Source organism: Lepidochelys kempii, chromosome 24, assembly GCF_965140265.1.
Source record: "Lepidochelys kempii isolate rLepKem1 chromosome 24, rLepKem1.hap2, whole genome shotgun sequence".
NCBI classification, from domain to species: domain Eukaryota; kingdom Metazoa; phylum Chordata; order Testudines; family Cheloniidae; genus Lepidochelys; species Lepidochelys kempii.
The window spans coordinates 18,298,939-18,366,087 of NC_133279.1; the positions used below are offsets into that span (position 1 = coordinate 18,298,939).

At 64.9% G+C, this 67,149-nt stretch overlaps 2 protein-coding genes across 3 annotated transcripts in view; both read left to right on the plus strand.

Annotated features, from left to right (window-relative positions):
- The first annotated feature begins 1,464 nt into the window (after positions 1-1,464).
- On the plus strand, positions 1,465-27,586 carry TMEM145 (transmembrane protein 145). Of its 2 annotated transcripts, none has more exons than XM_073322712.1 (15): positions 1,465-1,647; positions 3,516-3,590; positions 3,683-3,760; positions 11,791-11,877; positions 12,663-12,764; positions 12,845-12,947; positions 13,736-13,807; positions 14,809-14,877; positions 15,536-15,616; positions 16,174-16,252; positions 16,481-16,574; positions 16,900-17,072; positions 17,492-17,612; positions 24,927-25,127; positions 26,794-27,586. In XM_073322712.1, the coding sequence occupies exons 1-15, from the start codon at positions 1,525-1,527 to the stop codon at positions 26,986-26,988; spliced, it is 1,653 nt and encodes a 550-aa protein (XP_073178813.1). In that variant the 5' UTR covers positions 1,465-1,524; the 3' UTR covers positions 26,989-27,586. The 2 variants fall into 2 exon arrangements, with proteins under 2 accessions (XP_073178813.1, XP_073178815.1); XM_073322714.1 differs by having other exon boundaries at positions 12,845-12,929.
- Positions 27,587-30,778: 3,192 nt separating this feature from the next.
- Positions 30,779-67,149, plus strand: part of MEGF8 (multiple EGF like domains 8) — a 56,750-nt gene continuing 20,379 nt past the window's right edge. The window contains 31 exon segments of the mRNA XM_073323632.1: positions 30,779-30,887; positions 31,765-32,002; positions 32,939-33,102; positions 33,285-33,491; positions 33,925-34,105; positions 34,384-34,472; positions 36,283-36,502; positions 42,579-42,759; positions 42,981-43,126; positions 44,065-44,184; positions 45,045-45,202; positions 45,683-45,790; positions 46,673-46,820; positions 47,270-47,433; positions 47,813-48,004; positions 48,982-49,182; positions 49,664-49,903; positions 51,550-51,668; positions 51,922-52,053; positions 52,410-52,523; positions 52,828-53,076; positions 57,364-57,560; positions 57,771-57,981; positions 60,473-60,695; positions 61,007-61,139; positions 64,258-64,370; positions 64,372-64,473; positions 64,848-64,958; positions 65,519-65,637; positions 66,330-66,534; positions 66,759-66,930. Coding sequence (XP_073179733.1) covers positions 31,804-32,002; positions 32,939-33,102; positions 33,285-33,491; positions 33,925-34,105; positions 34,384-34,472; positions 36,283-36,502; positions 42,579-42,759; positions 42,981-43,126; positions 44,065-44,184; positions 45,045-45,202; positions 45,683-45,790; positions 46,673-46,820; positions 47,270-47,433; positions 47,813-48,004; positions 48,982-49,182; positions 49,664-49,903; positions 51,550-51,668; positions 51,922-52,053; positions 52,410-52,523; positions 52,828-53,076; positions 57,364-57,560; positions 57,771-57,981; positions 60,473-60,695; positions 61,007-61,139; positions 64,258-64,370; positions 64,372-64,473; positions 64,848-64,958; positions 65,519-65,637; positions 66,330-66,534; positions 66,759-66,930 — 4,918 coding nt within the window. The 5' untranslated portion in view covers positions 30,779-30,887; positions 31,765-31,803.

Below are 67,149 nucleotides of genomic sequence, written 5' to 3' on the forward strand. Positions count from 1 at the left end.
TAAGGAACTGGCTGGACCCGACCCAGATCAAGAGACGATGCTGTCCCTGGATTCCCCCCAATCAGCAGGGAAGCTGAGCCCGGCCCAGCTGGAGACTGAGGCCTGAGAGAGGCAAGGGGGGGTCCTGGGATCTGACCGTGGAGATCAGACAGATGGAGCCTGACTGGGGTCGTGGCAGGTTGGCCGGGCTCTGGCTGACCCGGCCGGAGTCTGCATTGACCTTAGGGTGACCAGGGTGAACACCCTGCACTGCTGACCAGGCCCTTGACTGTCCGGTTGGCAGTGCCACGCAGCTCCCAGACAGCAGCCGGCATGTCCCCCCTCCGGCTCCTACATGTAGGGGGTAGCCAGGGGGCTCCGAATGCTGCCCCTGCCCGAAGCGCCACCCCTGCAGCTCCCATTGGCTGGGAACCACGGACAATGGGGGCTGCGGGGGCGGTGCCTGCAGACAGGGCAGAGCGCAGAGCCTCCTGGCCATGCCTCCACAGGAGCCAGGAGCTGCTTCAGGTAAGTCCCCCCTGGAGCCTGCCCCCCATCCCCCTGATCCCCCTCCTGTCCTCCAAACCCCTCAGTCCCAGCCCGGAGCACCCTCCTGCACCCCAAACCCCTCATCCCTGGCCCACATCAGAGCCCTCATCCTCCTCCCCAACCCCCTGAGCCAGCCTGGGAAAATGAGTGAGTGAGGGTGGGGAGAGCAAGCAACAGAGGGAGGGGGGATGGAGTGAGTGAGGGGCGGGGCCTTGAGAAGGGGCGGGGCAAGGGTGTTCGGGTTTGTGGGAGTAGAAAGTTGGCAACCGTCAGGGCCCCCCTAGGCTTCAATCCCTACCGCGGGCACGACACTCCTGCCTGTCTCAGAGACTGGGGGCATGGGGACGACCATGAGGGAAGGGTGGGACTCCTGAGGGTCTGGTATGTTGCAGGGACCCCAGAGGGGCTGTTCTGGGGTGTAGCACAGGGCCGGTGGCTTCATGCCAGGGGCAGACATTTGGGTAAGGGGGGGAGCTGCAGATGCGGGTGTAGCTGGGTGCAGTGCCTGGGTGAGGGGAGGTGGGGTGATGGGGAGCAGTCCTGGGGGGGCTGGGTGCATGGGGGGCGGCTAAGGGGCAGTCCTTTGGGGGGCCATTCTGCTCTGGAGAGGGCACCTTGTCTCTGCCGGGCAGGCATGTGCCCAGTATTGGGGGGCTGAATATTGGGGGTACAGTCCCGGGGGGGTTGGGTGATGGGGGCATTGCCTGACTGTGGGGAGTAGTCTGGGGAGGGGCTGAGGGGCAGTCGTTGGGTGCGGGGGGGCAGTCATTGAGGGGGGCAGTCCCTGACTGGGGGGTGGGTGCGGGGGAGACTGGGGGGCAGTCCCTGGGGGGGTTCCGGGGGGGCAGTCCCGGGGGGGGGCGGGGTGCCGGAGGGGCCTGGGGGCAGTCCCTGCCAGCCAGGCTCTGCACCAGCCGGTATGGGGGGGACGGGGGGGCTGGGTCTTTAATCGGCAGCGCGCAGGGAGCGAGCCGGCGGCTGGACCGGGCGGCTGCCATGGAGCGGGGCCGGTCCCGGGGCCGGTCCGGACGGGCCCTGCGGCTCCTGGCCGACCTCCTGCTGCTGCTGCCCGCGGGCTGCGGGGCCAAGTACGTGACCGGGAACATCAGCACCAAGGAGGTGGGTGCGGGGCCGACCCGGGCCGGCTCTCCCGCGCCCCGCCTCTGCGGGGACCGGGCCGACGGCCGCGGCCGGGGGCGGATCTTGCCCCCCGGGGCCTTTCCCCCCCATTCACACAGCTGGGGGTGGAGGGGGGGCTCAGCGCCCACTGGGGCTGGTGCCTGGCGAGGGACCTGGCTGCGGTTAGGCGGGGAGGGGGCTTCATTCAACCCCCCCGGCCCCATCACTGCATCAGGAACGGGGGGGGGGCTATCTCCGCAGCGGGGGGCTCTCAGCAGAGCTGCCCCCAAATCCTGTCCCCAGCGCAGGGGGCTCAGGGCCCCCCTGGCCCGACCGGGGGAGTCACTGTTTATATTGCATGAAACAGTATTTTGCTGCTGCTCTGTTTGGCCGGGGGGAGCTGGGCCGCAGGGGGAGGCCGGGGGGGTACTTGAGCCAGAGAGGGTATGGGGGGGCTAGAGGAAGGGGGGATGTGGGGGAGCAGGGCCAAAAGGGAGTTATGGAGGTGTGAGGTGGGGGGGAATGGGGATATGGGAGTTATGGGAATGGGGGGAGCGTGGGGGTTATAGGGGTGGGGAGCTATGGGGTGTGAGAGGCAATGGGGTATTATGGGAGGTGGGGGGATTATGGGGGTGCGAGGCAGTGAGGGGGTTGGGAGGCTGAAGTGGGGGTGAGGTGGTGGGTTATTATGGGGGGCAGGGTATATGAGGGTGCAAGGCAGTGGGGGGGCTGAGGCGGGGTGGGGGCAGTGGGGGGTTGAGGAGGCTATCGGGGGTGAGGTGGTGGGGTACTATGGGGTGCAAGGCAGGGGGCTGAGGCGGGGGGTGAGGAGGCTATTGGGGGTGAGGTGGTGGGGTACTATGGGGTGCAAGGCAGGGGGCTGAGGCGGGGGTGAGGTGGTGGGGTACTATGGGGTGCAAGGCAGGGGGCTGAGGCGGGGGTGAGGTGGTAGGGTACTATGGGGTGCAAGGCAGGGGGGCTGAGGCGGGGGGTGAGGAGGATATAGGGGGTGAGGTGGTGGGGTACGGTGGGGTGCAAGGCAGGGGGGCTGAGGTGGGGGGTTGGGGAGGCTATCGGGGGCTGGGGTGGGGGGGGTACTATGGGGTGCAAGGCAGTACGGGGGCTGGGGTGGGGGTGGCCGTGTGGCCGATGGGATCCCCACCCCCAATTCCCGGATTATTTGTATTTTCTTTGCCTTCTTCAGCCTGCGGCGCGGTTGCCGTGGAAACCTGGAGCATGAGAACGAGAGGGGGTTGGGGGGGCAGCATAGCCGGGTCAAAACCAACCCCCCATGGCCCACATCCTGGGACCCCCCCAGCCCATCAGTCCCTGAGTCCCCCCCCCAGGTCCCCATCCCCTAGGAGCCCCCACCCTGGTCACTCCCTGTACCCCTTATCCCCATCCCGCGCACCCCGAGGCTGCCTGCCCCCAATGGTCCTGTGGCCTAGGATGGCCTGTGCTGGGGGGGGGGGGGGGGAAAGAAGGCCTGGTCGTCATGGTGATGATATTGTCCTACTAAGCTGCACCTTGGTGACATGATCCTGTACTGGGTGTTGGGTGACAGAGATTGGGTGGGGGAGGCAGCTAGGACTCCTGGGTTCTACCAGGCTCTGGGAGGGGAGTGGGGTTTAGTGGTTAGAGCGGGGGGGGTGGGGCTGGGAGCTCGGACTCCTGGGTTCTGGCCCCAGCTCTGGGAAGGAAGTGGGGTCCAGAGGAGTAGAGAGGGGAGCAGGGGTCTAGGAGCCAGGACTTCTGGGTTCTATGACCTTGGGTGAGACCTTCCGCCTTTGCTTGTAGGGGGTGTGCATTGGCCCTTCCCTGCCACCCCGCCCCCCAGCCCCATATCAGGCCTCTCCCTGTCTTCCCAGGACTGGGTGTTCCTCACCCGATTCTGCTTCCTCTCTGACTATGGACGCCTGGATTTCCGGTTCCGCTACCCCGAGGTGAGTGCCGGTCCAGTCGCCCGGATGCCTGGGTCCCTGCTAAGCCTGACTCCCCTATTTACCAGCTGCTTCTCTCTGGTTCCCCCCTGCAGGCCAAGTGCTGTGAGAATATCCTGCTGTATTTTGATGACCCATCACAATGGCCGGCCGTCTACAAGCAGGGGAACAAGGTCAGAGGACAGGGGGTGCCTGGGCTGTTTTTTTGGGGGGGGAGTGTCTAGGGAGACCTTCCAGCCTTCTGCAAGGTGTGAAAACTAGAGAGATATCAAATGAACGTGGCACTGGGACTAAGTGGGAATTTTTTGTAATATTGGTATGAAGCCTCTGAGTGCCTCCTTTCCCCCCTGTGCAGCCCTGGTCTGGTGGGGAGGGAGGAAGGTCTGTGTTTCGGGCAGGCTAACATGCAGGTGTGGGTGTCACCCTGCTGTCTAGGCCTTAATCCCCATATCAGGAGAGCAGTGAGAAGACAACAGCAAATCCACTTGTCTGCACATGGACACCTGGCAACCAGGGACCTGGAGAGAGACAGACTTCCCGGCTCTCTGCAGGGTGCTGAGCCACATCCCCCAGCTCAGGGACAAAGGCGTGGGGGCAGGAGGGGAGGTGGGAGCTAGGCACTGGCTGCCGGAGATCAGAGTGAGCAACAGAGCTTTGGGCTCTGGTTGACTGGGCCGTTTCTGCTGGAACGGTCACTGCTCTCTGCTAATGAAGCACATCCTGCCAGGGCTCCAGGCAGCTAATGAACCTGGCTGTGGGCCTGTGCTGGCTGGGAGTCCCTGCAGCCCCTGGCAGAGGGTGCACTGCTCCCAAAGATGGTACAAGTTGCCCTTGGGGTCTGTCTCCCTGGGACTCTCTGACACTCCCTGCCCGGAGCTCACAGGGCGGAGCTGGGGGGCTGATGGCCCAGAGGTCCCATCAGAGGCGGTGAAGCAGGCGACCCCTACGGCGCCTGGCCCACTGACAGGCTTCTCTCAGAGCCTGTTCCAAAGCTGGGCTGTAGCCCCGGCCCTGTGCACCCGTGACAGGCGCACATGACATGGACGGAAAGCTGGATCTCAGATGATCTCAGCCTGTGATGGTGCATCCCGCGGGGGGCACAGGGGTTGGCTCTCGGCCCTGCACTAGTTCACGCTTGTATCAGTGACCTGGAAAAACTCAAACACTGATGAAGTTTTCAGATGACACAAAAATTGGGTGGTTGGTAATTAACGAAGCAGCCGGGCCACTGATGGAGTGCTGGTCTCCAGCAGACAGGAGGTGTTTGAATGCACACCTGTAACACCCATATAGCCAGGAACAAAGGGCGGAGGTGCAGAGTGCTTGCGGGAGTGGACTCAGGGCAGGTGCGTTCGGTCTGGCTGGGGGTTGTTCGGTTCCCTGGCTGTTGGTCTGGGTACGTGGGCCCAGAGTGAGCAGGTGCCTTGCCAAAGGCTGCGAGGGGCTAGCACTTTGATCAGCCCGCTGTTAAAAATCTCCCAGGAGTGAAGGGGCGCAGATGAGTGAAGCTGGAAGATTTGGTCATTTGCTAGGTGAACTCGAGAGCCGTGAACAGAGGCCGCTAACGGGAGCTTGGGAGGGAGAGTGGGAGGCAGGATCAGCCCTACCTGTGATCGAGATGGCCACGCAATGGACCAGCCATGTTCTCTTCCCTGCGTGAAGCCCACAGGGAGCCCCTGATGTGCTGGAGCACTGAGGGGTGGGCAGAGACGCGGATGAGACTCTGAGGCTGAGGAGCTCCCAGACAGCCAGGTTCAGGAGACCCCAGTGGCCCAGGCTGAAGGAAGAAGAGAGCTGGCCACCAAGGAGTTAGAGAGAGAGAGGAAGTCAGAGAGGCCTGGTGGGTTGTAGCCACGGCAGGCAGACGAGCAAGGGGCGGGAGCAGGCTGTGGGCCCCAGACGAACAGGACCAGGAAGAATTCCATGCAGCCAGAAGTTTCAAATCGACGCCAGGTCCTCAGCGTGGACTCTGCAGAAGACGCCTCTCGAGACACCTGTGGATGGCAGCTCAGCCCAACCTGTCAGAGTCAGACTTGCCCACGAAGGGTTCTCCAGCGGGCAGATGGTCCTTGTTGGGGCTTCCGTGCTCAGACCATGGAAAGAACGCTCTGCGAGGGACAGGTGGGCACCAGGGTGGAGCCTACCCGGAGACAGGAGACCTCACTCTGAGGTTGGGCAGGCTTCACTGGCGACGGGTTGTGCCGGCTCCTGAGACAGTGCGTGGCAGGGAATCTCGCAGGTAGGGGATGATGGTCCAAGTCATCTTCTTGGAGATCGTTTCTATCCCACAAGCAGAGGGAGACGGAGGATTGTGGATGCGAATCGTGGTGCAGGGTGGAGGGTTTTGGTTTGTGGCGCCTTTGTCCACTTTCTATGGGGAAAGGGGCTGCGTAGTCGGTCTGACCACCTCAGCAGAAGGAGGGCCGAACTCCTCAGGGCCAGACTGGCCCTCGTAGTCAGGAGGGGGGATAAATGAACAGCAAGAGGGCAGGGTGAAAAGCGGGAAGATCTGAGAACTTAGCTGCAAAGCAAGGTGTTGGGAACAGAGTTAGGGAACCAGAGGACAGGTTGTGACGAAGCGGGACTGTTCTTAATGTTTCCTCTGAATAGTATGGGGGTGCCTCAGTTTCCCCTGTGCAGTTCTTAAGTATCTAGGGCTCTGCAAGGATCATACACCCTTATCCCACCCCCTAGATACTTAAGAACTGCATAGGAGAAACTGAGGCACCCCCACACTATTCAGAGGAAACATTAAGAACAGTCCCGCTTCATCACAACAGGAAGAGAAGAAATTCTTTAATTGCCTGGACACTGGTGCTGGGAGCCTGGGTAACAAGCAAGAGGAATGGGAATTGCTGATAGATGAGCATAAATTTTGATTTAGTTGGTGTTACTGAGACCTGGCTGGGTGATTGACAAGACTGGAACGTTCACATTGGTGGTTATAACCTAAGTAGGAAGGTTCGGGCGGGTGAAAGGGCAAGTTGTGGCACTTCACAAAACCAGCATCACCTGCATCACCACTTGGAGTCCCCGTTGCGGGTGTGTCACTTACCTTCAATAGAGCCAATAACTCGCTGCTTTGCTGCGTGTAGGCCTCCTTCTTCCAGAGCATTCCTGCCAGGCCTTTAGTGCCCAGAACACAGATGTTAGGAATTGTTGAAAATTGTAAGGGAAGCCAAGAGAGACAAGGAGAACTCTGTGGCCAGCAAAGTTAAGGGAAATAAGGAGTTGAAATATATTAGGAACAAAAAGAAACCTGACATTGGTGTTAGTCTATTACTAGATGGAAATGGTACAATTAGCCGTAATAATGCAGAAAAGGCAGAAGTGTTCAATAAATATTTCTGTTCTGTATTGTGGGAAAAACATAAGAGTGGCCATACTCTGTCAGATCAAAGGTCCATCTAGCCCAGTGTCCTGTCTTCCGACAGTGGCCAGTGCCAAGTGCCCCAGAGGGAATGAACAGAACAGGGAATCATCCAGTGATCCGTCCTGTTGCCTATTCCTAGCTCCTGGCAAACAGAGGCCAGGGACACCATAGTCTCGTCATGTGGTGATTGTTCCACTGGTATCCTCCTGTTGACTGGGTCACACGCGCCGACGTGACATTTACTGAGAACGTGTCTCGACATCCCAAATGGCTGATTCCTGGAGCAGTGAGGCTGGAACCACAAGACGAGAGGCCATTCCCAATTCACTCCTAAGTGGAGTGCAGGATCGGGTCCAAGAGGGCTGCTTGGTAACCGTGACCATCATGTAAATAAATTTACCATCCTCGTACGGCGGTGAGAAAACACCAAAGAAACCTCCCAGCAGCGTTTAACTTTAAAAAGAGGAACTACACAACACCGAGAAGGCTAGTTAGAGAGACGTGGAAGAGAAGCCACCGGGGAAATGCCAGAGAGCAGCATGGAGGCTACTGAAAGACTCCGGCATAGAGGCTCTGGCGACAGGTCTCTCCGGAAGCAGAAAAGACCAGAGGAGGCCCAAGAGAATGGCCCCATGGCGACCGCAGAGTGGTGGAGGCCGTTAGAGGCAAAAAGGCACCCTGTAAAACGTGAGGAGATAGGAAGCAGCGCACGCACTGGCAGGTAAAATGTACCAGGCTAATGAGGCTGGCCAGGAAGGAATTTGAGAGGCAACTTGCAAAAGACGCAAATACGAACAGTAAATTTTTGTAAAGTGCATCAGAAGCAGGGAGGTTGCAATCAGGCCGTGGGGTGGCTGGCCTATCGAGGTGCCCAAGCAGTACTCAAGGAAGACAAGGCTGTTGCAGAGAAACTCACTGAATTCTTTGCATCAGTCTTCACTGCAGAGGACGTGAGGGAGATTCCCACACCTGAGCCATTCCTTTCAGGTGACAGATCTGAGGAACTGTCCCGGACTCAGGTGTCAGTAGAGGAGGTTTAGGAACAAATTGATAAACTAAACAGCAATAAGTCACCAGTGTAGTAGGAAGAGAACCTGAGAGATAAGCCCTTGTACCAGAGGCCTGAGCTAAAGCCGTGGGCAAGCATTGCTGCTATAAAGCAAAGTGAGCGGAAGTCAGGCTGTGAGTGGTACCGGAGCACCCCGCGATCAGGCGGACCCGGAGCACCCCGAGATCAAGGATGGTACAAAACCGTTCCCTAAGGAACACACTGGCCCCTCCTAAAGCTCAGGGTGATGAATAGAGATGTTTTGATCAAACCAACACATACAAGCAGCTGGGTGATAACTAGCCAGGTCAGGGGGCCGTAACTAACTATGTCAGGGACTGTACGTGACTTGTTTGTATCAGGGTATAAAGCTGTATCTCAGAGCGGGTGTCTTTGTCCAGCCACGGGGGGCATGGAAACACCCACCACTGACTGACCTGCGTCCCTTATCACGGGCAGACGTGTCGTCGTCTCCTCGCAGAGTCTGCCAGGGGCTATTACAGTGCTTTGTCGACAATAGACCTGGCCTGGCGCCTTCGTTCGGATCCTGTGGTCATTGGGCGGGTCGCTCGAGGTCTGCTGTGCTGGCTGTCGGCGCAGAGCTGGGGCAGCACATGGGGAGAACACACACACGCAGCCGAACCTCTATGAACAACCAGGACCAGATGGTATCACCCAAGAATTCTGAAGGAAGTCAGATGTGAAATTGCAGGTCTACTAACTGTGTAAAATATCGCTTAAATCAGCCTCTGGACCAGATGACTGGCAGATAACTAATGTTACACTTTTTTTTTTTTTTTTTAAAAAAAAGCTCCAGAGGTGATCCTGGCCATTACAGACCAGTAAGCCCGACTTCAGTACCAGGCAAACTGGTAGAAACTATAGTAAAGAAGAGAACTGTCAGACATAGACATGAACATAATTTGTTGGGGAAGAGTCAACACGGCTTTTGTGAAGGGAAATCACGCCTCACCAATCTACTAGAATTCTCTGAGGGGTCAACAAGCGTGTGGACGAGGGGGATCCAGTGGCTATAGTGTACGTGGACTTTCAGAAATCCTTTGACAAGGTCCCTCAACAAAGGCTCTTAAGCAAACTAAGCAGTCGTGGGATAAGAGGGCAGGTCCTCTCATGGATGGGTAACTGGTTAAAAGACAGGAAACAAAGGGGAGGAAGAAATGGTTAGTTTTCACAATGGAACAAGGTAAATAGCAGGGTCACCCAGGGGTCTGTACTGGGCCCAGTCCTGTTCAGCATATTCATAAATGATCTGGGAAAAGGGGTAAACCGTGAGGCAGCAAAATCTGGAGATGATACAAGACCACTCAAGATAGTTAAGACCCAGGCAGACTGCAAAGAGCTACAAAATGATCTCACAAAACTGGGTGACTAGGCAACAAAATGGCAGATGAAATTCAATGTTGATAAATGCAAAGTAATGCACATTGAAAAACATAATCCCCCCCCCCCACAATAGACCTGGGGTCTAAATTTGCTGTTACCACTCAAGAAGGATCTTGGAGTCATTGTGGAGAGTTCTCTGAAAACATTCCACTCACTGTGCAGCAGCTGTCAAAAAAGCAAACAATGTTGGGAACGATTAGGAAAGGGATAGAAAATAAGATAAAATATCATAATACCACTGTACTAATCCATGGTACGCTCACGCCTGGAACACTGCTTGCAGATCTGAGCGCCCGATCTCAAAACCGAAAGCAGCGGAACTGGGAAAGGTTCAGAAAAGGGCAAGAAAGATGATAGAGGGGAAGGAACGGCTTCCTCATGAAGAGAGATTAAAAAGATTAGGGCTGTTCATCTTAGAAAAGGGAGGACAAAGGGGGGATGTGACAGAGGTCTATAAAATCATGAATGGAGTGGAGAAAATAAATAGGGAAGTCATGCAATACAAAAACAAGGGGTCACCCCTGTCACGGAGTGTGGGGGAGTCCAGGCCTTGCACCCATCTTCCTGGGATCCACTGAGACTCTCAGCCAGCCAGTAAAACAGAAGGTTTATTGGACAACAGGAACACAGTCCACAACAGAGCTTGTGGGTACAACCAGGACCCCTCAATCACATCCTTCTGGGGGAGCAGGGAGCTTAGACCCCAGCCCTGGGGTTCCCTGTGTTCCTCTCCCCAGCCCCAAACTGCAAACTAAACCCACCCAGCCGGTTCCCTGCTGCAGCCTCCGTCCACATTCCTGGGCAGAGGTGTTACCTCCCCCTCCCCCTCCTGGCTCAGGTGACAGGCTCTCAGGTCTCCCATCCCCAGGGCACATTCCCAGGTCAACACTCCCCCCTCCCTGCTGAGTCACATCGTCACAACCCCGTGAAATGAGTAGGCAGCAGGTTTAATACACACAAGAGGAAGTGGTTTTTCATCGAGTGTACAATTAACCTGTGGAGCTCATTGCTATGGGATGTTGTAAAGGCCAAAAGTGTAACTGGGTTCAAAAAAGAATTAGATAAGTTCATGGAGGGTTGGTCCATCAGTTGCTATTAGCCAAGATGGTCAGGGATCCAACCCCATGCTCTGGGTGCCCCTAAGCCTCTGGCTGCCAGGACCTGGGAGTGGAAGAAGGGTAGATCCCTTGATAATTGCCCTGTTTTGTTCAATCCCCCTGGAACTCGTACAGGCCACTGTCGGAAACAGGATACTGAGCTAGATGGACCATGGCCTGAGCCAGTGTGGCAGCTGTTATGTTCTTATGATGTTAAACAGAAGCTACTAAAGTTAGACATGTTTAAATCAGGAGGTCCAGATAACTTGTATCCAAGAGTGTTCAAGGAGTTGGCTGAGGCATTTGCTGGACCATTAATGTTGATTTTTGTTTTCAGTCAGTCTTGGAGCCCTGGGGAAGTTCCAGATGACTGTAAGAAAGCAAATGTTGTGGCAATATTTTAAAAGGGTAAATGGGATGACCTAGGTAATTATAGGCATGCTGGCCTGACATTGATCCTGGACAAGATAATGGGGCGGCTGATATGGGACTCAAGTAATGAAGAACAAAAGGAGCGTAATATAATTGATGCAAAATCACAAGGGTTCATGGAAGATCGAGCCTGTCGAGCTAATCTGACATCTGTTGTGTGAGATGTACAAGTCTGGTGGATAAAGTTAACAGTGTTGACGCGATAGATCCTGTCAGGCATTTGACTCGGCACTGCACAAGGGTTGGATTAAAAAACCAGAATGATATAAAATGAACCCAGCACTCGTTAGCTGGGTTAAAAATGGTCTCAAAACGTCACTTTCAGAGATTTGTCTTCACGCAGGTGGGTTTCCAGTGCCGCCGGCAGAGGTCGGTTCTTGGCCCTGCGCCAGTTCACATTTGTATCAGTGTCCTGGAAAAAAACCAACCCAGAATCCTCCCAGCTGCAGACAGCTAAAGATCTGGGGAGGGGTAAATACTGAAGAGGCAGGAGCGGGATCAGTCGGGTATTAACACAGCTACACCTTGATGTCCCGTGTAGGGCAGAGAACATCGGCCGCAGGTGGGAGCTAGACCCACCCGGGTGGGAATAAGGCCTAGGGCAATTAACCCCCGTCGGGGGCAGGCTTTCAATCCAGCCGGTATGTTTCCCTGAGAGACCGATCCTATAGGCGCTCACACTAGATGGTCCCTTCTGGCCTTGGAGTCTATGACACCCCCCCCCCACACACACACGTTCGTTAACGAGGAGGCGCTCGTTAGCAACTTTCTTCACTGCAGTGGGTTTCTGGGCGGCTGGGGATCTCCAGTGCTGATGCCTCTCCTCCTCCCCCCCCACCCCCCCCCCAGGACTGCCTGATGAGAGAGTCTGTGATTCGGCCGGAAAACAACCAGGTTATTAACCTCACCACGCAGTACGCCTGGTCAGGGTGCCAGGTAAGGCCCCATAACCTCCCAGGATCCCCCACAGCCCCCCTCACACCGTACGCCTGGTCAGGGTGCCAGGTAAGGGCCCCATAACCTCCAGGGATCCCCCACAGCCCCACTCACACCGTATGCCTGGTTGGGGTGCCAGGTAAGGGCCCCATAACCCCCAGGGATCCCCCCGCAGTCCCCCTCACACCATACACCTGGTTGGGGTGCCAGGTAAGGGCCCCATAACCTTCCAGGGTCCCCCCACAGCCCCCCTCACACCGTACGCCTGGTCAGGGTGCCAGGTAAGGGCCCCATAACCTCCCAGGGTCCCCCCACAGGCTCCCCCACACTGTACTCCTGGTTGAGGTGCCAGGTAAGGCCCCATAACTCCCCAGGTTCCCCCTGCAGTTCCCCCCACCATAAGCCTGGTCAGGGTGCCAGGTAAGGCCCCGTAACCCCCCAGGGTCTCCCTGCAGCCCGTTCATGCAGTGGAGCAAGGGGGTAAGAAACTCCCCAATCCCAGACTTGGGTCTAGCTCAGCCCTGTGCCGGACCCCGAGCAAGCGTCCCCCAGCAGCTCAGCCGTAGGGCTGGACCCCGGACCCGGAGAGGCTCAGCCCAGGCCCCCGCCTCGGCGCGAGAGGAGGAACCTGCGGCTGCCAGCGCTTGTGGGAGGTGTCTGGCCTGACGGACGTGGGGGGGACAGACGGGTGCATGGGTACCCACCCACTGGCTCTGCTGCCCCCTGCATCTCATCTCTCTGCCCCCTTCCCACCCGCCGGCCCGGTCCCCCCATCTCGCCCCCAGGTGCTGAGCCAGGACTCCGTGCGGTACCTGAGCTGTGCCAGCGGCCGGAGTTTCCGCTCGGTCCGCGAGCGCTGGTGGTACGTGGCCCTCAGCAAGTGCGGGGTGAGTTTGGCCGTGTCCCCCCACACAGCCCTCTGGCCATGCCCCCCTCCCCAGCTGTGACCTCTGACCTCTCCCCGCAGGGCGATGGGCTGGAGCTGGAGTACGAGATGATCCTGACCAACGGCAAATCCTTCTGGACCCGGCACTTCTCTGCCGACGAGTTCGGTGGGCCCTCAGTCGGGGGTGGGGGTCAGCAGGAGAGGAGCTGGGGGGGCAGAGCTTGCTCCCCCCCCAGGTCTGCCCCACTGGTTCCCTCTGCCCCTCCACGTCTCCTGCCCACGGAGTGTGGGGGGTCCAGCACTTCCAGCACTAACCCCTGTCACGGGATATGCCAGGGCAGCGTTACCACCGCGGTTACCATCTCCCTGACGGTCTTTAAGCTGAAAGTGGGGCGGCCCAGAGGCCGGAGACCGTATGGTGGCCTTTGGGTTCAGGGCAGCGCGGCCTAGCAGCCAGAGTCAATGTAACCGCAGTGTGGGCCAATGGCCAGTACCTGGGGGGGAGGAAGGAAAGGGCCACCACAAGGGGGGCCGCGGCCCGGGTAGGGGGGCCCGGGCCCACCCAACTCCACTGGGCCTCGACCCAGGGCCCTGACAGTGATGGAGCGGACCCCCATGGGTCAGCCGGGAATCCCACCGGAACCCGCGGACCTGGCTCGGGTGGGAGGAACCACTCGCGCCCCCTCCCTGGGTCACTGGCAGCCGTCTGGGAGCTCCGGGGTCTCCAGGCTCCGATCTCCAGTCCGGCTCTCAGGGTCTCCAGCTCCCTGGGTTCTTCAGCTGCAGACCCTACCCAGGGTCCTTCCCCTCCGGGGGTCAGCCCAGAATCAGCTGCCTGCCTGGGCTGCTCCCTTTTATACCATGCCCAGCACAGTTGAGGCGTGAGACTTATGCTGCCCGTCATGTGGGGTCAACCCTCTCTTGTCTGGGGTGGGGTATGCACACCCCATCACCCCCTCCTCTCTCCCCCAGGAATCCTGGAGACAGACATCACCTTCCTCCTCATTTTTCTCCTTATCCTTCTCATCTCCTGCTACTTTGGCTGTGAGTGCTGGGGGCGCAGGGGAGGCTGGTTTGGGGAGGAGGGTGGGGGGGTCAACGTGTCACGGAGTTCCTGGGCGATGCTCTGGAACTGCTCCCCATGAAGCCAGGCAGGACTCTGGGGAAGTCTCCTTTCTGGGAGCAGCCTGTCTGCAGGACACGCAGCTCACCCGGCTCCACCTTCCTGGGTCTGACCTCGGAGCATTCAGCCTCCTCTGCCCCTCCGTGCGCTTCCCACAGTGAGTCCGCTCAGGTGGGTCCTGTGTGGGCCAAAGGGTCCTGCCCCCCAACTCCGCAGTCGGACAGGACTCTCAGCCAGCCAGTAAAACAGAAGGTTTATTAGGAGACAGGAACATGGTCTAACACAGAGCTTGTAGGTGCAGAGACCAGGACCCCTCAGCTGGGTCCATTTTGGGGGGCAGTGAGCCAGACAACCCCGTCTGCACTTCACTCCATGTCCCAGCCAGCCCCAAACTGAAACTCCCTCCAGCCCCTCCTCCTCTGGGCTTTGTCCCTTTCCCGGGCCAGGAGGGCACCGGATTCCTTTGTTCTCCAACCCTTCAGCTCTCACCTTGCAGGGGGGAAGGGCCCAGGCCATCAGTGGCCAGGAGACAGACCGGCCATTTATGTACCCTGGCCCTTTGCTCTCCAACAATTACATCCCCTTATCCCACCCCCTAGATACTTAAGAACTGCCTAGGGGAAACTGAGGCACCCTACAGTATTCAGAGGAAATATTAAGAACGGTCCCACTTCGTCACACAATGTCTTTGTCCCGGGGGGGTGGGGGTGAGGGAGCTTTTGCTGGGGGCTTTAACTGGGGCTGGGGAGGGGAGATCAAGCCCTGAATTGGGGGCTCCTCCCAGCTGGTGGCTCGTTGTGATCTGGGATGACCCCCCGCAGGTGGAAGTGGGAGAGGGGAGGGCAAGGGAGGCACGTTGCAGGGAGGGAGAGCCACAGTCTGGGGGGAGGGTTTCTCGCTAAACCCCCGTCCCCCGCCTCAGATCTGCTCAAGGGACGCCAGCTGCTCCACACCACCTACAAAATGTTCATGACAGCGGCCGGCGTGGAGGGTGAGTCTGAGCTGGGGCTGCAGGTCGGGAGTGAGGGGCACCGGCAGAGCGGGGGGGACAGGGCTGGGCTAGGAGGGGGCTGCGGGTCGGGAGTGAGGGGCACGGCAGGGCTGTGGGGGCAGGGCTGGGGGAGCAGGGGGCTGCGGGTCGGGAGTGAGGGGCACGGCAGGGCTGTGGGGGCAGGGCTGGGGGAGCAGGGGGCTGCGGGTCGGGAGTGAGGGGCACCGGCAGAGCGCGGGGGACAGGGCTGGGCTAGGAGGGGGCTGCAGGTCGGGAGTGAGGGGCACGGCAGGGCTGTGGGGGCAGGGCTGGGGGAGCAGGGGGCTGCGGGTCGGGAGTGAGGGGCACCGGCAGAGCGCGGGGGACAGGGCTGGGCTAGGAGGGGGCTGCAGGTCGGGAGTGAGGGGCACGGCAGGGCTGTGGGGGCAGGGCTGGGGGAGCAGGGGGCTGCGGGTCGGGAGTGAGGGGCACCGGCAGAGCCGGGGGGACAGGGCTGGGCTAGGAGGGGGCTGCGGGTCGGGAGTGAGGGGCACGGCAGGGCTGTGGGGGCAGGGCTGGGGGAGCAGAGGGCTGCGGGTCGGGAGTGAGGGGCACCGCAGGGCTGGGGGTCGATGCCAGGTGGGGAGGGGGCTCCTCACTCACTGTCTCTCCCCCCCAGTGCTGAGCCTCCTCTTCTTCTGCATTTACTGGGGTCAATACGCCTGCGACGGTGTCGGGAACGGCAGTCTCAAGATCCTGGGTAGGGTCCTGCAGCCAGACTGGACGTGGCCCCGGGAAGGGAGGACTTGGCTGTGCCGGGGGAGCCGCGGTGGGAGAGACTGGGGGGCCATTGGGAGGCACCAGCCGCACACGACCCCCCGGCGATGCCAGAGGGGCTGGTGCTGTCCCAGGCTGTACCACCGGGGCCTGGAGCAGGGCAGGGAGGGGACCTCCCATCTGGGCTTGGGCTGGGGGCCACGCGGCTGGATCTGTGCCCGCTGGTGGGCTCTGCGATCCCTGCGCCCGGAGCTGGGCCCCCCGTGACCCCCACGCCTGGTGCTGAGCCCCCCACGATCCCCACGACTGGTGCTGGCCCGGCACCCGGAGCTTCAGGAGCAAAAGGCCAGACCCGCCCCATGGTTAGTTGGGGGTTTCCCCCTCAGGAGTCCTTTCCCAGGGTAACGGGTCTCCATCCCGGTCCCTGGCCTGTGCTGTGGGTCGCGGGATCCCATCTGGCCGGGGATGGAGACTGAGTGTGGCTGGGGGGATGCGGGGGGCTCATGCCCGGCCCCCAGCTCACCCCCACTCTCTCCCCAGCCAAGCTGCTCTTCTCCGTCAGCTTCCTCGTCTTCCTGCTGATGCTAATCCTGCTGGGGAAGGGGTTCACCGTCACCAGGTACCGCCAGGCCCCGGCTCCGCCCGGGGCTTAGGGGTGTGGGGGTGGTAGAAGTGGGGAGCAGTAATGGGGTGGGGGCAGTGAAGGGGGGCCAGTGGGGGGCAGGGAGGTGTGGGGGCAGTGAAGGGGGGCCGGTGGGGGGCAGGGAGGGGTGGGGGCAGAGAAGGGGGGCCGGTGCGGGGCAGTGAGGGGTGGGGGTCCCAGCTCATGGTTCCCCCCCCGCCCCAGGGGCCGGATCAGCCACACGGGCTCCATCAAGCTGTCGGTGTACATGACGCTCTACACCATCACCCATGTGGTCCTCTTCATCTACGAGGCGGAGGTGAGACCCTCTGCAGGGACGCCCCTCGCCCCAGGGACCCTCTCCCTGACCCCACCCTGCACCCCCTCCAGGACTCCTCCCCAACCCAGGGACCCTCCCCCGAGCCTGTCCCCCTCTCCCTGGCACCCCCCCATCCCCCAGGATTTCCCCCTCCCCAGGCCCATCTCCCTGTAGCCCCCACCTTGGGCTTTAGCCCAGGATGGGATGGGGCCATGCCCCCTGAATGTCTCCCGTTAGCCCCACCCGAGAGCTCGGCCCCGGAGATTGGGGGTGCAGGGTGGTCCCATGCTGGGCCCTGGGGGTGCTGACCCAGGTGGGGGGGCAGTTCTTTGACCCAGCGCAGGTGCTGTACACGTATGAGTCGCCGGCCGGCTATGGGCTGATTGCGCTGCAGTTCCTGGCCTACGTCTGGTTCTGCTACGCCGTGCTCACCACCCTCAAGCAGTGCCCTGAGAAACAGCCCTTCTATGTCCCCTTCTTCGCCGCCTACACCCTCTGGTGAGTACCCGGCCCCCCTCCAGGGACCCCCGCAGCCCCCCAGGGACCCCCATACCCTGCACAGGGAGTCTGACACGCTTCAAACCAAACACGAGATGCGTGTTTGAGACCCTGCTTTACATCATGAGGGTTCACTTTCAACCTTATAACTGTATACATGAAATGATAACCTACGGCCTCCCTATGACAAGATCCCTGTTACAGCCGTGCCCAGGGCATCAGGAGTCTGCCGAAGACCCCCGACATGACACACTGCATTGGGTACCGTACAGTCATTTTATAAAGATGAACATGGGGGTGCAGGGTGTTCCCCCGAGGTACAGAGTGTCACAGGGGGACTGGGGAAGGGGATAGGTTTTGGGGTAGAGGGACCTGGGGGAGGGGGAGTTCTGTCCACTCACCACCCTGCCCCCCTGCAGGTTCTTCGCGGTGCCGGTCACGGCGCTCATCGCCAACTTCGGCATCCCCCGCTGGGCCCGCGAGAAAATCGTCAACGGGATCCAGCTGGGGATTCACCTGTATGCGCATGCCGTGTTCCTGGTGAGACCCCCGTGCCCCCTGCCACCCCTGTGCCCCCCACCAGCCCCCTATACCTCCCATACCCCTGTATGCGCCGTGTTCCTGGTGAGACCCCCGTGGTTCCCGCCAGGCCCCCAGGCCCCCTGTATGCGCACGCCGTGTTCCTGGTGAGCTCCCCACGCCCGCTGCTGCCCCTCTGCCCCCTGTACGCGCACGCCGTGTTCTTCGAGTACTTGCTCCGGTCCATTCGTGTTAGGGGTGCGCTCGCCATGTGCCCCGGTGCCAGGAGTTTTCCCAGCTCTGCGCCCGCACAGCACGGTGTAAGGGGCCCCCCCGGCTCCCCCCACCCTCGGTTCCTGCTTGCCAGCACTGCCGGTGCGGGAATGTTCCCTGCTTCGGCAAAGCTCCTTGTCCAGATCAGTTTGGTGTGAGCTTCTCTCCTGTGCAGCTATTCCGGTTGTTAGATAGTTTCCCTTCCTGTGTGAGCTACTTGGTTGTTAGTCCCAGTCGGGCTTCAACCCCTGTGACCGCTGCAAGAAACCGATGCCGATGAGCGACCCCCACAGCGGCTGCTTAAGGTGCTTGGGGGACGCCCACAGCAGTGACAAGTGCCGAATTTGTAGAAGTGTCAAGCCTCGGACGAGGAGAGACCGGGACGTTGGTCTCCGAGCGCTCCTGATGGAGTTGGCAGTGACACGAGCACCGGGACCGCCCCGCCAGGACTCCGCACCGAGCACCGCGGCCTTGGTGCGGACTGCTCCGCCGGCTCCGTCTTCGGACCAGCATCCACCCCCCCCCCCCGGCACTGGCTGCAAAGCGAAGGCCGGGCGGGGTCCATCTCCCATGTCCTGTGAAGGAAGGAGAGAGGCAAAGCCCCGCGAGGGGCAGCTCGTCACCTCCCTGCGGGAGCTGGGGCCCACCCCAGGATGCGGCTGCTACCCCAGACAGCAGCTGGGGAGTCCGGCGCCTGGTGGGGCCGTCCACCCCAGAATCCCTGCAGGCGGTGCAGGACATTATGTCCCCACCGGTGCCGGCAGCAGCCCGGTCCAGGGGTGAGCCTGCGTGGGACCCTTCCACCGGTCCCCCTCAGTGCAGCATCGCTGCTCGCCTCCCGGAGCCTCCGCCAACGCTCACCTGCCCAGAGCCACCACGCCTCGGAAACGGGACAGCCAGCCCGGCGAAATCCCGGCGTCGGGCCCCGGACTCAGGGCACGGCTCATCTGGCTGCAGGCGCAGGGCACCGGTGGAATGGCGCAGGCCCGCTGCGGTGCGCCCCTCCCCGAAACCCCGGCACCAAGAACACCGTAGCTGTTCCCCGTGGTCCCGTGAGGGAAGCTGGCAGTCCTGGGAACCTTGGTTGGTGCCCTCATGCCGGTCCCAGTCGCAGCTCCGGCGCTGGCATTGAAGGGACCGTGGTGAATCGTCGGCCTCGGCACCGTCCTGGGCCCCCAGACCTGGCCCTTCCTCGTCGGGCTTGCAGAGGGCCAGGAGTCGCTACCAGCAGGACAGGGTTGGTTGTCGGAAGTACCGACCCCCCTATGGCACTGCACTCGTCCTGTGGCCCCAGGGCCAACGTCCCACCCTGGAATCCCCGGGGGTTTCCGCAGCCATCGCAGGGACACGGGAACCCGTTGGCCCCGGCCCCTCGCCTGCCTTTGGACATGGATACAACTGTGCAACAGACCCGTCTGGTCGGCCCGATCTTGACGGAGGGTCCTGTTGAGCAGGTCTCAGGGGTGACAGAACCACCCGCACCTGCTCTCTCCTCCTCACCAGATAAGGCCATTACTGGGCCCCCGCCCATGGTCCCACGGGCCACGCCAGGGCCTTTTAAAGGGGGTTGGTGCAAACTGGGGCCTGGGGGCCGAGGAGCCGGAGGAGCCCTCAGGCCCCTTTTCGACGTGCTCAGCTCGGTGGGGCTGGCACTGCTGGTGCACGAAGGGGGGGTCAAATCACAGAATCGTTGGGGCAAACCCCCTCCTGCTTGCCCCCATTTCTGAGTGGGCAGAGTGCAAGGATGTGCCTGCAAAGGGGTGAGAATACGTGTACACGCCGCCTGCCCCGAGCTCTTCGGTGGCCTCGGCCGTCGATGAGCGGGACAGGCAGGGCCAACCAGCAGCAGCTCCCAAAAATAAGGACGCAAAGAGGCTCGATTGATTCGGGAGGAAAGTTTGGCCACCCTCAGCTGGAGGTTCGAGGACAAATAATCATCAGGCCCTGCTTGGCTGCCATGATTTCAACACCTGGCGGGCTCTGGCTGAGGTCTCTGACTCGCTGCCGGAGGATCCCAGGAGCGAGTTCCAGGCGATCCTGGACGAGGGCAAAGCACGGGTGGGACCCAGCAGTGAGGGGAACGGCTGGTTGCAGCCCTCTGGCCCCTCCCAGGGGTGCAGCTGTCAATGCGGGATGTCCTATTCGAAGGACAAGCCCTGTCTGCGGAGCACACAGATACCGCACTACGGAGCTCGAAGGGCTCCCTGGCTACCTTGTGGACCCTCGGCCTCTACCCCAGGCCCGGCCAGGGAGCGGTTTAAGCCACAGCAGCCACGGGGCTTCGGCAGCCAGCCCAGGTCGGAGCCTGTCTGTCAAATGAGCAAAGGCGACCAGCGCCGTCAGAGCCAGCAGCCCTCAACCTCGGTGCGGTCCTGCTCCACCCACTCCCAGGCGGCGTTTGGAGGGTGCGCTTGAGGGCAACCTTCCCGTCGGTGCCCTGGGTCCTGCTTCCCACTGATTCTCCAGCCACCTGCCCCCGTCCCTCCTGGCCTGGGCCTGTCGGGCTGCACACCAGTGAGTCCTCAGTTCTGTGGCTCAGGGTTATTTATTTCTGCCCCCTGTCACGGAGTCCCCAGGTGATGGGGACCTGCTCCCCACGAAGCCAGGCAGGACTCTGGGGAAGTCTCCTCTCTGGGAGCAGCCTGTCTGCAGGACACACAGCTCCCCCGGCTCCACCTTCCTGGGTCTGACCTCGGAGCCTTCAGCCTCCTCTGCCCCTCCCTGCCCTTCCCACAGCGAGTCTGCTCAGGCGGGGTCTTGGGGAAGCCAGAGGGTCCTGCCCCCCAATTCCGCAGTCAGACGTGACTCTCAGCCAGCCAGTAAAACAGACGGTTTATTAGACGACAGGGACATGGTCTAACACAGAGCTTGTAGGTGCAGAGACCAGGACCCTCAACTGGGTCCATTTTGGGGGGCAGTGAGCCAGACAACCCCGTCTGCCCTTCACTCCATGTCCCAGCCAGCCCCAAACTGAAACTCCCCCCAGCCCCTCCTCCTCTGGGCTTTGTCCCTTCCCCGGCCAGGAGGTCACCGGATTCCTTTGTTCTCCAGCCCTTTAGCTCTCACCTTGCAGGGGGGAAGGGCCCAGGTCATCAGTGGCCAGGAAACAGGGTGTTGGCCATTGTCTGTGTCCAGACCCCTGCACACACCTGCCCTCTAGGGCTCTGAAATGATCATACACACTTACCCCACCCCCTAGATACTTAAGAACTGCATAGGGGAAACTGAGGCACCCCCACACTATTCAGAGGAAACATTAAGAACAGTCCCACTTTGTCACACCCCCACCATCCTCCCTCTTCAGGGACCCCTCTCATGGGAGCCTGCTTTGGCAGGAGGTGCAGGGCCTTCTGCAGGCGGGAGCTCCTCTACCCCACAGGGGCAAGGGGTTTTACTCCCGTTCCTTTCTGATTCCAGCGGCCAAGGGGGGCTCAGACCCACCCTGGACCTGCGAGACCCCAGCAGGTATCTCAAGAGGTTCAAGTTGCACCTGGTCTCCCTGGCCGCCATCATCCCCGCCCTGGCCCCGGGGACTGGTTCGCCGCCCTCGACTTGAAGGACGCGTATTTCTGCATAGCAGCATTTCACGGGCACAGACGCTTTCTGCGTTTCGCGATAGGCTCTGCTCACTGCCAGTGTGCGCTGCTCCCGTTTGGGCTGGTGACGGCACCGAGGGGGTTTGCCAAGTGCCTGTTGGCGGCGGTGGCTTACCACAGACGTCAGGACATTCACATTTATCCGTATCTCGACGACCGGCTGGTCAATGGCCCCTCCGGGTGGCAAGGCCAGGGTTATGTGGGAGCACTGCAGGCCACGTGCCCCACCCTGGCCTGGTGATAAACGAGGAAAATGAACATTAGTTCTGGCACAGAGGACAGCGTTCACCTGTGCCAGAGCCTTCCTGCCACCCGCCAGGGTCCGGACGATGGTGGATCTCATCACCGGGCTCTCTGTGTTCCCCCTCCCCACAGCCTGGGTCTGCTGCCGGCTACCAGGCCACACGGCAGCGTGCACGTACGTCACTGGCCACGCGAGGCTCAGGCTGCGGCCCTCCAGCCGTGACTCCCAACTGTCTGTTCCCCGTCCAGAGATCACCGGGACAAGCTCATCACGATCCCACCACGGACACGTACCTCTCTGTGCTGGTGGAGTGACCCGAGTGCGGCCTTACGCGGAGCACCGTTCCACGCCCCTCCGTCTCCCTGCTTTCCGATGCCACCGACCTCGGCTGCGGGAGGCCTCGGCACGCCGCAGACCCAAGAGACGTGGTCCCCAGGGGAGCTGGCATTACACATAGACGTCAGGGAGCTCTGGGCAGCCCAACTGGCCTGCGGGGTCTGCCTGCCGCCCCTGACGGGCAAGTGCTGCGGGTTAGGACGGACAACAGGGCTGCCATGTTCTACATCCACAGGGAAAGGGGAGCCCGCTCGCCAGCTCTGCCACGCAGCGCATCCGACCCACCTGGCGGCCTCGCAGCTCCCTGGCGTGCGGGACGCGCCTCAGCAGGTCCCTCTCTCAGCACGAGGGGTCGCTCCATCCGGAGGTCGCCCGGACGCTCGTCCAGAGGTGGGGAGCTCCCCGAGGGGACTCGTTCGCCGCCGGAGGGAACGGGAAGTGTCATTGCCCCTGCAGGGCCTTGCAAAGGTTTCCTCTCGGACGCCTTTCTCCTGTTGTGGTCGGGGGACCTGGTGTCCACGTTCCCGCCCATCCCGCTCGGCTGGGTCCTGTCAAAGATCAAGAGGGACAGAGCAGAGGTCGTCATGGTCGCCCCGGCATGGCCGTGCCCACGCTGCTTCGGCGCGCTGATGGATCTGGCAGTAGCTGTCCCCGGTCACTGCCCAGCTGCCCAGACCTCCTGTTGCAGGATCACGGCCGTTTCCTGCACCCAAACCTCGCCTCCCTCCGCCTCGCGGCATTGACGCTGCGTGGCTGAACCCAGAGGAACGGACCTGCTCTAGGGAGGGGCAGGTCCCCCGGGAGAGTAGAAAGCCTTCCCCTCAAGAGACTTGCCTGGCGGAGTCCACGAGGTTCTCCCCCACGCACCCGTCCTAGACTGCCTGCTCCACCCAAAGAACCAGGGCCTAGCCCTGTCTTCCATCAAGGTTGGTCTAGTGGCCATCTCGGCCTTTCACCCACGCGTCCGGGGAAATCGGTGTTCTCCCACGAGAGGTCGGTCCGGTTCCTACGGGGCCTACAGACGCTCTTCCCAGTGGTTCGGAACCTGGTCCCTCAACGGGATCTCGCTCTGGTCCTTGCCAGCTCACAGGCCTCCCAGCCTGGGGCCTCCAGATGTCGTGGGACGTCACCTTCCCTGTGGCAGTGACGTCAGGAGACGAGAGCCAGAGCTGAAACCAGGACCTCGGAGCTGCCATATACGCTGTTCTGCAAGGACACGGAGCAGCTGCGACCCCCCCCGGCCTCCTGCCGAAGGAGGTGCCCTCTCGCCACGCCAGCCAGGACGTCCTCCTGCCGGTGTTCTGTCCCAGCCGCGCTCGCAGGCTGAGGAGAGGCGGCTGGACGCCCGTCACGCCCTGGCGTGTACCAAGCCCTTCCGCAGGCCAACCCAGCTCTTCATGGCGACAGCGGGCGGGAGGAAGGGGCTCCCGGCGTCCTCGCAGAGGATCTCCAACTGGATCACCTCCTGCATCCGGACCCGTTATGGGCAGGCCCGGGTCCAGCCGCTGCCGTCGGTGAAAGGCCACTCGACCAGAGCGCAAGCATCTTTGGGGGCCTCCCTGGCGCATGTCCCCATCCAGGACGTTGGCAGGGTCGCGACGTGGTCCTCGGTTCACACGTTCCCGGTGCATTACGCCGTCACCCAGCAGGCCAGGGCCCACGCTGGGCGCGGCAGAGGTGTGTTGTAATCCACACGTCCATGAGCTCCTACCCACCGTGGTGGCCCTGCTTGGGAGGCAGCTAACCCGGGATGGAAATGAGCGAGCACGGGGGAAAGTTACCTGTTCCGTGCCTGGCGTCCTTCGCGATGCTGCTCACATCCATTCCACGACCCGCCCGCCTGCCCCACTGTCAGAGTTCCCAGCAAGAAAGAACCGAGGGTGGGGGGAGCCGGCGGGGCCCCTTGTACCCCGCCATGTGGGCGCTGCTCCAGAGGGTGCCAGAGCTGGTCCCCGACGGACACCGCGGAGAGAAAAACATCTGGCACCAGGGCCAGCGGCAAGCGCACCCCGAACACAGAGTGGACGTGAGCGATGCATCTCGCAGAACACTGGGTACGGAACAGGTAAGTGTCTTTTCCCTGGTGAGCCCCCCCGCCCCAGCATGCTCCAGGCTCCGACTGGCGGAGGGCGGGGGCTCCCGGGGGCTCTGCCGTGCTCCCCAGCACTGACCCCTTGTCACGGGGTCCCCGGGCGATGCTCGGGTACTGCTCCCCACGAAGCCAGGCAGGACTCTGGGGGAGTCTCCTCTCGGGGAGCAGCCTGTCTGCAGGACACAGCTCACCCGGCTTCCACCTTCCTGGGTCTGACCCCGGAGCATTCAGCCTCCTCTGCCCCTCCCTGCACGTCCCACAGCGAGTCTGCCCGGGCGGGGTCCTGGGGGGGCCAGAGGGTCCTGCCCCCCAACTCCGCAGTCAGACGTGACTCTCAGCCAGCCAGTAAAACAGAGGTTTATTAGACGACAGGGACATGGTCTAACACAGAGCTTGTAGGTGCAGAGAACAGGACCCCTCAACTGGGTCCATTTTGGGGGGCAGTGAGCCAGACAACCCCGTCTGCACTTCACTCCATGTCCCAGCCAGCCCCAAACTGACACTCCCTCCAGCCCCTCCTCCTCTGGGCTTTGTTCCTTTCCCGGGCCAGGAGGGCACCGGATTCCTTTGTTCTCCTCTCACCTTGCAGGGGGGAAGGGCCCAGGCCATCAGTGGCCAGGAGACAGAGTGTCGGCCATTTATGTACCCTGGCCCTTTGCTCTCCAACAATTACATCCCCTTATCCCACCACCTAGAGACTTACGAACTGCATATGGGAAACTGAGGCACCCTACTGTATTCAGAGGAAACATTAAGAACAGTCCCACTTCATCACACCCCTCCTCCCCCCACAGATCATGACACGCCCCTCGGCGGCCAACAAGAACTTCCCGTACCACGTGCGCACCTCACAGATCGGCATCGTGGAGGAGGGGGCGCCTGGCACCAAGTTCCCCCACCACGTCTACGGCAACGTGACCTTCATCAGCGACTCCGTCCCCAACTTCACCGAGCTCTTCTCCATCCCCCAGGGCCTGGTGGGGGGCACCGCCAACGTGAGAGATGGGGCTGGGCAAACAGCCCCCGCCCTGCTTGTCCCTCTCCCTGTCTACCCGGCCCCCAGCCCCAGGGGTCCCTGGATAACCGGTCCCACCTTGGGGGGGGTCCCTGGATAACCTGTCCCAAACCAGGGGTCCTGTGCAAACAGCCCCTGTCCCTGACTGCCCAGCCCCCTACCCTGGGGGTCCCTGTCTACCCGGCCCGCTGCCCCGCCCTGGGGGTCCCTGGATAACTGGCCGCGCCCCAGGAGGTCCCCAGATAACTTGCCCCAAACCAGGGGTCCTGTGCAGGGCGTCCCTGGATAACCGGCCCTCTGCCCTGTCCCAGAGGGGCCGCGTCCTGGCGCTGGGCGAGGGGCGCCCCCATCACGGGGTTGCAGGCTCGGGGCTCTGGATCGGCTCCGGGTGAGGCTCATGCAGGACTCTGGGGCAGCATCTCCCCTCAGGGCCACTGTCACCAGGGCCAGGAGCCTGCCCGGCTTCGGGGCCTCCTGGGTCCGACCACGGAGCATTCAGCCCCCTGGTCGCCCCGGGTTATTAGTTGGGGGGAACCCTGCGTAGAACAGAGCTTGTGACCAGGGACCTGCAGCAAAGTCCAGCCGGGGGGCGGGGGCAGGAATCCAGAGCCCTGGGCTCCAACCCCCCAACCCCAAGCCAGGAGCCTGACCAGTTTCCCGCAGCCCAGCCTCCCACCCCCTGTGGCCCCCCCCTCCTCCTTTGTCCCTTTCCCAGGCAGAAGGTCACCCGGTCTCTTTGTTCCCAACACCTGGTGGGGGGGTCGGTTGCTAGGTTACAGGGTGTCCACCATTCTCTGTGCCCCAGGTATTTACACCTGCCCTCCAGGGGTCTCCGCAGGGTCACACACCCGTAGCTCCCCCTCCCCCGCTCAGATACATAAGCAATACATGGGGAAACTGAGGCACACACAAAGTATTCAGAGAAAACATTAAAAACATTCACAGTTTGTCACACCCCTGTAAAGCCAGCCCCCTGCCCCGCCCCAGAGGGGTCCCCGTTAACCTGCCCCGCCCCAGCAGGGCTCCATCCCAGTGCTGGCCGAGGGGTCCCTGTATAACCAGCCCCTGCCCTGCCCCAGAGGGGCCGCGTCCCGGCGCCAAGGGAGGGGTCCCCGTATACCCAGCCCCTGCCCCGCCCCAGAGGGGTCCCCGTTAACCTGCCCCGCCCCAGAGGGGTCCCCGTATACCCAGCCCCTGCCCCGCCCCAGAGGGGTCCCCGTTAACCTGCCCCGCCCCAGCGGGGTCCCCGTATACCCAGCCCCCTGCCCCGCCCCAGAGGGGTCCCCGTTAACCTGCCCCGCCCCAGAGGGGTCCCCGTATACCCAGCCCCCTGCCCCGCCCCAGAGGGGTCCCCGTTAACCTGCCCTGCCCCAGAGGGGTCCCCGTATACCCAGCCCCTGCCCCGCCCCAGAGGGGTCCCCGTATACCAGCCCCTGCCCCGCCCCAGAGGGGTCCCCGTATACCCAGCCCCCTGCCCCGCCCCAGAGGGGTCCCCGTTAACCTGCCCTGCCCCAGAGGGGTCCCCGTATACCCAGCCCCTGCCCCGCCCCAGAGGGGTCCCCGTATACCAGCCCCTGCCCCGCCCCAGAGGGGTCCCTGTATACCAGCCTTGCGCTCCGGCACTGACCCCTCGGCTCTGCCTGCAGGCGCGTGAGCGGATGGAGGAGACGCCGGCGGAGCGGACGACGTCAGAGCTCAGCAGGCCCCATGTGCTGCTGAAACCCCCCCCGGGGGGCGAGAGCCAGCCCCCCCCGTACCAGCTACAGGCCCCCCCGCTGCACCCCCCGAACGGCTACACCGAGTACTTCAGCATGCACACGGGGGGCGCACGGCCCGTCTAGGGGCCCATCCCCCGTAGTCTGCCCCCAGCCCCCCTCCCGCTGCAGGCTGAGGGGGCCGGACCGCTACAGCCCCCCCATCCATGTAACCCCTTTCTCCTGGGTAGCTCCTTCACGCCTCCCTCGTGGCCCCCAGCCTCCTGCCCCAGTGACCCTACGGGGGCCCCCCAGCACGGCTGCCCCCGGCGCACTGATGGGGCTGGAGTGGGGGGGGTGAGTGGCCTCCCATGGGAGCGTCCCAGCTCCCCTTCACCCCACAGTGTGGGGGACCTGGGAGCTGGGACTGAATGAACATGGGGGTTGACCCCCACAACAGGGCTAGGAGCCCTCTCTCCCCCGCCATGAGCATCGGCTGGGGACCCAACCCCTGCCCAACCCTCCCCTGGTGCCTATCGAGTGTGTGGGGGGGCAGTGCTCTTGTTCCCATTCCCCCCATACCCAGGCTGCCTGTCCTCCCACCCCGGTCAACCCCTCCCCCAGCTCCCTGTGCCCCCCAAGGACATTGCCCCCCAGCCCCACTTCCGTGCCACTGATTTTGGTGCCCGGAGCTGGAGAATTTCTGGAGTTGTTTTTGCCAAAATAAAGAGGATTCTCGTGTTTCTATTGGACTGTGGAGTGTGTGTGGGGTGGGGGCCCAGGGTGTGTGTGGGGCGGGGGCCCAGGGTGCGTGGGGGCGGGGTCAGGAGCCCGGAGTGTGTGGGGTGGGGGCCCAGAGTGTTATACCAATAAAATAAAAACCAGCAGGATCTTATTAAAGGGGAAAAGGCAAAATACCACCTTTATTGTGAATACAGAACGAACCTAGTAAGCAGTGAGTTACAGCGATAACTCGCCATCCACCTCCTGTTCGTTCGCACGCACGTTCTGCAAGGTCGTTCCCACAGTTACCAGCCTGAGAGCTGCTCCTGCCAAGCCACTGGCCAGGCGGCCTGGACACGAGGCGGGAGCAGGGCCTCGTCAGATGCTCATCTGACACTCCGGGAAGTTGGTTTGCAGAATCAGACCCCAAAGTTCTCACTTTCTAGAGTCCATTTTTATAGGAATTTCTTCCTAGGCCAGTCTGTGGAGGTGGCTTCATCATGCTGTTGCTGGATCAATCAGCAGATGGCACGTTCCTGACGGCTCCGTGCTGCCAGATGTTCTCTTGTTCTTTGGGTCTCCCATCCTTGAGGCTGCTGGGTGGATCCCAGTCTGCCCTCCCGGGGTCCGCTGGTTATTTCCACTTGACACCTTCTTCACCGATGGACACTGGATTCTCAGGCTGGCACCTCCCTGATCACTCAGTTGTTATCCACACCAAACATCCTTCCACATACCTCCTCTATCTCTGTTTTAATCACAATTGTTAACAAGCGAGATGAATACAACAAAAGGGCGGGGAGTCTCTGGGTGCTGTTTCTGTTGGTACAGAGTGTTGCTTTGAGTCTCTCTCTGGGTGAGTGGTGGTTGTTACAAAGAATTGCTTTGGGAACCGGCTCTGTCTCAGAGTGTACTAACGCAATTAGCAGCTTGCAAGTTTCACACAGAGAGGGAGAGAAACGAAACCAAAAACCAAGAGACCTCTGAATTAGTAATACCCTGGAATTTGAACTATGGGGAATCAAACTCATTTGTGATTTTAATACAGAACTTCTTTAATATGATCCAACAAGAGTGTGTGTGGGGCGGGGGCAGAGGCCAGGGTGTGAGTGGGGTGGGGGCAGGGGTCCAGCGTGTGTGGGGCACAGGGGTCTGAAGCGTGTGGGGCTAGGGCTGGGGCAGGGTCCCGGAGTGTGTGGGGGGGGCGGGGCAGGGGCCTGGAGTGTGTGGGGGGGGCGGGAGCAGGGGCCCAGGGTGTGCCGGGGGTGGGGTTGTCGGGCCCTCAGCACCCCCGGCTGGAAGGGGCCGGGGCTGGAGGAGCTGGGAGCTCCCCCCATCACCAGCTCCTGCTGGGGTTAGTGCTACCGCTCCTGGGCCGGACCCGGATTCTTCCCAGGGCCAGGGGGCCCTGCCGGAGTCTCATGGGGTGGGGGGTCTGGGCCCCCAGTGCCGGCTAGCCCATTCGTCGGTGCACGGCCCCCCTCCCCACTCACTCGGGAGGGGAGCAGGGTCCGGTTGTAGGTTGGGGGGAGCAGGGGCCGGTTGTAGTTAAGTGGGGGGCGGGAGCAGGGGCCAGTTGTAGGTCGGGGGGGAGCAGGGACTGGATGTATGTGGGGGGGGAGCAGGGACCGGTTTTAGGTCGGGGGGGGAGGAGCAGGAGCCGGTTGTAGGTCGGGGGGGAGGAGCAGGGGCCGGTTGTAGGTCACGGGGGGAGCAGGGACCGGTTGTAGGTCGGGGGGGAGGAGCAGGGGCCGGTTGTAGGTCAGGGGGGGAGCAGGGACTGGATGTATGTGGGGGGGGAGCAGGGACCGGTTTTAGGTCGGGGGGGGAGGAGCAGGAGCCGGTTGTAGGTCGGGGGAGCAGGGGCCGGTTGTAGGTCGGGGGGGAGGAGCAGGAGCCGGTTGTAGGTCGGGGGGGAGGAGCAGGGACCGGTTTTAGGTCGTGGGGGAGGAGCAGGAGCCGGTTGTAGGTCGGGGGGGAGGAGCAGGGGCCGGTTGTAGGTCGGGGGGGAGCAGGGACTGGATGTATGTGGGGGGGGAGCAGGGACCGGTTTTAGGTCGGGGGGGGAGGAGCAGGAGCCGGTTGTAGGTCGGGGGGGAGGAGCAGGGGCCGGTTGTAGGTCAGGGGGGGAGCAGGGACCGGATGTATGTGTGGGGGGAGCAGGGCCGGTTGTAGGTTGGGAGGAGCAGGGGCCGGTTGTAGGTTGGGGGGAGCAGGGACCGGTTGTAGGTCGGGGGGGGAGCAGGGACCGGTTGTAGGTCGGGGGGGGAGGAGCAGGAGCCGGTTGTAGGTCGGGGGGGAGGAGCAGGGGCCGGTTGTAGGTCAGGGGGGGAGCAGGGACCGGTTGTAGGTCGGGGGGGGAGCAGGGACCGGTTTTAGGTCGGGGGGGGAGGAGCAGGAGCCGGTTGTAGGTCGGGGGGGGAGCAGGAGCCGGTTTTAGGTCGTGGGGGAGGAGCAGGAGCCGGTTGTAGGTCGGGGGGGGAGCAGGAGCCGGTTGTAGGTCGGGGGGGGAGCAGGGACCGGTTGTAGGTCGGGGGGGAGGAGCAGGGGCCGGTTGTAGGTCGGGGGGGGAGCAGGGACCGGTTGTAGGTCGGGGGGGAGGAGCAGGGGCCAGTTGTAGGTCGGGGGGGAGGAGCAGGGGCCGGTTGTAGGTCGTGGGGGAGGAGCAGGAGCCGGTTGTAGGTCGGGGGGGGAGCAGGGACCGGTTGTAGGTCGGGGGGGAGGAGCAGGGGCCGGTTGTAGGTTGGGGGGGGAGCAGGGACCGGTTGTAGGTCGGGGGGGGAGCAGGGACCGGTTGTAGGTCGTGGGGGAGGAGCAGGAGCCGGTTGTAGGTCGGGGGGGGAGCAGGAGCCGGTTGTAGGTCGGGGGGGGAGCAGGGACCGGTTGTAGGTCGGGGGGGAGGAGCAGGGGCCAGTTGTAGGTCGGGAGGGAGGAGCAGGGGCCGGTTGTAGGTCGGGGGGGGATCAGGGGCTGGTTGTAGGTCGGGGGGGCCTGTCCTCAGGGGGGCCCAGGGGTATCCGCCCGCGGCTGTCAGTAGGGTTCAGAGTTAACGCCCCGTGGGGGGATCGGGGCGGGGACCGAGCGGGAATGATCGGTGACGTGGGTATGACTGGGCGGGGCTGATGGGGGCGGGGCCTGCGCCTCCTCCGGCGGAGCGCCCCGCCCGCACCAGCCCGGGGCGGAACCAGCGAGACGGGAGCCCAGAGCGGCCGGGCCGGGCCCCTCGCGCCGCGCAGCCCCGCCCGCTCTATGGTTCCGCGCGCCGCCCTGGCCCCGCGTCTCGCTGCTCCCGGCCCGGAGTCCGCCACGGGCAGAGCGAGCGGGTGAGAGAGAGACCGGCCCCTATAGACCCCCCGGCCCCTATAGACCCCATAGACCCCCCCGGCCCCCATAGACCCCGCCCGCTCCCGCCCCCCGGCCCCTATAGACCCCGCCCGCCCCCGCCCCCCGGCCCCTATAGACCCCCCGTCCCCTATAGACCCCCCTGCTCCCGCCCCCCGGCCCCTATAGACCCCCCTGCTCCCGCCCCCCCGGCCCCCACAGACCCCCCGGCCCCCACTCCCGCCCCCTATAGACCCCCCCGGCCCCTATAGACCCCCCTGCTCCCGCCCCCCCGTCCCCTATAGATCCCTTCTGGCCCCTATGGGCCTCTTGCCCGCCCGGGGCCCACCCATCGCTGCAGGGTCCCCACACGGCTTTGGGGGCGCCTGGGATCGGAGGGGGGTCGCCCCCTGGGCCCGTGGGAGGTCACCCCATGGCCGTACCCAGGGTGGGGGGGTCTCCCTGTGGCCATGGGGATTGGGGGGGTCGCCCCGTGGCCGTGGGGATTGGGGGGGTCGCCCCGTGGCTGTCCCGTGGGGGGTCGCCCCGTGGCCGTCCCCGGGGTGGGGGGGTCTCCCTGTGGCCGTGGGGATTGGGGGGGCGCCCCGTGGCCGTCCCCAGGGTGGGGGGGTCTCCCTGTGGCCGTGGGGATTGGGGGGGTCGCCCCGTGGCCGTACCCAGGGTGGGGGGGTCTCCCTGTGGCCGTGGGGATTGGGGGGGTCGCCCCGTGGCCGTACCCAGGGTGGGGGGGTCTCCCTGTGGCCGTGGGGATTGGGGGAGTCTCCCCGTGGCCGTCCCCAGGGTGGGGGGGTCGCCCCGTGGCCGTCCCGGGGGGGTCGCCGCGCTGTCGCACCCCTGACCCCCCTCTGCCCCGCACAGGTTGGCGCATGGAGCCCCCCGGCGCCCGCTGAGCCTGGCATGGACGGCGCCCCGCCCCCCCCCCGCAGCCCCGGCCTGGCGCGGGCCCTGGTGCTGGCCCTGGTGCTGAGCGGGGCCCGCTGGGCCGGCGCCGGCGACTGCAAGGGGCAGCGCCAGGTGCTGCGGGGCCCCGAGGGGTTCGTCAGCGACGGGCCGGGCAACTACTCTGTGAACGGGAACTGCGAGTGGCTGATCGAAGGTGGGGCACGCGGGGGGCACCAGCCGCACGCGGGGGGCGCCCGCGATGCCGCCGGGGGCCTCGCGCAGGGCAGGGAGGGGCCCTCCCCTCTGGGCTCGGGCCGGGGGCCCCGCGCCCCGAGGGCGATTCGCGGGTGCAAAGCCCTGCCCCAGAGCCAGAGCCGCCAGGGGCTCCCGCGGTTCAGCTGGGCCCGGGGCGGGGCGGGGGGACCCGGGTTCGGGGGCTCTTGGGGGCTCTCGGCTCCGGCAGCGAAAGACGGACACGCCCCTGGCCGGGACGGGGAGCGGGACCCGGCCCGACGGGGCATTGGGAGGGGAACGGCCCATTGGACCACGGCTCCCCTGAGGCCGTTACGGTCCTGCCTGGCTGCCTGTGGGGGCTCTGCCCAGGGGCGGGGGGATTCGGGGCAGGTCTCTGGCGGGTCGGACAACACGAGCACAATGGTGCCTTCTGGCCTGGAAATCAATGAAAGACTGGGGGGCTCAGAGCCCTGGGGGGTGCCGTGGTGCATGCCGGGAGCCGGGCTCCCTGCGGGGGAGGGGGTCGGAGCCCTGGGGGCGCCGTGGTGCATGCTGGGAGCCGGGCTCCCTGCGGGGGAGGGGGTCGGAGCCCTGGGGGCGCCGTGGTGCATGCTGGGAGCCGGGTTCCCTGCGGGGGAGGGGTTCGGAGCCCTGGGGGCGCCGTGGTGCATGCTGGGAGCCGGGCTCCCTGCGGGGGAGGGGGTCGGAGCCCTGGGGGCGCCGTGGTGCATGCTGGGAGCCGGGCTCCCTGCGGGGGAGGGGGTCGGAGCCCTGGGGGCGCCGTGGTGCATGCTGGGAGCCGGGCTCCCTGCGGGGGAGGGGGTCGGAGCCCTGGGGGCGCCGTGGTGCATGCTGGGAGCCGTGGTCCCCGTGGGGCAGCATTGGCGTCCCGTGTTTGACCCCCCCATCTCCCCAGCCCCCAGCCGCCGGCACCGCGTGCTCTTGACCTTCCTGTTCATGGACACGGAGTGCACCTACGACTACCTCTTCGTCTACGACGGCGACTCCCCGCGCTGCCCCCTGCTGGCCAGCCTGAGCGGCAGCACCCTGCCCGCCCCCCTGGAGGCCACCTCCGGCAAGGTGACCCCCGGCGGGGCTGCAGCGTGAGGAGGGGGGAGAGTCCAGGAGAGGGTACTGGGGTCGGTGGGGAGGTGGGGGGTGACTGGGGTCTGTGGGGGGTAGGTGGGAGATTGAGGGGCTGGGGGGGAGGTGGGGGTTGGGGGGCCCGTGTGCGTGACCCCATCTCCCCCCCGCACCCGCAGATGCTGCTGCACCTGTTCAGCGACGCCAACTACAACCTGCTGGGCTTCAACGCCAGCTACCGGGTCTCGCTCTGCCCCCGCGGCTGCTCCGGCCACGGCACCTGCGAGCCCCACGGCCAGTGCCGCTGCCGGCCTGGCTGGGGGGGGCCGGACTGCGCTGTGCCCCCCTGCGACAGCTACTGCCTGGGCCACGGGGCCTGCGACCAGGTGAGGCCCCCGAGCCCCCCCCCGAGCCCTGCTGCCCCCCCGAGCCCCACTGCGACAGCTACTGCCTGGGCCACGGGGCCTGCGACCAGGTGAGGCCCCCGAGCCCCGCTGCCCCCCCGAGCCCCCCTGCCCCCAAGCCCCCCTGCCCCCCCGAGCCCCACTGCGACAGCTACTGCCTGGGCCACGGGGCCTGCGACCAGGTGAGCCCCCCGAGCCTCCCCACGCCCCCCGAGCCCTGCTGCCCCCCTAACCCCACTGCGACAGCTACTGCCCGGGCCACGGGGCCTTCGACCTGAGCCCCCCCGAGCCCCGCCACCCCCGCCAACAGATACGTGAGACTCTCCCCCCGACTGCTCCCTCTCCCCTGTGACCGGAGGGAAGGGCCGGGGGGTCTGCGAGCCAGGACCCTCCGTCCGTCTGTCTGTCCCCACAGGAGTCTGACCGATGCCGGTGCCAGCCGGGCTTTGTGGGCGAGGCCTGTGACCTGGCGCTGGGCGAGAACCAGGGGGCCGGGCGCTGGTACAACGTGAGCTCCACCGACCCCCACTTCCGGCCCCGCACGGCTGCCGCCGGCGCTGTCCTGCCCCCCACTGGGGCACTCTACATCTTCGGGGGTCAGAGACACCGCCGCTGCGAGGGAGGGGTTGGGGGTCACCGTGGGGGGTGCAGGGTGGGGGGGGAATGCGGGGACCGGGTGCAGGGTGGGAGGGGGATGCAGTGGGGTTGAGGGGAGGTGGGGCAGGATGGGGATGCGGATGGGGATGCAGTGGGGGCAGGAGCTGGGGAGGGAGGTTAGGGGAGACAGGGGGGTTGGGTGGGGGTAGGGAGGGAGATGGGGGTGGGGAGGGGCAGGCGTTGGGGGGCCCCCCTCACAGCTGCTCTGCTCCCCAAGGGCTGGACCTGAACACGGCGCTGGGCGACCTCGTCATCTACAACTTCACCTCCAACCTGTGGCAGAGCCGGGTGCTGAGCCCCTCCCCGGTACGTTCCCCCCCCCGTCTCCCCTCCCCGGTACGTTCCCCCCTCCTGTGCTCTTGTGCCCCCCTCCTGTGCCCCTCCTCCATGGTACGACCCCCCCCTGGCCTGTACGTGCCCCCCTCCTGTGCCCCTCCTCCCCGGTACATCCCCCCATCACGTCGTCCCCCCTGTACCCCCCTCCTCCATGGTACATCCCCCCCATCACCCCTCTCTGGTACATGCAGGACACAGAGCGGAGCCGGCGGGGGGCTCTGGGGAGGGTTTGCAAAGCCTCACGGGGCAGGTCCAGCCTCACGGGATGCGTCATCCCCTGGGTATCCTCCTCCATCGCCAGCCGGTTTGCAGCTGACGCGGGGGGATGGTTTGAGTGTGAGACAGGAAGTGTGTGGGGGGGGGCGAGTGTGTCGACATGCCACCTCTTTACCTTCACACAACAGCTGGAACAACCAATCCTGGGGAGGGGACCCCCCCGCACAGCACAGGTCTCCTCCTGCCGCTGTGTTCCCAGTGCCAGGTCCCACCTTCATGCTTCTCCGCGCGCTCCCGGAGCGCCCCCCTCGGCGGCTCTGAGCTCTCCAGGCTGGGGGTCCGAGCGGGGGCAGGGGCGTGTGTCTGCAGGGCACCGAGTTGCAAACAAGAAGCAGAGCGGTCACGCGGGCATTGTGGGACACTGGGGGAGGCCAGTTCCACGGGCGTCCCGAACGCCGCGTCCCCACTGACGCTCTGCTCTGCCGTTCCTTGGGCGGCTCTGATTTTCACGGCAGCGCAGCCGAGTTTTGCGCCAGAAGCAGCCGTGTAGACAAACGGGCTCCGGGCCAGCCGGGGCCTCCCTCTGCCCCGCGCCCCACACGGCCCTGGCCTCCCTCTGCCCCGCGCCCCACACGGCCCTGGCCTCCGTCTTTCCCGCGCAGGAGTCTTGCCTAAGCTGGTCGTTTTCCAGAGACCTCGGGCCCCCCCTTGGTGGAAGGACCCCCCCCCGCCCGGGGAGCCCAGCTCGCACCACGGCGACCCCCAGGGCTCTGACCCTCCTTCTCGGCTGGCCAGAGTTCTGGCCCCTGGCATCCGTCCAGTGATGGTGCCAGAGGGGGCGTCTCGCCTTGTTCGTCTCCCCCACGGCTCCGTGACCCTGGTCCCCGAGGCTGGGTGAGCTCCGGCTGCTGGCCCCGGTTCCCGGCAGCCCGGGAGGGAGCGTCACGTCCGCCTGTCTCTATTTCCTCCGGCACCGGGGTGCCGCTCACTTTCCGCAGGGCCTGTGCGCCGTGCTTCGGGCCGGTCATGCTGGGCTGTGTCCCCTGCCACCCCAGCTGGATCCTTTGGGCAGGGCAGAGCCCCCGCCCCCCCGGCCTGGTTAGACGCAGGCTAGTCACGGCCCCCACGAATACCCACAGCCGGCAATGCCGCAGCCTGAAGGGGCAGCAGCTGCACCAGTGAGTGTCCAGGGGTGCCCGGGGTGTCGCTGGTGCCGAGGGCGTGGCGGGCGGTGCGGAGGCGTCCTGCCCCCTCGCAGCGCTGCAGAGGGGCCAGCCCCGGCTGACCCGGGGGGGCAGGGCAGAGCCTTCGGTCTGGGACGGGGCAGCTGTCGCCGGCTTCGCATTCCCGCGTGGTCCCATCCGCCTCCCCGGGCTGCTGGTGGCAGGGGGGGCAGGTTTCAGATCCATCTCCTGGCCCAGCGTGGGGTGTAGCCAATGCCTCAGGCCGGGCGGCTGCTGGTGCAGGGCCGTCAGCCTCAGACTGCGTCACACAAACACCCCCCCCCCCCAGCCCGCGGTGGTGTGTCCCCTGCCCCCGGCATTAACCCCCTCTCTCCCCACAGGCAGCCCGTCACTCCCACGTGGCCGTGGCCTGGCAGGGCTGCCTGGTGCTGTGTGGCGGGGAGCTGGCCGACGGCTTCTTGGCCAGCGACGTCTGGATGTACCAACCCCACGCGGAGCGCTGGCTGGAGCTGGGCCCCTCCAACGCCACGGGCTCCCTGCCCCCCGGCCTGGCCAGCCACGCCGCAGCTGTGGTCGACACGTGGCTCTATGTCTTCGGAGGTGAGATGTGGGCTGGGAGTCAGGATACCTGGGTTCCCTCCCTGGCTCCGGGAGGCAAGTGGGGGCTAGTTTTTAGAGCAGCGGGGCTGGGAGCCAGGTGTCCCGGGGTCGCAGGCTCGGGGCTCTGGCACGGCTGTGAATGAAGCCAGCCAGGACTCAGGGGCTGCTTGTCCCCTCAGGGCCACTGGCACCAGGGCCAGGAGCCTGCTCAGCTGTGGCCTTCCTGGGTCCGACCTCGGAGCGTTCAGCCCCTTGGTGACCCCGGGAACACCCCGCAGTGAGGGCCCCTGGATGGGGCCCCTGGGGAGCCTCAAGCACCACCAAAGGGCCCTGCCCCCCGCAGCCAGCAGCGACTCCCAGCCAGCGTGTGACACGGACGGGTTATTAGTTGTGCAGACTCCAACACCCCGGTACCGACCCTGTGTAACATCGCTGCCCCCCGGAGATGCTGAACAGCATTCCACGAAACTCGGCGAATCCAGACACCTCCGATCCACCCAGACCTTGACAATGCCCCCTCCCTCCCAAGTCTTTCGCCCCGCAAGCCTTTTGGGGACTTTCGTTTCGCCTCATGCACGCAGGCTGCTGTCAGAAGGAGGCTTGGAAAGCAGATTGGGCTCAGGGCATGGCTACTGCAGGCGTAGAGCGCTGTGGGTTAAACCCGCCTTCGGCGAGCGCAGCAGGGAAAGCGCCGCGGTCTGTCCACACTGACAGCTGGCAGCGCACTGGCGTGTGGCCCTTGCAGCTGCATTGGGAGCGGTGCATTATGGGCAGCTATCCCAGCATGCAAGTGACTGCTACGTGCTTTTCAAATGGGGGGCGTGGAGTGTGACAGGGAGTGTTGTGTGTTTGTGGGGGGAGAGAGTGGGTTTTTGGGGGGCTGAGAGCATGTCAGCGTGCTGTCTTGTAAGTTCAGACAGCAGCGAACCCCCCCACCCCGGCCTCTGTCTCCCACAGTAAAGAAACGGAGCTTTCAAAGGGCACTTCCCCATTCCTGGGCGAGCTCCAAACAATGAGAAGAGTGGCCACGTGGCTTAAGGGATGAGGGGACGTTTCCAGAGGCTGATCAGGGTGCAGAAATGCAACACCTCGTCCACACGGACGCCGCAGCGCTCCAGCCACCATGCAGCGAGCGTTCATCTTCTCGCCGAGGTGGAGTGCCAGGAGCACTCTACCTGCCTTGCCAGTGTGGACCGGGAGCGAGCTCGGGCGCCCGGGGCTGCTTTAATGCGCTCTACCTCACACACGCAGCCATGCCCGAAACAGGGCAGAAAACAACGGCACCTTGGGCCAGATCCCGGGCAGCAGGTGTCTGGGTTTGACTTCCCGTGGGTGTCTTGGTGAACTCTGACCCAAATCCGAACCAAGCCTGGTGGATGGGGACATCTCACACACCCATGGGAAACCAAGGCCGCCCCGGCGTGCGACTGGCTCCCCGCGACGGGCCCACGAACATCTCCCCCCGGTTGCCCAGGCGATGAGTACGACGGAGCCGCTGGGCTCGCCCAGCCAGGGGCAAGTGCTGCTCTGCACCAGGCGCAGGAAAGACGTCGTTGTCATGGGGAACCCAGCGCAGAACAGAGCTTATGAGCGCAGGGAGCAGGGACCTGCAGCAAAGTCAATTCTTGACGTCTGATTTGTGACCATTTATTCTTTTACGTAGAGACTGTCCAGTTTGACCAATGTACATGGCAGAGGGGCATGGCTGGCACACGATGGCATAGATCACATTGGTGGATGTGCAGATGAATGAGCCTCTGATCGTGTGGCTGATGTGATTAGGCCCTGTGACGGTGTCCCCTGAATAGATATGTGGACACAGTTGGCAACGGGCTTTGTTGCAAGGATAGGTTCCTGGGTTAGTGGTTCTGTTGTGTGGTGTGTAGTTGCTGGTGAGTATTCGCTTCAGGTTGCGGGGCTGTCTGTAGGCAAGGACTGGCCTGTCTCCCAAGGTCTGTGAGAGTGATGGGTCGTCCTTCAGGATGGGTTGTAGATCCTTAATAATGTGTTGGAGAGGTTTTTGTTGGGGGCTGAAGGTGACGGCTAGTGGCGTTCTGTTATTTTCTTTGTTAGGCCTGTCCTGTAGTAGGTGACTTCTGGGAACTCTTCTGGCTCTATCAATCTGTTTCTTCACTTCCACAGGTGCGTATTGTAGTTGTAAGAAAACTTAACAGAGATTTTGTAGGTGTTCGTCTCTGTCTGAGGGGTGCCACAAGTACTCCTTTTCCAGAAGGTGGTCATGGACATCGTGGGGCCTCTCAGGAAGACGACCCGGTCGGGGAAGAAATACATTCTGGGGGTGGTAGATTTTGTCACCCACTACCCCGAGGCAGTGCCCTTAGCTTCCATTGAAGCAGACACCGTGGCCGATGCGCTCCTGACCATTTTCAGCCGAGTGGGGTTCCCCAAGGAAGTCTTGACAGACCAAGGGTCCAACTTCATGTCGGCCCTGCTCCGGTGCTTGTGGGAGAAATGTGGGGTCCGGCACGACTGGGCCTCAGCTTATCACCCCCAGTCCAATGGGCTGGTAGAGAGGTTCAATGGGATGCTAAAGATGATGCTGAAAACCTTTATGAACCAGCACCCGCAGGATTGGGACAAGTACTTACCTCACCTGCTGTTCGCGTACAGGGAGGTGCCCCAGGAGTCGACCGGATTTTCGCCTTTCGAACTGTTATATGGCAGGAGGGTGAGGGGCCCCCTGGACCTGATGAGAGACGAGTGGGAGGGGAAGGCCACTCCCGATGGAGAGTCAGTGGTGGAGTATGTCCTGATCTTCCGAGAGAGACTGGCTGAACTCATGGGCCTGGCCAGGGAGAATCTGGCCAGAGCCCAGAGGAAGCAGAAGGTCTGGTATGACCGCACGGCACGGGCCCGTGCCTACGCCACCGGGGATCCGGTGATGGGTCTCATCCCTGTGAGAAAGAACAAACTACAGGCCGCCTGGGAGGGCCCTTTCAAGGTCGTCAAGCAGCTCAATGAGGTAAACTATGTGGTGGAGCTGTCGAACCGGGCGCACCACCGCCGGGTGTACCATGTCAATATGATGAAGCCATATTATGCCAGGGGGAATGTGGTGTTGGCCGTGTGTGGACAGTGGGAGGAGCAGGGAGATGACCCTTTAGTGGATCTATTCCCTGGGACCAGAGCTGGTTCCCCCCTGGAAACAATTCCCCTCTCGGATCAGCTAACCCCTGCCCAGCAAGCTGAGGTCAGGGGGGTGCTGCATCCGTCCCGACAGCTGTTTTCCAACCAGCCTGGATGCCCTAATCTGACTGTCCACCTGGTGCAGACAGGGTCGCATCCGCCGATAAGATGCTCCCCCTTCCGAGTCACAGGGAAAACTGCTCAGGACCTGGAAAGAGAGGTCCGGGACATGCTGGCTTTGGGGGTGATCCAGCCATTGGTCACCCCTTGGGCCTCGCTGGTGGTGCTGGTCCCCAAAAAGGACGGGTCGGTCCAGTTCCGTGTGGACTATCGGAAGCTCAATGCCATCACTGTATCTGATGCCTACCCCATGCCCAGGCCGGACGAGCTCCTAGACAAGCTGGGAGGAGCTCGGTACCTTACCACCATGGACCTTACAAAGGGCTACTGGCAAGTGCCACTGGATGCAGATGCCCGACTGAAATCGGCCTTTATCACCCCTCTGGGGCTCTATGAGTTCCTGACCCTGCCTTTCGGCCTCAAGGGAGCGCCGGCCACCTTCCAGCGCCTGGTGGACCAGCTCCTGAGGGGGATGGAGAGTTTTGCCGTGGCGTATATTTATGACATCTGTGTCTTTCGCCAGACTTGGGAGGACCACGTGTCCCAGGTTAGACAAGTGCTGGACCGACTCCAGGGGGCTGGGCTGACTGTAAAAGCGGAGAAGTGCAAGGTGGGGATGGCGGAAGTATCTTACCTGGGCCATCGGGTGGGGAGTGGCCGCCTAAAGCCAGAACCAGCCAAGGTGGAGGTGATCAGAGACTGGCCCGCTCCCCACACCACAAAGCAGGTCCAAGCCTTTATTGGGATGGCAGGATACTACCGAAGATTTGTGCCCCACTTTAGCGCCATCGCCACCCCCATCACTGAGCTATGCAAGAAGGGGAAGCCAGACAAGATGGTCTGGACTGAGCAGTGCCCGGAGGCTTTCCGGGCGCTGAAGGAGGCTCTGGTCAGTGGCCCAGTTCTGGCAAACCCAGACTTTGACAAGCCCTTTGTGGTGTTCACCGATGCCTCAGACACGGGACTGGGGGCGGTGTTAATGCAGGAGGATGAAAAGGGGGAGAGACACCCCATCGTGTACCTGAGCAAGAAGTTGCTATCCCGGGAGCAACACTACGTGGCCATCGAGGAGTGCCTGGCCATGGTGTGGGCCCTCAAGAAACTAGAGCCCTATCTCTTTGGGCGGCACTTCACCGTCTACACCGACCCCTCTCCCCTGACCTGGCTGCACCAGATGAAAGGAGCCAACGCCAAACTCCTGAGATGGAGCCTGCTCCTGCAGGATTACCACATGGACGTGGTCCACGTGAAGGGAAGGGCCAACCTGATAGCGGACGCGCTGTCCCGGAGAGGGGGCCCCGAACTTCCCCAGGTCACTGGTCAGAGTGACCCCGCTCCGTTCGGTCTCGAAGGGGGGAGAGATGGGACGCAGCAGGGAGGGGGGGGTGTTGACCTGGGAATGTGCCCTGGGGATGGGAGACCTGAGAGCCTGTCACCTGAGCCAGGAGGGGGAGGGGGAGGTAACACCTCTGCCCAGGAATGTGAACAGAGGCTGCAGCAGGGAACCTGCGGGGTGGGTTTAGTTTTCAGGTTGGGGCTGGGTGGAGGAACACAGGGAACCCCAGGGCTGGGGTCTAAGCTCCCTGCTCCCCCAGAAGGACTTGACTGAGGGGTCCTGGTTGTACCCACAAGCTCTGTTTTGGACTGTGTTCCTGTTGTCCAATAAACCTTCTGTTTTACTGGCTGGCTGAGAGTCTCAGTGAATCCCAGGAAGAGGGGTGCTGGGCCCAGACTCCCCCACTCTCCGTGACAGCCGTCAGTCGCCAGGATACAGGGTGTCGGCCGGTCTCTGTGCCTGGACAGCCAGTCAGCGTCACATCTGCCCGCTAGGCGCCTCTGTACTGATCAGGCACCCTGATTGCCCCCCCTAGGTACTGGAGTAACACACAGGGGAAAGTGAGGCACACACAGTATTCAGACACAACATTAAGAACATTCCCATTTCATCACACCAGACGCCTGGGTTGTGTCCCAGCTCTGGGAAGGGAGTGGGGGTGTGACGAAGTGGAAATGTTGTTAATGTTTTCTCTGAATACTGTGTGGATGCCTCAGTTTCCCCAAGGCATTTCTTAATTATCTAGGTGGTGGGATCAGTGGGTGGGATTGTTGCAGACACCTAGAGAGCCAGTGTGATGGTGTCTGCACAGAGAATGGCCGACACTCTGTCTCCTGGCCACTGATGGCCTGGGCCCCTCCCCTGCAAGGTGCCAAGTGGAAGGCCTGGAGAACAAAGAGATCAGGTGGCCTCCTGGCCTGGGAAAGAGACAAAGGCCAGAGGAGGGGAGGGAGAGTTTTCAGTTTGGAGCTGTCTGGGGAAATGGAGGGGGGCCCAGATTGGGCTCTGGCCTCCCTGCCCCCCCAGAATGGACCCAGCTGAGGGGTCCTGTTCTCTGCACCTACAAGCTCTGTGTTAGATCATGTTCCTGTCGTCTAATCAACCTTCTGTGTTACTGGCTGGCTGAGAGTCCCGTCTGACTGCGGAGTTGGGGGTCAGGACCCTCTGTCTTCCCCAGGACCCCGCCTGGGCAGACTCGCTGTGGGAAGCGCACGGAGGGGCAGAGGAGGCTGAATGCTCCGAGGTCAGACCCAGGAAGGTGGAGCCGGGTGAGCTGTGTGTCCTGCAGACAGGCTGCTCCCAGAGAGGAGACTCCCCCAGAGTCCTGCCTGACTTCATGGGGAGCAGTCCCAGAGCATCGCCCGGGGACCCCAGGACAGGGGGCTAGGAGTTAGAGCCTGGGGGCACGGAGGGGGTTGGAGCCAGGACACCTGGGTTCCGTCCCCTGCTAACCCCGCTTCCCCCCCCCCGCAGGCCGCACCGCCATGGACGTCTTCTCCTCCCAGATGTTCCGCTTCCATCTGGAGGGCTGGCAGTGGGAGCGCGTGGTGCCCGCCGGGGGGAAGGCGCCTGCTGCTGCCGGGCACTCCATGGTCTTCCACCCGCCCTCCCGCGCCCTGCTGGTGTACGGGGGGCACCGGCCCTCCACAGCCCGGTGAGCGGGACAGGGGGCTGGGCTGGGGGGCCCAGGGAGGGGCTGGGGGTGTGTGGCTGGGGGGCCCAGGGAGGGGTTGTGGGGGGAGTGGCTGAGGGCCGTGGGGGGCTGGGGGCGCGGCTGGGAGCATGGCAGGGGTGTGCCTGGGGGCGTTGGGGGGGTGTGGCTGAGGGCCGAGGGGGGGGACGGGGGGTCACGCTCCCCGGCTGACCCCCCCCCAGGTTCAGCATGCGGGTGAACAGCACGGACCTGTTCCACGTGGACCGGCGGCATTGGAGCACCTTGCGCGGGCGCGACCCCCAGCACGGCCCCCGCGAGCGCGTCTTCCACAGCGCCAGTGTGCTGGGCAGCTACATGGTGGTGTACGGTGAGCGCCCGGGACCCCCCCGGACCCCCCTGCCGGGACCCCCTTCTGACCCCCCCCACCGGGACCCCCCCTCACTCCTCACAGGGAACTCCCCGGCCGGGATCCCCCCCGGACCCCCTCACCGGGACCCCCCTTCTGACCCCCCCCCGCCAGGACCCCCCGCCGGGACCCCCCCGCCGGAACCCCCCGCCGGGACCCCCCTTCTGACCCCCCCCCACCGGGACCCCCCTTCTGACCCCCCCGCCGGGACCCCCCCGGAACCCCCCGCCGGGACCCCCCCTTCTGACCCCCCTTCTGACCCCCCCCACTGGGACCCCCCTTCTGACCCCCCCGCCGGGACCCCCCCGGAACCCCCCGCCGGGACCCCCCTTCTGACCCCCCTTCTGACCCCCCCCACCGGGACCCCCCTCACTCCTCACAGGGAACCCCCCGGCCGGGATCCCCCCGGACCCCCCCACCGGGACCCCCCTTCTGACCCCCCCCCCCGCCGGGATCCCCCTTCTGACCCCCCCCCCCCCGCTGGGACTCCACTCTGACCCCGCCCCTGCCAGGACCCCCCTCACTCCTCACAGGGACCCCGCACAGGACCCACCTCTGTCCACCACAGGGGCTGGGGACCCCCGACTGGGCCCCCCTTCAACCGCCCCCATGTCACCGGGCCCAGATGGCAGCGTACGCTGAGTGACACCCCCTTATGCTTACCCATCATTGGCACCTATGTGCTCGCCCCCCCGAGACCCCCGCTAACCCCGCCCCAGAACCTACCCATGCCCCCATTCTGTCCCCTCCTCCATCATCAGCCCCCCCATGTGGGTCTGTGGTGAGTGAGAATTAACCCCCCCGGTCTGACCCCCACCTCCCATGGCTGTGATGTTCCCCCCCCGCTGGTCTGATGCCCGCCTGACCCCCCCCCCCAGTCTGACCCCTCTTGCCCGCAGGGGGCAACGTGCACATTCACTACCATGAGGAGAAGTGCTACGAGGACGAACTTTTCTTCTACCACCTGGGCTGCCACCAGTGGGTGCCCGGCCGGGCGCTGGCGCAGAGCCTGCCCCACGGTGAGGGGCTTGGGGGGCACGGGGCAGGGCGGGACGGGCGGGGGGGCCCGTGGGTCTCGGCACCGGGCTGAGCTCCCCTCTCGGCAGAGCGGGGCAGGCGGGGGGCCCGTGGGTCTCCGTGCCGGGCTGATGCTCCCCTCTCGGCAGAGCGGGGCAGGAGGGGGGCCCATGGGTCTCGGCGCCGGGCTGAGCTCCCCTCTCGGCAGAGCGGGGCGGGCGGGGGGCCCGTGGGTCTCGGCGCCGGGCTGAGCTCCCCTCTCGGCAGAGCGGGGCGGGCGGGGGGCCCGTGGGTCTCGGCGCCGGGCTGAGCTCCCCTCTCGGCAGAGCGGGGCGGGCGGGGGGTCCGTGGGTCTCGGCGCCGGGCTGATGCTCCCCTCTCGGCAGAGCGGGGCAGGAGCGGGGCCCGTGGGTCTCGGCGCCGGGCTGAGCTCCCCTCTCGGCAGAGCGGGGCGGGTGGGGGGCCCGTGGGTCTCGGTGCCGGGCTCAGCTCCCCTCTCGGCAGAGCGGGGTGGGCGGGGGGCCCGTGGGTCTCTGCGCCGGGCTGATGCTCCCCTCTCGGCAGAGCGGGGCGGGCGGGGGGCCCGTGGGTCTCGGCGCCGGGCTGAGCTCCCCTCTCGGCAGAGCGGGGCGGGCGGGGGGTCCGTGGGTCTCGGCGCCGGGCTGATGCTCCCCTCTCGGCAGAGCGGGGCAGGAGGGGGGCCCGTGGGTCTCCGTGCCGGGCTGATGCTCCCCTCTCGGCAGAGCGGGGCGGGCGGGGGGCCCGTGGGTCTCGGCACCGGGCTGAGCTCCCCTCTCGGCAGAGCGGGGCGGGCGGGGGGCCCGTGGGTCTCTGCGCCGGGCTGATGCTCCCCTCTTGGCAGAGCGGGCCGGGCGGGCGGCCGGGGGGCGCTATTCCCACGTGGCGGCCGTGCTGCAAGACAATGTGCTGCTGGTGGCCGGGGGGTTCAGTGGGGCCCCCCGCGGGGACCTCGTGGCCTACAAGGTGCCCACCTTCGTCTTCCAGGTGCCCGCCCAGAACGTAAGTGACCCCCGGGGCCCCGCCACCCCCCAGCACCCCCTCCATCCTGAGCCTTGCCACAGGGACCCTAACCTCTGCCAGGCCCCCCAGCCCCTGCTGCCCCCCAGGATCCCTGGCTTCCCCTCCGCGCCCTGGGATCTCACGGGAGCAGAACAGCAAACCCCCCCCTACCCCGCCACCCTTTTCTGGCCCATGGTGTGGAGAGGATCTGGCTTGGGGGCTTTGGTGGTTCTGGCTGGGGGACGAGGAGGCTCTGGCTTGCAGGGGAGCTGTCTGGGGGGCCATTAACTCCCCCTCACCCCCTCCCACAGGGGCTATTGCTGCATCTACGTGGGGAGGTGGCCAGGGGGCTCTCAGGCGGGTAGTTGGGGAGGGTCTCTGGCTGGTGGGGGAGGAGAGGGGTGGGGGTCCCTGGCCGAGGGTCGGGGGGGGGGCTGTTGGGGAGCAGCCCCTCCCTGACTGCCCTACCCCCCCCCCCAGTACCACCTGGATTACTGCTCCATGTACTCGGAGAGCAGCACCTGCGGGAAGGACCCCGAGTGCTCCTGGTGCCTGGACGCCTGCCAGAGCCCCGCACCCCCCAGCAACGTGAGTGACCCCCCGGCTCTGCAGCCCCCCGCCCACCGGGACCGCACCTCTGAGCCCCCAGCAGCCTGGCTCTGCCGGGAACCCCTCAGGGAGTCCCCTCGCTCTGGGCCCCCGGGGCCCCCACCCCCAGAGGGAGCAGCGCCCCCCGATCTCTAGCTGCAGAGACTCCCCGTCAGCATCACACAGGAGGGTTATTGAAGGTCTGGACCCAGCCTGGGCAGTTCTCGGGGCCCTGGGGCCTGGCCAATCTCAGCCCCGGCCAGCTGGATCTGTCCCTGTCCCCATGGGCTGCGACTGCTCCTTGTCCCCAGCCCAGCCCCCTCCTTCTAGCCAATCAGCTGTTATCATCTCCCCCACCTCTGTCCTTTGTCTTCGGTCCCAGATAAACAGGCCGCTGGGGCCCCTCTCTTCCCTCCTTTGTTCCCCCCTGCAAGGACTTGGCTGGTCAGGGCCCCGGGCCCCTCTCTCCTCAGCCCATTGTCCCCCCACTGGCCAGAACCGGCTGGCTCCCAAGCTGGGCTGGGCCTCCCCGTCACCAGTCACTGGGTCCCCCATCTCCAGGCCGGTGTCTGGGGTCCTGGCTGCTAAGCGAGGTCACACCTGGTACCCTGCAACAACAAACCCCCTCCTCCCACCTCGTTACACACAGGGAAACTGAGGCACACACAGTGCTCATGCAAAACAGTAAGAAAATCCCCCACTTCGTCACACCCCTGGGGGTGGGGTACAGACACCTGGGTTCTCTCCCTGGCTCTGGGAGGGCAGTGGGGTCTGGTGGGTTAGAGCAGGGGGGCCTGGGAGCCAGGGGGCCTGGGTTCTCCCTGGCGCGGGGTGGTGCAGTGGGGGTCTGGCTGTGCTCCCCCATTGACGTCTCTCTCTCAGTGCCCCAGCACCGGCTGCCTGGGCCTGGCCCGGCTCCTGGTGGACTGTGAGTCCTGCCTGGCATTTGGGGGGGAAGCCCCCGCCCTGCCCCACGCACCCGGGCCCTTCGGATGGTGCGTGCAGAATGAGACTTGCATGCCTGTCGCAGGTGAGTGCCCCTCGGCCCCCGCCACACCCCCTCCCCCCCTGCCCTCCTCCCCTCCCCACCCGCCTTTCCTTCCCCCCTAGCCCTCCTCCTCCCAGCCCCTCCTTCCCCCCAGCCCCCTCCCAACCTGCCTTTCCTCCCCCCAGCCCCCTACCCCTCCACTCCCCACCCGTCTCTCTCCTTCCCCCCAGCCCTCTCCTTCACCCGGTTCCCTCCTCCCTGCCCCGAACCTGAGGCTCTTCTGGGATCACTCTAGGAGGGCGGGTTGCCTGGGGGGATGGGCTGGAGGGTGCCAGGAGGGGGTGTTGCATTTTGTGCAGAGGGGATTTGGGGCTGTATATGCTGGGGGAGATGGGGCAGGGCAGGGGGGCGGCATTCCTGGGGGAGCGATGGAGGGGGACATGGGTTGCTGCGTTCCCAGGGGCCTGTGAGCCTCCCTCCGCCCCGCACAGAGCAGAACCGGTGCCGTGTGGGGCAGATCTCGGGTACCTACGGCTGGTGGGGGCCACGCCCTGTGTTCATCACCTCCCTGGAGAGCTGCCGACGTCACAACTTCCTGCCCGGCCTGCACCTCATCACCTACCAGCACCCCCGCAACGACTCGCAGCCTGACAAGGTTGGGGGGCAGCTCAGGCACCGGGGTTCCCCGTGCGGGGGAGGCAAGGGGGCGCTGCCGGAGGAGCAGTTGGGGCACCGGGGTTCCTCATGGGGTGTGAGGGGGCACTGCTGGGGGAAGCTCGCAGCGGTAGCTGGGGAGGGGCAGCTGATAGCACATGGGTTCCCCGTGGGGGGGTGGGGTGAGGGGGCACTGCTGGGGGAAGCTCACAATGCCAGCAGGGGAGGGGCAGCTCGGGCACCGGGTCCCCCATGGGGGAAGGAGAGGGTGAGGGGGCACTGCCAGGGGAAGCTCGCAGCGCTGGCTGGGGAGGGGCAGCTGGCAGCATGGGGGTGCCTCACAGGGGGGCTGCAGCAGACTGATCCCAGTGCCCCCCCAGGTGTCCATCGTCCGCAGCACGACCATCACGCTGAGCCCCAGCTCGGAGATGGATGTCTCCCTGGTCTACAAGGGCTTCATCTACCCGCTGCTGGCCGGGCCCCCCCCAGCCCCCCACGTCTCCATCTGGGCCCGCGTGCAGCGCCTCCACGTGGTCGCCAAGCTGGGCCGTGCCCCCAACGCCCCCGAGCTGGTAAGGGGGGAGCCGGGGCCGCCCCAGCATGGTGCTGGGGGGTCTGTGCTGCAGCGGGTGGCCCGGGGTGGGTTGTGGGGTGGGGAGTCAACAGGGTGTGCAGAGGAGCAGGGATCAGCGGGGGATACTGTGGGGCAGGGAGTCAGTGGGGGGCGCTGCGGGATGAGGGTCAGTGGGGGCCACTGTGCTGCAGGCTCAGTGAGGCAGGGGGTCAGCAGGGGGCACCAGTAGGGGGCGCTGTGGGGCGAGGAGCTCTGTGCTGGGGCTCGGTGGGGTGGGGGGTCAGCAGGGGGCACCAGTGGGGGTTGCTGTAGGGCAAGGGCCAGCCAGGGGTGCTGTGGAGCGGGGAGCTCTGTGCTGCAGCTCAGTGAGTTGGGGGGATGCTAGCAGGGGGCGCTGTGCTGAGGCTCCGTGGGGTGGGGGGGTCAGCGGGGGGCGCTGTGCTGAGGCTCTGTGGGGTGGGGGGGTCAGCGGGGGGCGCTGTGCTGAGGCTCCGTGGGGTGGGGGGTCAGCGGGGGGCGCTGTGCTGAGGCTCCGTGGGGTGGGGGGTCAGCGGGGGGCGCTGTGCTGAGGCTCCGTGGGGTGGGGGGTCAGCGGGGGGCGCTGTGCTGGGGCTCCGTGGGGTGGGGGGTCAGCGGGGGGCGCTGTGCTGGGGCTCCGTGGGGTGGGGGGTCAGCGGGGGGCGCTGTGCTGGGGCTCCGTGGGGTGGGGGGTCAGCGGGGGGCGCTGTGCTGGGGCTCCGTGGGGTGGGGGGTCAGCGGGGGGCGCTGAGCTGAGGCTCCGTGGGGTGGGGGGTCAGCGGGGGGGCGCTGTGCTGAGGCTCCGTGGGGTGGGGGGTCAGCGGGGGGTGTTGAGCTCTGTCTGGGGCTCCGTGGGGTGGGGGGTCAGCAGGGGGCGCTGAGCTCTGGGGCTCTGCAGGTCGGGGGGACGCTAGCGGGGGGCTCTGGCTCCCGCCCCTGACCCCTGGCCCGTGGCAGGAGGAGGTGGGGCGCTGGGCCGTGCAGCAGGAGAGGGAGACGCGCCCCCTGCAGCGCCCGGGCGCCCAGCGGCTCTTCGGCAGCCCCGAGCGGGGCAACAAATACCTGCTGCAGGTCGAGGGGCGTCTGAACAGCTCAGGCACCGGGCAGAGCAGCGAGCTCACCCTCATCTGGGACCGCACCGGCGTGCCGGGCGGCAGCGTGAGTAACCCCCGGAACCCCCCGTGGGCCCCCCACGTACCCCCTGTCCCGTGTGTAACCCCCAGTTCCCCACACCCCTGATAACTGCCACGTACCCCCCGGTACCGCCCACTGTGTGTACTCCCCATGTACCCCCACCATGTGAACCCCCGGACCCTCCCCCATCCCTCTGCCTGGTGGCAGGGTGTACCCCCCACCCCCGTGTGTACCCCCGACCCTCTCCCCCTTGTGTACACACCTGTACCCAGGTGCTGCAGAGGGATGATTGGGGTGCTGTGAGTTGGGGAAGGGTGAGGGGCTGGCTGGGGTAGGCCGTGCAGACCGATTGGGGGGTTCCCTGGGGGGCTGGCTGCCGGGGGTGCGCTGGGGGCTGCTGGGGTGCGTGGGGCTGGCTGCCGGGGGTGCCCTGGGGGCTGCTAGGGTGCATGGGGCTGGCTGCCGGGGGTGCCCCCTGGTTCTCACTCTCCCGCTTTCCCCCCAGGAGATCTCGTACTTCTTCCTGGAGCCGTTCCGCGCGGGGCCCTGCCACTCCTACCCCTCCTGCCTGGCCTGCCTGGCCGACCAGGGCTGCGGCTGGTGCCCGCTCAGCGCCAGCTGCCACGGCCGGCTGGAGGGGCCGGGGGGCGGGGGGCCATGCGGGGGGGGCTCCGTGCGCCTCGTCCTCTCTCCCAGCAACTGTTTCCTGTGCGAGGAGTACCGGGACTGCCATGCCTGCAGCACGGTGAGACGGGCACCCGGGGGTGGGGTCTGGGGGGCGTGGGGAGGGCGAGATGTTCCCTAGGGTACGATATGGACGGCTGAACCGGGGCCCCCCCCCGACTCTGTGCCTGGGGAACAGCGCCCCCTCCAGGCCCAGTCTCCTGCCCTGGCCGGCGCAAAGAAAGTGCCCCTCCCCCACCCTCGTTAGCTTGAGCAGCGATCCCTGAGCTGAGCAGGGCTGGTAACGAGGGAGGGGCGGCGCCGTCAGGGTTGGTTACAAACCGGGATCTAGTCCCCAGACTCACCCAGCCAATGTCTCCTCCGGCCCCGAGACGTCCCGCAGCCCCTGCGGAGGGGAACCCAGCCAGTGACTCCCCCAGGCCCATCAGGGGGTCTAGATAACACCTGGTCCCGCCATGAGTGCGGGGGGCTGGGCTGGACACCTTGCGGGGTCCCTTCCAGTCCTGCTATTCGGGGGGGCAGAGAGGTGATGGTGTCTCTTAGGGTGCACCCCCCTGGCACCGAGGTGCAGGCAGAGCTCCTCCCCCCACCCTGAGTGCGTAAGATTGGAAGGTCTCTCGGGTGCAGTAGCAATCTCCTCCGGCAAGCAGCTCGTGAGCCGGGGAGAGTTTCTAGCCCCCGTGCCTGTCCTTTGTTGTCTCTGGGGGGTCCGTGGGCATTCCCCGGCGTGACAGCTGTGATGAAGCGGGACTGTTCTTAAAGTTTCCTCTGAATATTGTGGGGGTGCCTCAGTTTCCCCTAGGCAGTTCTTAAGTATCTAGGGGGTGGGGTAAGGGTGTATGATCCTTGCAGAGCCCTAGAGGGCAGGTGTGTGCAGGGATCTGGACACAGAGAATGGTCGACACGACACCGTTTCCTGGCCACTGATGGCCTGGGCCTTCCCCCCTGCAAAGTGAGAGCTAAAGGGTTGGAGAACAAAGGAATCAGGTGACCTCCTGGCCCCGGAAAGGAACAAAGCCCAGAGGAGGAGGGGCTGGAGGGAGTTTCAGTTTGGGGCTGGCTGGGACATGGAGTGAAGTGCAGACGGGGTTGTCTGGCTCACTGCCCCCCAAAATGGACCCAGCTGAGGGGTCCCATTCTCTGCACCTACATGCTCTGTTTTAGACCATGTTCCTGTCTCCTAATAAACCTTCTGTGTTACTGGCTGGCTGAGAGTCACGTTTGACTGCGGAGTTGGGGGGCAGGACCCTCTGGCTTCCCCAGGAGCCCCGCCTGAGCGGACTCACTGTGGGAAGCGCCCGGAGGGGCAGAGGAGGCTGAATCTCCGAGGTCAGACCCAGGAAGGTGGGAGCCGGGTGAGCTGTGTGTCCTGCAGACAGGCTGCTCCCAGAGAGGAGACTCCCCCAGTGTCCTGCCTCACTTCATAGGGAGCAGGTCCAGAGCGTCGCCCGGGGACCCCATGACAGCAACACGTTTCAGTAACAAACACCCTGTAAAACCACCCAGCTTCATGCACCGCGTGGTTATACCCGTGTTAGCAGGACAATGATGTTCAGCACATTATGAGTTTCCAAGTGATCCCTCTGCAGGCAGGCTTAGTGCAGAACATACCATGGCCATGTAACAGTGGTGAACAGGGGGTACAGGAGGACTCTGGGGGTGCTGGCTCTGCAGGGAGGGTCTCTGACCCTCCTGGTATCCCCCCAGGACCCGTTCTGCGAGTGGCAAGTGAACAGTAGCAAGAAGGGGGATCTACTTTGTAGCCGCCGGGGCCGGCAGCCCCACGCCATCCGTGCCCCCCATGACTGCCCTGCGCTGTGCCACCAGTGAGTCCTCGTGGGGGGCTGGGACTGGGGGGGCGGTCGGGGTCAGTGTGGGCAGGGTGCTGGGGCTGCGTGGACACTGTCTGGGGGGGAGGTGGGCGCTGTCTGGGGGGGTCAGCGTGTGGGCAGGGTGCTGGGGCCACGTGGGTGCTGCCTGGCAGGGAGGTGGGCACTGTCTGGGGGGGGCTGGGCGTTGGGGGTGGGACAGGGAGTTGGCTCTGGGGAGCTGCGCAGTAACCCCCCCCCCACCCCCCAGGCGGAGCACGTGCGCCGAGTGCCTGTCCAACTCCAGCCAGTGCGCCTGGTGCCAGTCCACCCGCAGCTGCTTCTTCTTCGCCGCCTACCTGGCCAAGTACCCGTACGGGGACTGCCGGGGCTGGTACGACAGGTGAGGGGCGCAGGGACTCCGGGGTTCTCTCCTGCCTCTGGGAGGGGGTGGAGCCGAGCGGGGGGCGCTGGGAGCCAGGACTCCTGGGTTCTCTCCTGCCTCTGGGAGGGGGTGGAGCCGAGCGGGGGGCGCTGGGAGCCAGGACTCCTGGGTTCTCTCCTGCCTCTGGGAGGGGGTGGAGCCGAGCGGGGGGCGCTGGGAGCCAGGACTCCTGGGTTCTCTCCTGCCTCTGGGAGGGGGTGGAGCCGAGCGGGAGGGGTGGGGGGGGCTGGGAGCCAGGACTCCTGGGTTCTCTCCTGCCTCTGGGAGGGGGTGGAGCCGAGCAGGGGACTGACTCATCTGTCTCCTGCCCCCAGTGTCCATTCGGTGCCCCAGTGCCTGGACTGTGCCCAGTTCAACACCTGCCGGGACTGTCTGCAGCACTTCGAGTGTGGCTGGTGTGGGAACACGGACAACCCCACGCTGGGCAGGTAACACGCTGGGGGGGCCGTTCGCTCTGGGGGGCACCGGCTCCCACCCAGCCCCAGGGCGGGGACTGGCTGGCTCGGGGGGGGGGCGGGGAATGGGGCCGGGGCCTGTCCCCTCTAGGGGGCTCTGGCCCGATCCCCAGGGCGGGGACTGGCTGGCTCGGGGGGGCAGGGAATGGGGCCGGGGCCTGTCCCCTCTAGGGGGCTCTGACCCGATCCCCAGGGCGGGGACTGGCAGGCTCAGGGTGGGGGGTGTTGCTACGCCTGTCTCTGCTGTGACCCCCCCGCCGCTTCCCCCCACCCCCAGGTGCCTCCATGGTGATTTCTCCGGCGTGGGCGGCTTCCCCAACTGCTCGGTGGCGCTGTGGGAGAGCCAGGGGCTGCCCCCCGCCCAGCCCGCCGCGTGGTCCTACGGGCAGTGCCCCGACGTGGACGAGTGCCGGCTGGGCATGGCTCGCTGCCACCCCTTCGCCAGCTGCCGCAACACGCCCGAGGCCTACGAATGCCGGTGCCAGCGTGGCTACACCGGAGACGGCACCACCCACTGCAACCAGACGTGAGGGGGGGCGGGGGGTGCTGCAGGGCTCAGGGGGGTGGGGAGGGGGCGGTGCAGGGCTCGGGGGGGCGGGGAGGGGGCGGTGCAAGGCTGGAGGGGATCGGGTGGGGGCGGTGCAGGGCTCGGGGGGGCGGGGAGGGGGCGGTGCAGGGCTGGAGGGGATCGGGTGGGGGCGGTGCAGGGCTGGAGGGGATCGGGTGGGGGCAGTGCAGGGCTCGGGGGGCGAGGAGGGGGTGGTGCAGTGCTGGAGGGGATCGGGTGGGGGCGGTGAAGGGCTCGGGGGGGCGGGGAGGGGGCGGTGCAGGGCTCGGGGGGCGGTGCAAGGCTGGGGGGGTGGAATTTGGGGGCGGGGCTGGGAGAGGGGGCTGGGAGGAGGCTGGGGTGGGGGTGTCACGGAGTGTGGGGGCGTCTGGGCCCTGCACCCCTCTTCCTGGGATCCACTGAGACTCTCAGCCAGCCAGTAACACAGAAGGTTTATTGGACAACAGGAACACAGTCCACAACAGAGCTTGTGGGTACAACCAGGACCCCTCAATCACGTCCTTCTGGGGGAGCAGGGAGCTTAGACCCCAGCCCTGGGGTTCCCTGCATTTCCCCAGCCAGCTCCCAAACTGAAACCGAAACCCCCCTCCCGCAGTCTCACTTCTCCCCCCTGCTCTTCCTCCAGCCTTTGTCCACTTTCCCGGGGAAAGGCGTCACCTGGGTCCAACCCCGCCCAGCTCCGGTGACAGGCTCAGGTCTCCTCACTCCAGAGGAGTCACCCCCGGCTCCTCCATCCCCCGCGCAGACAGTCCCAGCAGAAGTAGACGCCATTCCCCGGTCAGTCCACCCTGCTCCCTGCTGCGTCCCATCTCTCCCCCCTTCGAGACCGAACGGAGCGGGGTCACTCTGACCAGTGACCTGGGGAAGTTCGGGGCCCCCTCTCCGGGACAGCGCATCCGCTATCAGGTTGGCCCTTCCCTTCACGTGGACCACGTCCATGTCGTAATCCTGCAGGAGCAGGCTCCATCTCAGGAGCTTGGCGTTGGCTCCTTTCATCTGGTGCAGCCAGGTCAGGGGAGAGGGGTCGGTGTACACGGTGAAGTGTCGCCCGAAGAGATAGGGTTCTAGTTTCTTGAGGGCCCACACCATGGCCAGGCACTCCTTCTCGATGGCCGCGTAGTGTTGCTCCCGGAGTAGCAACTTCTTGCTCAGGTACACGATGGGGTGTCTCTCCCCCTTTTCATCCTCCTGCATTAACACCGCCCCCAGTCCCGTGTCCGAGGCATCGGTGAACACCACAAAGGGCTTGTCAAAGTCTGGGTTTGCCAGAACTGGGCCACTGACCAGAGCCTCCTTCAGCGCCCGGAAAGCCTCCTGGCCCTGCTCGGTCCAGACCACCTTGTCTGGCTTCCCCTTCTTGCCTAGCTCAGTGATGGGGGTGGCTATGGCCCTAAAGTGGGGCACAAATCTTTGGTAGTATCCTGCCATCCCAATAAAGGCTTGGACCTGCTTTTTGGTGTGGGGAGCGGGCCAGTCTCTGATCACCTCCACCTTGGCTGGTTCTGGCTTTAGGCGGCCACTCCCCACCCGATGGCCCAGGTAAGATACTTCTGTCATCCCCACCTTGCACTTCTCCGATTTTACAGTCAGCCCAGCTCCCTGGAGTCGGTCCAGCACTTGTCTAACCTGGGACACATGGTCCTCCCAAGTCTGGCTAAAGACACAGATGTCATCAATATACGCCACAGCAAAACTCTCCATCCCCCTCAGGAGCTGGTCCACCAGGCGCTGGAAGGTGGCCGGCGCTCCCTTGAGGCCGAAAGGCAGGGTCAGGAACTCAGAGCCCCAGCGGGGTGATAAAGGCCGATTTCAGCCGAGCATCTGCATCCAGCGGCACTTGCCAGTAGCCCTTTGTAAGGTCCATGGTGGTAAGGTACCGAGCTCCTCCCAGCTTGTCTAGGAGCTCGTCCGGCCTGGGCATGGGGTAGGCATCCGATACAGTGATGGCATTGAGCTTCCGATAGTCCACACAGAACCGGACCGACCCATCCTTTTTGGGGACCAGCACCACCGGCGAGGCCCAAGGGCTGGCAGATGGCTGGATCCCCCCCAAAGCCAGCATGTCCCGGACCTCTCTTTCCAGGTCCTGAGCAGTTTTCCCTGTGACTCGGAAGGGGGAGCATCTTATCGGCGGGTGCGACCCTGTCTGCACCCGGTGGACAGTCAGATTAGGGCGTCCAGGCTGGTTGGAAAACAGCTGTCGGGACGGATGCAGCACCTCCCTGACCTCAGCTTGCTGGGCAGGGGTTAGCTGATCCGAGAGAGGAATTGTTTCCAGGGGGGAACCAGCTCTGGTCCCAGGGAATAGATCTACTAAAGGGTCATCTCCCTGCTCTTCCCACTGTCCACACACGGCCAACACCACATTCCCCCTGGCATAATATGGCTTCATCATATTCATGTGGTACACCCGGCGGTGGTGTGCCCGGTTCGACAGCTCCACCACATAGTTTACCTCATTGAGCTGCTTGACGACCTTGAAAGGGCCCTCCCAGGCGGCCTGTAGTTTGTTCTTTCTCACGGGGATGAGAACCATCACCGGATCCCCGGTGGCGTAGGCACGGGCCCGTGCCGTGCGGTCATACCAGACCTTCTGCTTCCTCTGGGCTCTGGCCAGATTCTCCCTGGCCAGGCCCATGAGTTTAGCCAGTCTCTCTCGGAAGATCAGGACATACTCCACCACTGACTCTCCATCGGGAGTGGCCTTCCCCTCCCACTCGTCTCTCATCAGGTCCAGGGGGCCCCTCACCCTCCTGCCATATAACAGTTCGAAAGGCGAAAATCCGGTCGACTCCTGGGGCACCTCCCTGTACGCGAACAGCAGGTGAGGTAAGTACTTGTCCCAATCCTGCGGGTGCTGGTTCATAAAGGTTTTCAGCATCATCTTTAGCGTCCCGTTAAACCTCTCCACCAGCCCGTTGGACTGGGGGTGATAAGCTGAGGCCCAGTCGTGCCGGACCCCACATTTCTCCCACAAGCACCGGAGCAGGGCCGACATGAAGTTGGAGCCTTGGTCTGTCAAGACTTCCTTGGGGAACCCCACTCGGCTGAAAATGGTCAGGAGCGCATCGGCCACGGTGTCGGCTTCAATGGAAGCTAAGGGCACTGCCTCGGGGTAGCGGGTGGCAAAATCTACCACCCCCAGAATGTATTTCTTCCCCGACCGGGTCGTCTTGCTGAGAGGCCCCACGATGTCCATGGCCACCTTCTGGAAAGGCTCCTCTATGATGGGCAAAGGTCTCAAAGCCGCTTTCCCCTTGTCCCGGGCCTTCCCCACCCTCTGACAGGGGTCACAGGATCGGCAATACTGCCGGACTGTGGTAAAGACCCCGGGCCAGTAAAAGTTCTGTAGCAACCTCTGCCGGGTGCGCCGGATTCCCTGGTGCCCTGCGAGGGGGATGTCATGGGCCAGGGACAGGAGCCTGCGGCGATACTTCTGGGGGACCCCCAGCTGCCTCCTGATCCCACAGGACTCTACTTCCCTTGTGGGAGCCCATTCTCGGTACAGAAACCCCTTCTCCCACAGGAACCTCTCCTGGCAGCCTCTCCTCATGGTCCGTCCCACACTGAGGTCGGCCAGGTCCCTGAGCTTCCGCAAGGAGGGATCTTTCCGCAACTCGGCCTGGAACTCAGCGGCTGGGGAAGGGATGGGGCCCGGTTCCCTATCGCTGGCCGGGTCTGAGGCCTCAGCCTCTCTGAGCCGTGCCCCTCGGCCCTCCCTCCCCACCAGGGAAGGGTCCTGCACCTCCGGTGTGGTACCCTCCCCGAGGTCAGGGCGCAGTGCCCCTCGCTGGCTCTGGCTACGGGTCACAACCAGGGCAGTCTGGGGCTTGCTTGGCCAGTCCTCTAGGTCTCCCCCCATCAAAACTTCAGTGGGCAAATGGTGGTGCACCCCCACATCCTTGGGGCCCTCCTTGGCCCCCCATTTCAGGTGTACCCTTGCCACGGGCACCTTGAATGGGGTCCTGCCCACCCCTGTCAGGGTCAGGTAGGTGTTGGGCACCACCCGATCTGGGGCCACCACCTAGACAGCATTCCCCGGTCAGTCCACCTCGCTCCCTGCTGCATCACGGGGGGCAGTGGAGGGCTCAGGGGGGTTGGGATTTGGGGGGGGTCTGGAGAAGGGGGTGGCGCAGCGCTCGTGGGGGGTGGTGGTGCAGGGCTGGGGGGTTCTGGGGTGGGCTGGGATTCATGGGGGGGCCACTGGCTGTCCTGGTTCCGACCCCCACCCCGGCGTCTCCCCAGGTGCTACGAGGAGTGTGGACACGGCCGGTGCAGCGGCCCCCCCGACTACGCGTGCGAGTGTGAGCTGGGCTGGACGTCAGAGCCGGGCACCGTGGCCAATGGCAGTGTGGGGGGGGCCCGGTGCAGCGTGGACTGCGGCTGCCACTTCCACAGCAGCTGCCAGGCCGGGGGGCCCGGGGTGTGTGATGAGTGCCAGGGTGAGTCCCCTGAGGCCCCCCCGCATCCGCCCCATAGCCCCCCTGCGCCTCCCGTGGCCCCCTGCAAACCCCGTGGCCCCCGCATCCCCCCTGCGGCCCCCCACATGCTCCCCCACGGCCCTGTCCTCCTGCTTGAGCCCTGCACTCCCCCTACGCCCCTTCCACATCCCCAACTCCCCTCCCCCCGCTCACTCTGCTCCCCCTCCGCAGACTGGACCCACGGCGAGCGCTGCCATCTTTGCCAGCCCGGCAGCTTCGGCGACGCCACGAGCCCGGTCGGGTGCCGGGCGTGCGAGTGCAACGGGCATGGCCTGCCTGAGCTGGGCCACTGCCACGGGGCCACGGGGGCCTGCTACTGCGCCCCCCCCGCCGAGGGGCCACACTGCGAGCGCTGTGCTGCCGGGTTCTACGGCGACCCCAGGTGAGGCCCCCTCTGCCCCCCAACTCGGCCAGAGACCCCCTTCTTCCTGCCCCCCAACACCCCATCTCCCCGCTGAGGGGCCACACGGTGAGTGCTGCGCCACCGGGAACTACGGGGACCCTAGGGCAGATCCCTGCCCCCCAGAGCTGCCCAGCCTGGGGGCTCTGGCCCGGCTCCGGATGAAGCCAGGCAGGACTCTGGGGCACCGTCTCCCATCAGGGCCAGCAGCCTGCTCGGCTTCCGGGCCTCCTGGGTCCGACCTCGGAGCGTTCAGCCCCCTGCTCACCCCGGGACCCCCCTCAGCGAGTCCCCCTGGACGGGGCCCCTGGGGAGCCTCACACGCCCCCAAAGGGCCCTATCCCCTGCAGCCAGTGAGTGACACAGACGGGTTATTAGCCGTGGGGAACCCAGCGTAGAACAGAGCTTGTGAGCGCAGGGACCTGCAGCAAAGTCCGTCTGGGGGGGACCCAGAGCCCAGTGCCCTTGGCTCCCCCCAAGTCCCACACAGGAGACTGACCCGTTTCCCACAGCCCAGCCCATCACCCCCAGCTCCCCCCTCCAGACTTTGCCTCTCTCCTGAGGAAACCAGTGGCCTGGCCTGTGCTCTCCAACACCTTGTGGGGGAGGTGGGGGCCCATCGGTTGCCATCAGTGTCAGCCAGTCTCTGCAGCCCGTGGGCATCACACCTGCCCTCTCGGGGTCTCTGCAATGATCACACCCCTTGATCCCCCCATCTAGGTACTAAAGCAATAGATGGGGTGTGACGAAGTGGGGGTTCCCCTTGTATGTGAGCCTACGTGAGTCTGATTGCTCTGCATGAATATGATGCGTGCCTCAGTTTCCCTGTGTGCTGCACTAGTGGCTAGGTGGTGGGGATAAGGGAGTGTGACTTGCTGAGACCCTTGGGGGCAGTAGGCGATGGCCAGTGCCCCTCGGAACCTGAGACCCAGGAGGGGGATGTGACCAGGTGACATGTTGCCCAGGAAGCGAGACAAAGACCGGGGGGGTGGGGGGCAATGGAGGAGTTTGGGGCCAGGCAGCTGGAAGCGGGGCCGTCTCCTGTCTGGGACTCAGGGGGAGCCCAAGGCGCTGGGCTCTGGGTCCCCCCTCAACGGACTTTGCTGCAGGTCCCTGGTCCCTGCGCGCACAAGCTCTGTTCTATGCTGGGTTCTCCTCGACTCATAACCTGCCTGTGTCACGCACTGCCTGGGAGTTGGTGCTGGCTGGAGGGGGCCCCCTGGGGGCTCGTGAGGCTCCCCAGGGGTCCTGTCCAGGGGGACTTGCTGTGGGGGGTCCTGGGGTGACGAGGGGGCTGAACACTCCGAGGTCGGACCCTGGAGGCCCCGAAGCCGGACAGGCTCCTGGCCCTAGTGACAGGTGCTCTGTGGGGAGACCCTGCCCCAGAGTCCTGCATGAGCCTCATCTGGAGCCGTGCAGGAGCCCCCAGCCTGCGGCTCCATGGCAAGGGGAAACTGAGGCACACACCGTATTCAGAGAAAACATTAAGCTCATTCCCACTTCCCCACACCCCATTCCCCGATGGAGGGGTGTCACGGAGTCCCTGGGCGATGCTCAGGAACTGCTCCCTACATAGCCAGGCAGGACTCTGGGGGAGTCTCCTCTCTGGGAGCAGCCTGTCTGCAGGACACACAGCTCACCCGACTTCCCCCTTCCCGGGTCTGACCTCGGAGCATTCAGCCTCCTCTGCCCCTCCGTGCGCTTCCCACAGCGAGTCTGCCCAGGTGGGGTCCTGAGGGGGCCAGAGGGTCCTGCCTCCCAACTCCGCAGTCAGACGTGACTCTCAGCCAGCCAGAAAAACAGGTTTATTAGACGACAGGAACATGGTCTAACACAGAGCTTGTAGGTGCAGAGAACAGGACCCCTCAGCTAGGTCCATTCTGGGGGGGGCAGGGAGGCCAGAGCCCAATCTGGGCCCCCCTCCATTTCCCCAGACAGCTCCAAACTGAAAACTCTCCCTCCCCTCCTCTGGCCTTTGTCTCTTTCCCAGGCCAGGAGGCCACCTGATCTTTGTTCTCCAGCCCCTTCAGTTGGCACCTTTGCAGGGGAGGGGCCCAGGCCATCAGTGGCCAGGAGACAGGGTGTCGGCCATTCTCTGTGCAGACAGCATCACACTGGCCCTCTAGGGCTCTGCAACAATCACACCCCCTGATCCCACCACCTAGACACTTAAGAACTGCCTAGGGGAAACTGAGGCACTCACACAGTATTCAGAGAGAACACTGAGAACATTCCCACTTCATCACAAGGGGCCACACTGCCAGATTCTATGGGGACCCCAGGTGAGACCCCCCCACCCCAGAGAGACCCTACCGCCGCCCCCAGGAGTGGCACTGCTCCTCCCCTGAGAAGGAACCCCCCACTCCTCTGCACTTGCTTCTGGGGGGTCCCTGCCTCCACAGGCCCCCTGTGTTGGGGGCAGGCCCCCTGGGGGGGCCCCCCCCAGTGCTGATGTGCTCTCTCTCTCCCCCAGGAACATGGGCACCTGCTACCGGGCGTGTGAGGGGCGCTCGCTGCTGGCCAACCTCTCAGGTTTGGGGTCCCTGGGCTCCCGGCGGGCAGGGGGGGTGCCCGGGGACCTGGCCCACTGCCTGTGGGTGCTGTCGGTTTCACCCGGCCTGGAGCCCTGCCTGCCCGCCCAACCCTGCCCTGCTATCAGCCTGACCCTGCAGCCCGACCTCAGCACCCCCTGCATGGTGAGTGGGGTGGGCTGGGGGGGCTTGGACCAGGTGCTGGGGGGGCGTTGTGGGGAGCAGGGTCCGTGCTGGATGCCGTGAGGAAGGCAGCACTGGGGGGCAGAGCAGGATCTTACCATGGGGGGGCAGAGTGGGGTCCAAGCTGGGTGCTATGGCTGGTGCTGGGGGGTACCAGGGTTCAGGCCCTGCGAAGGCCGCTGTCATTGGGCGAGCAGGGCCCGGGGCGGGGGAGCAGGGCCTGGGCCAGGCACCATGGGGGGTGCTGGAGGGGAGCAGCCATACCAGGGGTCCCATCTCCACCTGCCCCCCAGCACAGCTACGCCTACGCCTTCGATGGGCTGCCGGCCTTCCTGGACACCGGAGAGATCCAGGCCGACCGGACCCTCATCGGAGCCTTCTGCGGACAGGGCCGTGCCCAGCCCCTCACTGTGGAGGCCGCGTCAGGTAGGTGCTTTCAGTGGGGGGGATGGGCCCCCCAGGGTTCTGGGCACAGGCCCCCCGGGGTTCCGGGCACGGCATGGGGTTGGGGGTGTCCTGGGGTCCCAGCTGGCTCTGCAGGGGATGGGATGGGGTGTAGCCCTGGGTGGGTCTGTGTGGGCCGCGACCCACCTATTTATCATCCAGCCCTGCCCCACAGCCCCGGCCCTGCTCCGGCCCTGCTCTGGCACTTGCTGGCCCACAAGCCCCCGCACCCCAACCCAATGCTCCCATCTGGCGGTCCTGTACCCATTTTCCTGGGGCCCCCCAATCGGCTGGGGCCCCTGGCCATGGGCCCCGTTGGCCCAGTGACTAAGCCACCACTGGGAGGAGGGCAGTTGATCGAGTTTGCGGCCCCAGAGGAGATCCTCAGGAAAGTTAGGGCTGCCGCCTCAGGGAGCCAGGCCCAGCGTGGGGTGTGGACGGGTACCGAGAGCCGTGGGTGCCGAAGTCAGGGCCCACCCTGATGTCCCCTCCTGGCTATGCCACTGGGACAGGCTCCAGCCATCAGGAGCCAGGCTACCTCCTGTCGGCCAGTCTCTGTGCCCAGGCAGCCAGTCACAGCCACACCTGCCCCCAGGGGTCGCTGCACCCATCAAACCCCCTGGTCCCCCTGTCCTGGGGTCCCTAGGCGATGCTTGGGACCTGCTCCCCACGAAGCCAGGCAGGACTCTGGGGGAGTCTCCTCTCGGGGAGCAGCCTGTCTGCAGGACACACAGCTCACCGGGCTCCACCTTCCTGGGTCTGACCTCGGAGCATTCAGCCTCCTCTGCCCCTCCCTGCGCTTCCCACAGCGAGTCCGCTCAGGTGGGGTCCTGGGGGGGCCAGAGGGTCCTGCCCCCCAACTCTGCAGTCAGACGGGACTCTCAGCCAGCCAGTAAAACAGAGATTTATTAGATGACAGGAACATGGTCTAACACAGAGCTTGTAGGTGCAGAGACCAGGACCCCTCAGCTGGGTCCATTTTGGGGGGCAGTGAGCCGGACAACCACGTCTGCACTTCACGTCCCCAGCCAGCCCCAAACTGAAACTCTCTCCACCCCTCTTCCTCTGGGCTTTGTCCCTTTCCGGAGCCAGGAGGTCACCGGATTCCTTTGTTCTCCAATCCTTTGGCTCTCACCTTGCAGGGAGGAAGGGCCCAGGCCATCAGTTGCCAGGAAACAGGGTGTCGGCCACTGTCTGTGTCCAGACCCCTGCACACACCTGCCCTCCAGGGCTCTGCAAGGATCATACACCTTTACCCCACCCCCTAGGTACTTAAGAACTGCACAGGGGAAACTGAGGCACCCCCACACTATTCAGAGGAAACATTAAGGACAGTCCCGCTTCGACACCCCGCATCTAGTGTGATGATGTGACTCAGCAGGGAGGGGGGAGTGTTGACCTGGGAATGTGCCCTGGGGATGGGAGACCTGAGAGCCTGTCTGCAGGGTCAACCCTGTGCAGCTCACAGGCATTCTCAAAGGCCGTCAGGAAGCTATCTGTGTCCTCCCCCTCCTTACGCTGGGCAAGGAAGCACTTATCAAAGTTCCTTGCAGTCTTGGGTCCCCCCTCACTCACCGCAGCCGGGGCCCCACTGCTCCTCAGCCTGGCCAGCTCCAGTTCATGCTGTCTTTGTTTCTCCTTCTCCTGACGTTCCCTCCCCTTCTTCTCCTGCTCATGTTGACGTTGTTTCTCCTTCTCCTCCTGCTCATGTTGAGGTTGTTTCTCCTCATGTTGACGTTGTTTTTCATGATCCTCCAGCTCCCTCGTTTTCATCTCCCTCTCCCATTCCAGCCGCCTCCGCTCCAGGGATGGGGAGCTCCGCCGGGAGGATCCCCTGCTGGCTGCTGGGGTCAGGGTGCCCTCGGTATTCGCTGGACTTCCCCCAACCCCCCCCCCCCCCCCCGCCCCCCAGGCCTAGGTAGGAAGGGTCTCGGGATGTCCTCGGCAGCCGTCTGACCCCTCCCAGCCCGGTCAGGCCCCAGGGCCCACGCTGCGTCTGCCGGGCGGCTTCCCTCAGGGACAGGGATCGGGTCATCCAAGCGATCCCTCTCCTCCAACTGGGCAATCAGCTGTTCCTTGGTGGACCTCCCGATGCGCAGCCCCCTCTGCCTGCACCGCTCCACCAGGTCGCTCTTCAGGCGTTTAGCGTACATCTCCCTGCTGGCCACTCGCAGGCCGGGCAGCTTCCCATGGTTTCCAGGAAAAGCCCCTAGTGTGCCAGTCCTTCTTGAGGTCACCGACTCTTTGCCAGGGTCGAGCTGCAGACTCCTCCGCCCCTGGGACCGCTCGCTGCAATCCCCCGGGGGACCCTGTTACTGCAAAAGTCCTTCTCTCTGGTCACACACTGCCAGGGGTTAACCGCCCCCCGAAACCGTCTCTCTCTGAATCTTCAGCACGCCTGGTCCCCGTCAATCCCCCTTCGTTTTACTGTTCCCCAGTCACTTACTGCAGGAAGCGCCGTTCACGGGGTGCAGTAGATCCCACCTCTGCCACCAGTTGTCACGGAGTGTGGGGGAGTCCAGGCCCTGCCCCCCTCTTCCTGGGATCCACTGAGACTCTCAGCCAGCCAGTAAAACAGAAGGTTTATTGGACGACAGGAACACAGTCCACAACAGAGCTTGTGGGTACAACCAGGACCCCTCAATCACGTCCTTCTGGGGGAGCAGGGAGCTTAGACCCCAGCCCTGGGGTTCTCTGTGTTCCTCTCCCCAGCCCCAAACTGAAACTAAACCCCCCCAGCAGGTTCCCTGCTGCAGCCTCCGTCCACATTCCTGGGCAGAGGTGTCACCTCCCCCTCCCCCTCCTGGCTCAGGTGACAGGCTCTCAGGTCTCCCATCCCCAGGGCACATTCCCAGGTCAACACTCCCCCCTCCCTGCTGGGTCACATCGTCACATCTAGGTACTGGAGTAACACAGGGGAAACTGAGGCACACAGTATTCAGAGAAAACATTGAGAACTGCATCATGGGGGGCCAAACAGACCCTCCTGGTTCCCGGCTGTGCGCAGGGTAGACTGGGGGGGGGCACAGAGACACCCCCCACCTCCCCTGGCTGTGCACGGGTGGGGGGCACAGATGGCTCTAACACCCCTCCCTCCCAGGGCTGCTGGTTCTGTACTACGAGGCGAACTCCAGCGAGGCGTCAGGGTTCAACGCTACTTTCGCGGTACATCGCTGCTGGCCTGGCTGCCGGCCCACCCAGGAGTGCCGGGATGGGCGCTGCGTGTGCCGGGGGGGGCTATGCTGGGCCCCACTGCCAGCTGCGGGTCTGCCCCGGGAACTGTTCTGCCCACGTTGGCCGGGGCGTCTGCAACATGGTGAGTGATGGGGCGGGCAGGGGGCTGCCAAGGGAGGGGCCTGGGACAGGGGGACTTACCAGGGGTTGGGGGGCGGGCAGGGGACTGAGCTGGGGGAGGGGCAGGGAGAGTGTTATGGGGGGCACAGGCAGGGGGTACAACAGGGGGAGGGGCGGGGGGATGAAGTGGGAGGAGAAGGGGAACGGCTGGGGGGCTCCATTGGGGGACTGGCCCAGGGCGAGTTCACAGTGGGGCTGGAGTCCACGGCTGGGCCCAGGATCTGTGCTGAGGCATGTGGGGGGAGGAGGTGAGGTCAGCACAGGCCCTGGGGGCAGTAGCCAAGGGGGGCAGGGTGAGGGCCGTGCCCATCTCACCCTCCCCCTCCTGCCCCCCAGAGTCTGGGTCTGTGCATCTGTGGCGAGGGATTCGGGGGTGCAGATTGTTCGGTGCCGCTGGACCCGGGGAAGCTCATCTGGGAGACGCTGATCGACAGCCAGCTGACGCCCGTGAGTCCCCCCGCTGGGCCCCCCAACCTCGCTGAACCACCCCCCATGCACCCTGCCTGGGCGCCCCCTGCTCATGCACCCCCTTGCCCTGCCCCGCCCCATCCCCCCAACCCCACCGGGCACTCCCCACTCTGCCTGGCAGGGGCACTGCCCAGCTGCCCCATGCCTGCCCAGCCTGGCCTGGGATGGACTCCCCCCGCATCCTGGCACCCCTGCCCCACCCAGCCCCACCCCCATGGCCCCACCAGGCACCCCATTGCCTGGCCTGGGATGGGCACCCCCCGCATCCTGGCACCCCTGCCCCACCCAGCCCCACCCCCACAGCCCCACCAGGCACCCCATAGCCCTGCCTGGCCTGGGATGGGCACCCCCCGCATCTTGGCACCCCTGCCCCACCCGGCCCCACCGAGCACCCCATAGCCCTGCCTGGCCTGGGCACACCCCATTCCTGGCCAGGCACCGTCCCCTGCCCCACACTCAAAGATGGCCCCCCAGACCCTGGCCCCGGCCCCAGCCCCAGCCCCACAGGCGCTGACCCTGCCTCTGTGCGTCTGTCCCAGGACACGGCCAGCCGGTTCCTGCACCGCCTGGGCCACACCATGGTGGAGGGGCCGGAGGCCACGCTCTGGATGTTCGGGGGCCTGTCCCTGCGCCAGGGGCTGCTGGGCAACGTCTACAGGTGAGTGGGGAGCCCTTGGGCTCCGCCCCCTTCCTCGGGCTCCCCCCCCGGACCTGCAGGGCTCCGCCCCCTTCCTCGGGCTCCCCCCCAGGGACCTGCCGGGCTCCGCCCCCCAGGGACCTGCCGGGCTCCGCCCCCTTCCTCGGGCTCCCCCCCCCAGGGACCTGCCGGGCTCCACCCCCTTCCTCGGGCTCCCCCCCCCCGGACCTGCCGGGCTCCGCCCCCTTCCTCGGGCTCCCCCCCCGGGACCTGCCGGGCTCCACCCCCTTCCTCGGGCTCCCCCCCCCCGGACCTGCCGGGCTCCGCCCCCTTCCTCGGGCTCCCCCCCAGGGACCTGCCGGGCTCCGCCCCCTTCCTCGGGCTCCCCTCCAGGGACCTGCTGGGCTCCGCCCCTTCCTCAGGCTCCGCCATCCCCGGATGGGACCCTCTCTTCTCCCGCTGGGATCACAGGTTCACCCCAACTCCTGACCTGACTCCACCCCCAGCCCGGGGTGCTGCCCCCCCCCTCTTCTAATTGGACTGGCCTGGGTCAGGCCTTGGTAACCCCCCAACGGTGGGGCTGGAGGGGAGGGGCAAGCCGTGGGTCTCTGGGGTGGGGAGAGCCCCATTGCCCCCAGCTCTGGGGGTGGGGCTGTGGGTCTCTGGCCCCCCCGGCTCTGGGGGACTCTCTCGCTCTGGGTCTCTCCCCACAGGTACTCCATCCCTGAGCGCCGCTGGACCCAGATGCTGGCGGGGACAGAGGACGGGGGGCCAGGGCCCAGCCCCCGCTACTTCCACGCCGCGGCCTACGTGCCGGCCCGCCAGGCCATGGTGGTGCTGGGGGGGCTGGCGGCCGGTGGCGTCACCAGCGACTGCTGGGTGCTCAACCTCACCACGCTGCAGTGGAGACAGGAGCAGGTACCCGCAGCCCCCGCCCCCCCTGCATGACCCCCGCCCCCCCGCCTACCCAGCGCCAACCCCCCCCGCCCCCCTGCATGACCCCCGCCCCCACGCTGACCCCAGCCCCGGGCTCCCGCTCATTCTGCCCGTGAGCCCCATGCCCCTGACACTCGACCTCGGTGCCCTGTGACCCCTGCCTCCGGGGGCCCCCGGCCCGCTCTGAGCTCTGCTCCCCCCCCCAGGATCCCCTGCTCCCGGCCGTGGCGGGGCACACGCTGACCCCCCGGCGCGACACCTCCCTGCTGCTCATCGGCGGCTACTCCCCGGCCGACGGCTTCAACAAGCAGCTGCTGGAGTACGGTGTGGAGAGCGAGCACTGGCAGGCGGGGCCGGCGGCCGGGACCCCCCCCACAGGTACAACCCCCCCCCAGGTACCCCCCCGCGTGCAGAGCGAGTGCTGGCAGGCAGGGCAGGTTTCTGGGACACCACCACCCCCCAGATCCCCCCCAGCGTGGAGAGTGAGCGTTGGCAGGCAGCTGGGACCCCAGTGTGGGGACAGAGCAAGGTGAGGGGTGTCACGGGGTCCCCGGGCGATGCCCCACGAAGCCACTGGGACAGGCTCCAGCCATCAGG

Bases quoted from the DNA above. Each gene is read 5' to 3' on its own strand.
- TMEM145 (XM_073322712.1), top strand. From the start codon at position 1,525: ATGGAGCGGGGCCGGTCCCGGGGCCGGTCCGGACGGGCCCTGCGGCTC. The intron at 3,591-3,682 runs GTGAGTGCCGGT...TCCCCCCTGCAG, and splicing joins TCCGGTTCCGCTACCCCGAG to GCCAAGTGCTGTGAGAATAT. The intron at 17,073-17,491 runs GTGAGTACCCGG...GCCCCCCTGCAG, and splicing joins TTCGCCGCCTACACCCTCTG to GTTCTTCGCGGTGCCGGTCA.